At 48.7% G+C, this 70485-nt stretch overlaps 3 protein-coding genes across 3 annotated transcripts; 1 reads left to right on the plus strand and 2 right to left on the minus strand.

Moving 5' to 3' along the window:
- Positions 1–8501: 8501 nt before the first annotated feature.
- Positions 8502–28906, plus strand: LOC311195330 (lymphoid enhancer-binding factor 1-like; the record flags this gene model as incomplete). Its single annotated transcript, XM_084268711.1, has 8 exons — positions 8502–8519; positions 9382–9514; positions 12721–12811; positions 18330–18440; positions 18694–18856; positions 19579–19686; positions 22915–22963; positions 28743–28906. 8 exons carry the CDS (start codon positions 8502–8504, stop codon positions 28904–28906), a joined length of 837 nt encoding a protein of 278 aa, XP_084124837.1.
- Positions 28907–33660: 4754 nt separating this feature from the next.
- SKP1 (S-phase kinase associated protein 1) lies at positions 33661–42987 on the minus strand. The gene is made up of 6 exons (XM_084268744.1): positions 42908–42987; positions 40171–40267; positions 37727–37800; positions 36429–36572; positions 35602–35742; positions 33661–34895 (listed from the first exon to the last, which is right to left on the minus strand). Exons 2-6 carry the CDS (start codon positions 40265–40267, stop codon positions 34860–34862), a joined length of 492 nt encoding a protein of 163 aa, XP_084124870.1. The 5' UTR covers positions 42908–42987; the 3' UTR covers positions 33661–34859.
- Positions 42988–53129: 10142 nt separating this feature from the next.
- On the minus strand, positions 53130–69971 carry PPP2CA (protein phosphatase 2 catalytic subunit alpha). The gene is made up of 7 exons (XM_084268793.1): positions 69715–69971; positions 57335–57544; positions 56664–56837; positions 56034–56123; positions 55349–55510; positions 54500–54618; positions 53130–53877 (listed from the first exon to the last, which is right to left on the minus strand). Exons 1-7 carry the CDS (start codon positions 69814–69816, stop codon positions 53805–53807), a joined length of 930 nt encoding a protein of 309 aa, XP_084124919.1. The 5' UTR covers positions 69817–69971; the 3' UTR covers positions 53130–53804.
- Between the last annotated feature and the right edge of the window lie 514 nt (positions 69972–70485).

Raw genomic sequence — 70485 nt, forward strand, 5'->3', positions numbered from 1 at the left:
CTGCCCATGAGCCGGGCACATGGTGCCTCTGGTCCTTTGGGATGTGGTACCTCAAGACTCCCTCCACCCAAGGCCAAGCTTTGGCTCTGTGTCATGCTTTTATTTTTGCCTTCCTCCCTCGCTCTCCTGGACATTTCCCTGATGAATTCCGGGTATCAGGCCGGCCGCTCATCTTTGAGAAGCCGAGCAAAATAAAGGAGGTCAGATAGTATCAGCATCCGTGGGTCAAGCAAGTGCCTTCTCATTTGAAGCCTCAAGTGTTACCAGTAACTCCAGGGTTTGCAGCTGGTGATTCAAGTTCGCAGAACCACGTTGCATAAAGGGGACAGAGATTGTTTTTCCTCTGCAGCCCCAGAACACAAGACATGCGATAACCAGGGATGGATGTTGCAGAACAGGGGAAAGAGCTGGGTGGGGAGGGAGCAGGGGGGGTAAATGATGCCACCCTGCCATTATATTATCCCAGTATTTGGGAGAAAATAGCTGGAGTTTGGTATCACAGTGCAGCACCAGGGTTATATTGCACTGGCATTTGTTTCCATGAAGCGAAATGTCGCCGTCACCATTTGCAGAACCTGGGGGAGAGCGGGTTGGGAGGGGAATGGTGGTGTTTCTGTCCCCTCCTTGAGTAGCTGCAGCACCATGAAGCTGCTCTGAGCATCGCAACAGCAGCATTTCCTAAGCAGGATGAGTGCTGAGCAGTGGGACTTTCTGCATGGTTGAGGAGGCTTCTGGAGTGAGGTGGCCCCTCTGCTGAAAGCAGCTGTAAACATCAGGCAGCAATGCCAAAATTCCACTGTTTCAGGGGGTTTCTCCCTCTCCTCTTGTACGTGCTGTACTTGGCTCTTCACTCACCCCTGTCACTGTAGGACCAGCCTCTGGGAGGGACTTTTGATCTTTATTTTTCCATGCTTTTCTTTTTTCTTTCTTTCTTTTTCTTCATGAAGAACCGCCTACATCTTTCTCTTAGAAGATAAATACTTGAGAAGTGAAACGGCTCTTCCTGTGCCTGTAAAGGGTGAAGAGCTCAGCTATTTCCCCTGCAGAGTTTTAACTTAAAAATAATAACCCATCAGAGCTTAAAAAAACCCAGAAACCAGCAGCAGCACAGGAGGTCACTGAGAACTTTCAGAAGGTTTTGAAGTTCCTTCCCTCTGTTTGTCCCCAGCGTGTCCGGAGTGTGGGTGCCTCTGGGTGTGCTAGGGCAGGTAGGGTGTTAAAGGCTGGGAAACTTGTCCCCCCCGTACACAGTGAGTGGGTCTTACCCAGGCGGAGTCCCTTCACACCACAGTGATGCACATCCGAGTCGCAGGGGAGAGTCAGCATCACAGGAGTTGAGTTTTGCCACCCAGAAGAGTGCATCCCCCACCAAAAAGCAGGGCTGCTCACGGGCCTTTTTGGGGTTTTCAGAGCAGAGATGGGTTTTGAAGAAGCTGAGCGAAATCAGGAGGGAAAGGGAAGCGGTGAGGGAATAAATGCTCTGTCAACATGTGGAGTTCAGGGATAAAATCCTGAGTGAGGGCACAGAATCAGAGAGTCACAGAATCATAGGGGTTAGAAGGGACCTCCAGAGATCAATGGGTCCAACCCTCTGCCAAAGCAGGGTCCCTAGGGCAGGTCACACAGGTCAGTGTCCAGACGGGGATGAAATATCTGCAGAGAAGGAGACTTCACACATCCCTGGGCAGCCTGTCCCAGGGCTCCCTCACCCTCACCAGGAAGAAGTTCTTCCACAGATTGGTGTGAAACTGCTTGTGCTCCAACTTGAGACCATCGCCCCTTGTCCTGTCCCCACAGACACTGAGAAGAGGCTGCCCATGTCCCCCTGTGTCCCACCCTTCAGCTATTGATAACCATTGATCAGATCCCCTCTCAGTCTTCTTTTCTCAAGGCTGAACAGCAGCATTTGTATAAAAACCTGAGTGAGGGCAGTGTTTTCCTGTATGTGTGATGTGTATCTCACACCGATCATCTCCTTGCTGCAAACCACGTGCAGAATTAATGCAAGAATAGCTGCAAATTATTACTTTCCCCTGCATGCTCAGAAGCACTCCTGTACCAGCCAGGGATGGGGTGCATGGGTCAGCGGTCCTATTGTGCTCCTTGGAGGAACCCTGGGTGGTGCTGAGGGTAAGGGCCAGACCCAGCCCCTGGCACCGCACCTGGGTCTGGGTAGGGGAGATGTTACTGTGGCCTTTCTGGGTTGGAAGGGACCTGCAGGATCACAGAGCTCCAACCCCCCTGCCACAGGCAGGGCCACCAACCTCCAGTCCTGGATCTACACAAGGTTGCCCAGGGTCCCATCCAACCTGTTGTGCCTTTGCTGGAGGGGTACATGGCTGGGCAAGGGCAGCACCCGAGCGTGGGTGGCTTTAACTTTCCCTGTTTCCTTTCTGCTGCGGCAGCGGGCTGGGGCGATGCGACTGCAGCAAAAGTGAGAAAAGAGAAAAAAAAGTGTGCTGAGATGAGAAATGAGTCGGCTGCTGCCTTCACCCCACGGGCTGCCGAGGGCTCTGGCCCCCGGCACTTGCAGTTGGAGCCGAAAACCAGTCTGCGGTGGGTATTTGGGGGTGATCTTTTATCACAGCACCTCCTGGCGCAACAGGGTGAGGGAATGAGGGGTGAGGGTGTCTGCTGACACGGTCTGTCGCCCCAGAGTGAGATTTTATCAGCAGTGCCCTGAAACTCTGCAGAGCTGCGTTTGAGTCACGGGTCCTCCAGCACCCTGAATGACAGTGCTGCCCTGTGAGCCCTCCCAGGAGCAGCTCTAATGCTGCAGGATGCACCCAAGAATGTCTCTAATAATCCATCCCTACTAATTTGGCTAATTGGGATTGATTGTTGGATAGAAAGCGAAAGGCACACGTACACACCCCTCTCTCCCTGCCCCAGTAACGGGGACCTTCAGCAGCGGCAGTGCGTGCTCGGTGCAGCCTGACCTCGTACCTTGCTTTCTGTGGCACGGTGACTAATTTTGCAGTGAAAAGGAATTAATTCCTCATTGAATCAGCAGCAGCAAAACTTTGTAGGTTTTGTTTTTCATAGCTGGTTTTTCATCGATTCATCTCACTCCCTCTGAGAAGTGATGTCAGAGCGAACACATTTGAGGTGATTCAGGGCCAGTCTGCAGTTCGCAGCACACATGCTGCACCCAGGGCTTTCATCCTGTGGACCCTTGAGCTGGGTAGAGGAGCATGGAGAGGTGCTTGGAGCTCACCCCATCCATCTGCCTGCTCTGAGCTAGGACCAGCAGCCGGACACATGGCTCAACCAGCAGCACTGTGCTCTCAGACTGCCCCAAACCCCTTCAGCTGGGGCGGTGGGAGCCAGCAGCATGGCACAACCAGCAGCCTTGAGCTGCCATCCCTTGGCCAGGACCCTTGCTAAGCACCAGCCACCACTGGGCTGGCCCACGGCTGTTTCGTTTCACTATTTTTGGGGCTGGAGATGTGGGAAAATTTGAAAGTGACGTGACTAATCTCGCCTCACCGCGGCTCAGCTCCCCAGCTCGGCTGGAAACCACAGAGCTCTCCCCAGTCGCTGGCTCGTACGCAAGGGTGCTTTGTGCCATTGTGCCATGGGGGATGGATCCTGCAGCCCCTGCATTCTTCCAGCTTCCCCTCACCCAGGAGGCAGCTGCTAGGGCCAGCAGAGCTCCAGGTGGTGAGGGTACCTGGCTCCGGGTATCACAGAGGGGTTATGGGCTTTCCTCCTCCTGCAAACTGTGGGGGCCGGCTCCTGAGCTTGGGACAGGCTGGTCCCTGGTTTGCTTACTTTTTGGTTGACCCCAGAGATTTCAGCTATCTGGGGTGCTGGCACCAGCGGGATGCAATCGGTGAGTGGGAGCTGATGGGCAGGCAGCACCCCATTATTCTTCACAAGGAGCTCAGCACCTCTGGGAGTCATGTCCCCAAAGGTGCTGGGCTCCAGCCACACTGGTGCTGTGCAGTGTCCTAACAGTCTGTCACTGCTCTGGCCCTCAGGGTCCCTGTCTGCATGGGATCCCCCATGTGCAGAGTATCCCATATGTGCACGGTGTCCCTCGTGTGTAGAACATCCCATGTGTGCACAGGATCCCCTGTGTTCTTGGGACCCACAATGCTGGCAGCCTCCCATGAGTGTCAGGTCCCTTATGTGTGTAAAGTCCCCTATGCCTATATATACATAAAAATATATATATAGATACATATAGCCCTCGCCTCTCTGATGCTGACTCCACAGAAGTTGCTCTCAGCTGGAGCCCACATGCCGGAGCTGCATTCCTGCAGCAAAGCCCCAGCTGGCTCATCCACAAAAGCCCAGCCTCTCATTGTGGAGCCACTGTTAAAACATCTTGTAAAAACCCAAATTCAAGTGGTGTAGCAGAAGCAAGGTGCCCAGAGATCCCGTGGGGTTTTCCCTGCTCAGAGCGGGGAGCTGGGTGAAGCTGCGGAGGATCGCAGGGTGATGTTGCAGGGTCAGGATTGGGACTGTGGTTTCTCCTGGGGGCATTTAAAAGGGCACTTTGATAAAGTGACAGCAAATTCTTAAATTCATTCAGTTATTTCGAACATAAGGGAAATGCGTAAGATCAGAGAATCATGGAATGGTCTGTGTTGGAAGGGACCCCAAGGATCACAGAGCTCCAACCCCCTGCCACAGGCAGGGCCAGGGTTGAATACAAGTTTCTCTCCTACAAAACAGCAGAATTTACATGAATTTGCCTTAAAAGCAAACTCTAAAAAGGCAGCTTTTCACTCAGGTTGCTTTTGTGTAAAATCTGGGAGAGACATAACAACTCTTTAAACGGAGTCTTCAGGTGGAGAGGGTGTTCCTTCCTTCTCCAGATCCAGATCACGATCAGCTTCATCAGATTTAATTAATCCAGCCAAACCCCTATCCGTAGGAGCAGCTGCCCAGCCTGGTGCTGGTGGGATGCAATAGCTGCTTTCCATCGTAGCAAGGCATAGTTTTCCTGGGTTACAAAACATTTTCTGCTGCTTTTGTTTGTGTCTTGCTTTTTCCTGAACTGGTCCAAGCAAAGAAAACTCGTTACAATTCTTTTTCCAGCCAGGGGAAATTTTTTTGTTTGATAATTTCACTCAAATTTTGACTCGTGACCTTCTGTGCTGAGATTAGCTTTAAACTTGCAAGAGGAAAAACAATATCTCTGTCAAGCCAGCAAAGTAAAACTCCTCATTCTTAGCATGTCACGACTAACTAGATCAATCTTTAAAGAATCATTCAAAGCTCTTGCTAGCACAAGGTGCTTTCCAGATGATGTTTGATTCCAATCTCTTGCTATTTCCTGATTAAATACTCACATTTTGTTTTAAAAAAACTAACCCTCCTCCATCATTCTGAACACCCAGCGCTGTGCTGGCAGGCTTGGATAACCCCCAGGGCTGCCCATGGCTGGAGCACACTGCTGGGGTGTGTGTGACATGGGTTGGGATGAGATGGGATGGGATGGGATGGGATGGGATGGGATGGGATGGGATGGGATGGGATGGGATGGGATGGGAGCAAAGGCAAAGGATGCTGTCCCTAGTCAGGCACCTTGGGAGCTGAGTAACGCTGCAGCTCCCATCGTGAGGGTGGTCCTCCTGTGAAAGCCCTGCTGGGTTTGGGTGTGCTCAGCGGAAGGAGAGTTTTCTAGCTAGCCTGGAGCTGCTATCGCAATCAGACACCCGTGCGTGAGCGGTGAGGTCTCCTAATTTTGCCTTGCCAACAATTAGTCTGCCTTAATAATTAATGCCACGGCTTCTTCTCTTTGCTCATCCAATTACCTCTAGTTATTAAAGTCACTTCTTGGCTTCAAAGCAGGAGCTTCCTCCCTCACATGAGGAGTCTTTTATTTTATTTTTAATTATTTTCAGGCAGGTTGGTGGGGGCTGATGAATGCCACTGGGGTGATGCACCGCGGCGGTGGGGCCTACGCCAGGGCCAGGACGCACCGGCTGCTGGCATGAGGCCTGTGGGGACCGGAGCGGTCACCACTCGCTGGAGAGATGGGCACAGCTCAGGAGAGCTGCAATCTGGCAAGTTTTAGCAGGGAATAGGTGCCCTCTGGGCTTGCAAAACCCATTCTGCTGCTCCACCCCCTCTGGCGTTGCATCTTTATTTCGGCAGCGAGGTCATTGTCCAACCTGCCCTCAAAGGACTGCGTGGGGAGAGATGAGACACAGCTCTCTGTGGGGGGGGGGGGGGAGATGAGACACAGCTCTCCTCAGAGCCCTTTCATGTCCCCCGTGGGTGCTAAGGGATGGGAAGTGACTTGGGGTGACCTGGGGTTGATGCCGTGACACTGGGTACCCGCTGAGCGGCTTTGGGGGGTAGTCAGCAGCTCTGTCACCGCTGCTCTGAGCTGTATTGACACGTGGCTTTGGGGAGGAGATGCAATAAGATGCATCACCAAACCGCAGTGCATCGTCCCAATGCCCCAACCAGCACCACCTGTGTCCTCCCCAGGGAACCTGCTGAGAGGCCACCAAATGCCCTCCTGTTAAAGCAGAAACCCTTTACCTCAGGTTAGTTTTACGGCGTAAAGGCATTGCCAGCTGCTAAGTTCTGGTCCTGAAAAGCCTCTTCAGGGCTCACAGGCAGCAGCTGATTTCAGAAAATCTTGACCCTGTAAAAAAAGAGGAATTGATACCATTTCTCTGGCATATGGATTTCTATAAACGAGGTACAATTTCACAGCACAGCCCTGTGCCGCAGCCACAGCACATCTGGTGAACACCAGCAGCTGCAGACAAGGCCACGGACGGCAGCTGGTCACAGCTGAGGTGTTTCAGCTGGGGAGACACGCTGAAGGAGTCTTCTCAGTTTCTCCAGATCATAGAATCACAGAACCACAGGGGATGGAAGGGACCTCAAGAGATCATAGGGCACACCCCCCCTGCCAAAGCAGCTCCCTAGCTTATATTGCACAGATAGGCATCCAGACGAGTCTTGAATATCTCCAGAGATCTTTGTGCCACATTTCCTTCTTCCCTTGGTTAGTTCAACGTGGGAGATGGGTTCCTGTAACCAGCTTGAAAATGGAGGAAGCAGGAGGGGTGTGAATGGCCTCTTGCAGAGGTTCTTGCCTTGCCTCCCCTGAGCATCCTTCCCCACCAGCTTTTTATGACTTCAGAGAGTAAGAGAAGAGTTTTGGGGAGAGGCAAGTGCAAATGTAGAAGGGACATGAGGAAAGCCAGCTCTTCTTATTGGTGCAAAATCTTGCGTCCCATCTAAACTGAGTAACTGAGCTGCAACCTGTTGTACTACCAAGATACACCGTGTTCTGCTTTGATGGGGAAGAAGGATAGTCTGTGCCTTCGCTGTAACCGCCTGTGCTCTGTGCTGCTCAGCATTGAGGTATCCTGTGGATCAGCATCAGGAATGCTGAGCTACCTTCCTCATGGTCTGTGTCTTCTGACATTGCTCTGAAAGCTGTTAACAGTGGCCAGGCAGGGATGCTGGCTGGTGGCTGGTGCTGTGTTATGGGAAAGTGTACACGGGAAGGAAAGATCTGCCCCATGTTAAACTGCAAGCATACTTTACTTGAAGTTTTCAAAACAGCTCAGCATCGAGCTCCTTCTGCTCCAGTGTCACATTAAAAGTGTACACGTAGAGCTGTGCATCCCTAATTTAGGCTTTCTGGCTTTTTAAATAAGCTAAACCATAGCTAATCTTAGAAATATCACTGAAAGGCTATTCTTCATCTCATTTCATGGGCAAGAATAGCAGAGGCTCAGAGCTCCAAACATGTGTTTAGCTACACAGGAGCCAGCCCAGCGCTGCTTTCGATGGGAAAACCACAAGCCTGTGGCCCTGCTGCAGGACCAAGGATGCCTGTACCACACCAGTTTGTGTTGGGGAGGGGGCTTACATTGCCAGCATCCCGCTGTACGCAGTAAATCTACACCTGGTAAGCATCAGGAATTAGGGTTTTCATTCGTTCCTAAATGCAAACCTGCATGCCTCTTGGGTTTGATTTGCATGAGCAACCCTTTGTGGGAAAGACAGATGTAAAGCGGCATCTCCATCCGTCTGTTTTCCTTTCTGCTCCATGGGTTTCCTCCTCAGAGCAGCGATGCAAAACACAGGACTAGCCCAGGGCTTTTAAGGCTGCCACACAAGCAGCTCAGAGCAGCAGGGAGACGTCCAGGATGGGTCCTCCAGAACCATCAGCTCCAGCTGCACCACCTCCACCAAAGCTGACCAGCGTTTCGTGCTCACTCTGCCTGAGCAAAATCATTACCAAAGTGAAAGGCACCAGTGAATCAAGTCCAGAGGCAGTAAATGACTTGTCAAAAGTCATGCAGCAGATCATCTGTAGATGTCCTGGTGGGACACAAGAGGCATGGTGAGCAACACCCAACTCCTAACCCCTGGAGAGCTGCCTTACCTGGTCCTTTCTCATTTTCTCCCTCTTTTTGGGGTGCTGTCAGGCCTGTTTCTCTTTTGGGATTTATCTGGGACAAATCCTAGCATTCCACCAGCAAGGTGAAGTCAGTTTGGGTTTAAAGGCAACCATGGGCGAAACCAGGCATGTAGGGAGCAGCATGAGATGCTTGAGGCGAGGAGGCTGGCGGTAGGCAGCAGCCTCTGTGTGTGTGTGTGTGTGTTTTCCTTACCACCATGCAGCCCTTTTGAACAGGTTCCCCTCTTTCTGCTCCAACATGCAGAATTACTCCCCGTTGTGTTCACAGAAAAGCACCTTTCACAAAGATACTGGGCTCTGCCATGTGTAACCAGCAGTAGTTGAAAGAGGAGGGTGATATTTTTATTTCTTTTGTAATTTTTCCTGGGTTTGTGACATTTCCAGCGCTGCTTCAGCTCCCTCCGGTCCTTCTCCCAATGCTGGATCTGGGACCCAGGATGGGGGGATTTCAGCTCAAGGGCTCGCTGGTGACCGTGTCAAGTTCTCAGAGGCATTGCCTCGGTCAGCATGGCTCTCTCTGCTTGAGAGCCCCGGTTAGGAAAGCCCAAACGTGGCTTTCAGGGTGATTGTGCAGGATGTGAAAGTCCAGATTTAGAGCCTTGTGGCAGCACAAGGCAGAAACCAAGAGCGATGTGTTGGGTAACACGCTTGAGGCGTTCATCCTGGAATAAAGGATGCTGGAAATGAATGGGGAAAAGCTCTGAACTTTGAAAGCTTCATGCTGATGTGAGCTGGTTTCCACCTACCCGCGCAGCCGCCTCTGTCAGTGTTTGGCTGATGGATTTTCCTTGCAGGATGCTGTGGTGGTGTTTAGGTGGGCAGGGGCACTTTCTGCCTTGCTTTTGAGAGGCGCTGGGGACTTTTAGTCACTCCCAGCCTCACTTGCAGCAACGGGACTGCAAAAGGCACCGTCCCTCCTGGCTCACAGAGCCCGATGACTTCTGAGCCCTCTCCCTCCTTGTGTCTTGCAGTCCAACAAAGTCCCCGTCGTGCAGCCGTCCCACGGAGTCCACCCGCTCACCCCGCTCATCCCTTATGGCAACGACCATTTCAGCCACGGCTCCCACTCGCCCCACTTGCCCGCTGACATCAACCAGAAACAAGGTAATGGCATGGCTGGGGATCTGTGTGGTGGGAGGGGGACAGTACTGGGAGACCCCTGAGATCAAGGCTGTCACCTTCCTGGTCCCAGATCGATGGGAAAAAGCCAAGAACTTCCATCAACAGGGGCACTGCTTGGCAGCAAGAGTTTGTTTAACTGCTTGGCAGTGCTTTGTGATCCTGGTCAAGAGGAGTTTGATATCAGAAGTGTTGACCCTGCTGCTGGAGGGTGCTCAGCTCTCAGTGCAGGCTGTCCTGAAGCCTGAGACCAGCCCAGAGCCTGCGAGATGATGCGTAAGAGTCAACCAGAAAATGGAAAGTTATCTTTCCTTTGACTCATACCCAAACTGTTGTCAGGTTGTCATTTTGAGAAAATAAATGCTTGAAACAGGAAATATTTTGACTAAATAGGATCGGTGTCTGATAGCTCAACTGGATTGTTCTGTGTGTGCCTTTGTAGCCACACGTTATGTGGTTGTCACACAGTTGGGCTCTTTGGGTTCCTGTGTGAGGCTGGGACACGTCAATTAGCTCATGAAGCTACAGAGGAAAGTACAGTAGGTAGAGGTTAAACCCTGAACTGTAAAATATAGGTACAAGCACAGGAATTCACCTCAGCCCATCATTCCTCATAGGTTACTGGCAAGTGGAGCGTAAAGCCACACTTCTCTCAACCTCAGTGCAGCAGAACCTTTCAGCTGAACAGCAGAAGCTGTTCAGATCCCCCAGGCTTTTGTACAAACCTGGTCTTGATTTCATATGGAGCAAGCAAATCCAGAGTTTTGTGTCCAGGTATATTCAGGAAGGGATTCAGGGTCCATCAGAGCACAGAAATCAGAGCAGAAATAGAGGCACAAACCCAACTGGTGTGATTTGGGCAAAAGCCTCCACCCAAGAGTGGTCCAGAATGTCTCAGAGAGGTCAGCATCATTGCTAGAACGATGGGATATCAAGGATGTTCTTGGATGGAGGCCGGGCTGAGCTATCCCTGGTCTGAACCCAGTGTTCTGGACTCCTCAGGGATGCTGACAGGGAGGATTTAGATCCAGTGTAAGAGATACCCAGGCACACCCTGATTTTCTTCCAGCCAGCTTATTACTTGTCAGCCACCAGAGCATAACCAACAGAAAAATAGGAAGACTTAAAAAAATAAACCTATTAAAGCTCAGCTAATGGGACATTTCTGAATCTCAAGAGGAAGCATGGAGATTTCTAAGTCTCCCAGGAAGGCGACCCAGCACACCACCCTTCACACAGAGAGCAATGCCACCTCCAGAGCCACTCTGAGAGCTGTCCCCAGGGACTCTGTTAGCCTGGAGAGCCTTAAGCAGTGCAGGAGCAGCTCACCCCAGGGATGAGCTGGTTATATCCCTCTATGGAGGCTGTGATCAGTGCTGGGGTGGTCCCTGAGCGTTCATCTCTAATTATGGGAGGCTGTCCCCTGGCTGCATGCCCACCCACCCCCTCAGTGCAGGCACTTTCCAGTCTCCCCTTTCCCATTTAGCCTGTACATTTACATCAAAGGCAGGGGGAGTCTGTCCATCCCAGAGCACCTCCAGGTCCTATTTATGGGGTGGATCAGACCACTATCCTCAGCTGGGACCTGCCTTTGTGATGCAGCTGTGATCAGCTTCTCACCCACCCCCCATCCCATCCCTGCTGGGGGGAGGTTTTCTTTCCCCATTCCCTCTGGATATGTTCCACCTCTATTTTCCAGGCTGAAATATCTCCCATTATCACCTAGTGTAAGCGCTGGAGAGTCACCATCATCCTCATTCTCACAGCATCCCTTTAAAGTGTTTCACAGTAGCCCAAGGACACACAGACAAGGAAATACAAGCAGGATCTTCTGAGTCAGTGGCTGGTGCTCTGACCACTGGGCCAGCAAGAATAACTCATGCTCTGGCTTACGCAACTGGTATTGTTGGAGGTCCAAAGCTCAGGAAATCCTGGCAGCTGCCTAACAGGGATGCTGGTTTCATTTGACCTTCAAAGGGGGCTGCTGCCTCCCACGTGAGCACAGCTGTAGGTCAACCTCGTAGGAAGTTACACATTCCTTTCACTTCAGATAGATGCTCACTTTAGCAGAGTCCTAGTGACATGCTTGGAATCTGTTGATGTCATTCCCAATTAATAATTCATCATTAATAGACCTAGGAGGATAATCCAGACTTCTGAGCTTGCAAACTGCAATTTATTTATTGCCCAGGAGTTTTTGTCTGAGGCTCGTGAGCAGTCAGCATTGCATGGTGCTGGAGCAGAGCTCAGACCCAGCTCCCCTCTGGTTTTCCCATCCAGGGGTCAGCTGGAGGCAGCACCTCAGTTTTCTTGAGTCCCACCCACAGCCCTCAGCTCTATGGGCTGTTTCCAAGTCCTGATAGAAACGGATAGGTGCTGTGGCTGTCTCCTCTGGCCATGCCACCGTGCCAGCAGCTTTGAAGATCACACAGGGATTCCCCGTGCAAAGGGTGAATTCCCAGCTGGCACCATACCCACCTCTGCAGTTCCTTGGCACCCAGAGCCTGTAAAATGGTTGCTTTGAAGGGGGACTGGAGTTGTTTAAAATGGAGATGGAAGTGATGCCTGCTGGAGCATCCCCCCTGGCTGCTCATGGGGGGTCCTGGGGGTGACTTGACTGGAAGGGGGTGTAGGAAGGTCTTTGCCTGTTAGTGGGATGGGGGAGGGCAGGGGGATGTCTGGAGTCTGTCAGATCCTTACCAAGGCTGGTTGCTGCTTGGCCTCAGGGTGGCACAGAGCAAGAGTGATGCTTGCAAAGAAGCAAGCTGCCTTCCCCACCCAGTCACACAGAATCACAGAATCACCAGGTTGGAAAAGACCTTTAAGCTCATCGAGTCCAACCGTTCCTGTCCTGTGCTAAACCAGATCCCTGAGCACCTCATCTACCCATCTGCTAAACACATCCAGGGTGGGTGATTCAACCCCCTCCCTGGGCATCCTGTTCCAGGCCCTGACGGCTCAAACGAGTGCTTGTGACTCTGCAGCCACCACATCCCCACAGAGAGAACCCCAGCAATGAAAAGGGCCATTTTGATACCGAGCCACGTGCAGGCAGCTATTTCACAGATACTACCTGCTACCCACAAGTGCCCACAGATGGAGCAGTCCTGGGAGGGGGGGGTTGGGAGCAATGTGGGTCAACCAGGGAGTGTGGGGCTGTGTCCAACTTATCTCCTTCTTCTTTCTCCCAGGAGTGCACCGTCCTTCCCAGACCTCAGACATTCCTGGTTTCTACCCCCTCCCTCCCGGTGGAGTCGGACAGATCACGCCGTCGATGGGATGGTGAGTGTGGAGGGCTCGTCCCTGTGCAGCCCCCAGTCCACCAGCCGCTCTGTACTGGGGATGGTTCATTGAACACACCACATGCAGCTCTTCTCCATAACCATCATGGTGCTTTCACCCCGTCTTCATCCCTTCTGCACGCTGTGTGACGGGGAGGAGGTGTTAGTCCTGTTTTAGAGACAGGCAGCAGATCTGCAGAGAGTTTGAAGGCTGGGGCATCCCTGGAGCAGGGTTACAGCCTCTCAGTTCACAACCATCTTGTGCCTTCCAACTAGCTACCCATGTGTAGGAAACCCAGGGAGCACATCGTACCCACCTCTCCTAATCACAAGAACAGCCTCTCTTTTCCAGGAGGAGGTCACTTTCTCCTTCACTGGGGTTTTCAGCACAAACAGTGCTTTCCCTCACCAAATCACTGTGAGGTGTCATCTAATGGGGTGCTCCAACCACCAGGCCATGGCGCTTCTCAGGGTCTGGTGCAGTATGAAAATGTATCACAGTAAAGACCTGTGCCCATGAACCACCCCGGTACCCACAGCCTGGCTGTGGCACAGCCCCCTGCCTGGGGAGGGACAGGGTAGGAGGGGCTGTGAGCTGGAAAATCTCCCCTGGATGAGCCAGCCCCAAGGAGCATCCCACAGAGTAAAGCCCGTTGGGAAATCTGCCCTGGGACATGAGTTAAAAATACATTGCTGTGTGCTCTGTGGTCACTGCCACAGATCCCTTTTGTCACCAGATCCCTGCCACTGATCCCTTTTGTCACGGGGATCGCAGGCACACCGAGGGAGCAGGTCTGGCCAGCAGTGCCGTGTGGGCACCATCCCTCCTCAGATTCATTTTTAATCCTGGTGGGTGATGCAGGGACCTTGCAGAGGCTCATGGGGAGGCTGGTGGTGGCCACAGGCAGCAGGGTGGGGTAGCCACGACAGAGGGACAGTGCAGGGAGGGCAGTTATGGGGGCAGATGGCCAGAGCCTCCCTGGTGCTGGGTGATAAAGCTCCAGCAAAGCCCAGCCCAGGTACAGGAGCTTATGGCAAACCAGGAGGGGTGAAGCACATTAAAACACAAAGTAAATCGTTAGCTTTTCGTTTTGTTGGTGAATTTCAAGTTCCAGATACGTAACCACATGGAAAGAGAGGCTGAGGCCTTTGATACAGAGTTTGGCTTCACAGGGATTACTTTTTGCCTTCTGTGCTAAATCTGCTACTCTTGGGTGATGATTTAACTCCTCATATGGTGTGATTCATCCTCAGGAAAAACAAGTACTGGGGTGACTGTGCTAGGTAACATGAAAGGAGGAGTTGGGGGTGAGGAATTGCCAAATGCAAGGTCCGCTCTTGGGGTGGGATGCTGGAAAGGCATCTGGTTTGCACAAAGGCTTGGTAGCTCGGTTTGTGGCAGAGGGAGTTTGAGGTTGCTGAGAGCTGCTCCAGCATCTGTGGGGTTTGGCATCCTCAAGCAACCTCGTCAGGCACGTTCATTAGTGACTAATGGAGGAGATATGGTAAAGCAATTAATGGCCTGACGGGGCGGAGAGCAGCACCTTGAAGCACGTGTGTCTGTATGGAGCCTTTGCTCATCCTTTCACCGGCCCAAAATTCAGGGAGAGAGCCCAAATCCCACTCCCGGCGTGGACAGGGGCAGAAGTCCTGAAGCCTGGCATGTTTTGGGCAGTGTTGAACCCCCCCATGCAGGAGGCAGTGGGTGGCAGGGGCCATGTGCCGGGGACGCTCACACCGGTGCTGCCAAACCGGGGTGGTCACACACCCGGGAAGCAGCTTTTCCTCTGTGAGCTGGCAGGCAGGAGCTGGGCAGAAACGGGCTTTGTTCTCACCCAGCGCTTCAGGAGGAGGAGCTGCCATCCCTCCCTAATTAGCTGGGAGAGTCCAGTTGAGTGAGTTTTGCTCGCAGGAGCCTGGCAGCAAACATCAGCCAGGAGCCTGCGAACTGTGTCACCCACCCGCTCCCCAGGCGAGTGGCAGCGGTGCCACAGCAGCCCCTCCACAGCCATCCCACCCCCCCTTTTCTTCCAAGAGCCGCCCTCCCATCCCCGAGCGAGGCTGTAACCACACATTCCCAACCATCAGGGATTAATTCGGTAGCCACATTAATTTGCACATCAGAATCCCTTTGGCTGGTGCCCTGAGTGTCCAGCTCCTTCTCCATCCCTGTGTCTCGCCCTCCGTGGTAACACGTGTCCCTTCTGGATCAGCTCCGAGTGTTTGCTCGGCCCTGGGGCTGCCGCCTTTGACTTCAAAGGTTGTTTCGGTTTCCCGGTACGCGGTAGCAATTGGCTGTTGGCTGGTGTGTTTATACCCACCGACATCTAAGGGGTGGGAGAGGGCTTCTGCCTGGCAGGGTGTAAACAGAGCCCCGCCGCCCCGGCTGCTTTTCCTGCAGACAGATCCTGCAGATCTCGGTCAAGCCAAGACACAGCAGCTCCTGGAGCGGCACAGACAGAACCCTCCTTCCTCCCCAGCACAGCTCGAGGGCCTGACTGCTGCAGTGCTGTCGTTATTCCTCTCCAGGGCAGGAACTGGCTCTAGCCCCTGAGAAATCCCTGGCATCCTGAAGCTGCATCACAATTAACCATCGTGGCCTTTTAATGATTATTTTTATTGCTTATTAGAGCCCAAAAATAGCCAGTGCTGGTCTTAGGCACAGCTCTGTGCAGAGGAGTGTGGGCATGTGCACCCCCTCGTGCCCTCCTCCTCAGGCATCTGGGGTTCCATGCGTGGTTTTAAGCTGGGAGCATCTTTTGGCAGGTTTGCAGAAGAAGCCAAGGTATTTCAGAGCAATCTCCATATGAAAACGGGGTGGGAGAGGTAGGGGGAGTTTCCCTTGCTGGGAACAAGGAACTTCCTGCATAGTTATTTTACTATCTCAAAAGTAATTTCCAGCTCCAGGTCTGGTACATGCCCAGTCCCCTGAATGAAACAATTCTCAAAAGAAACTTAGGACCAAGTTTTTGGCTTGGTTAAAAATCTCAGGTGCCCTTAAAAGGAAATGCTGGAGAAATCTGAGCTCTTCTGAAGCACATACAGGGAGGGAGAGTAGGTGTTTTATCTCCAGGTACTGGGACATTCCCATGCTTGGGCACTGCTCGTGACTGTGTGGCATCATGTGTACTGCACAGATAGAGACTCTGACCAGGCTCTTACTTTTTTGGAAAAATTGTGCTCTTTTCAACACCTTCTTCTATGCAATAGTGAATTCTCCTCAGTTTTCAGCACACCTCCATAGTTTGCATTTCAGCAGGACAAACTCAAAGCTGCAGTGTTACTCAGCTACAGGGACGGAGGGGGGGGTCAGAGCTGGATCAAACCTTTGCAGGGATGCCAAGCTTCTCCCAAAATAAAGCCCAAGTCCTGTGCTGCCCCTGGAACCCAGGGGACACCCTGAGCATCCCACCAGGCAGAGCTCCCGGGGCATCAGTGCTCTGATTTCCCTTAGCAAAGGGGATCTGTAGGAAACACCCACGTAGCTGTGGATACTTTATAGACTCTTTCTTCCCGATCCCAGGCAGAGCCAGTCTGTCTATCCGCTCCCGTCATGTGGATTTAGACAGCCGTATTCGTCAGCGCTCACTGCTGGGGCTTCTTTCTCCAGGTGAGTATGAGCTGTGTGAGACAGGGCAGCAGCTCAGCTGGTCTCGCAGCTTGCAGTTTGTGCTGTAGGAGCTTGCAGCAGACTGTGGCCACCCAGGGACGGCCACACACCTTCCCTGGGGCAGCCATGGGAAGAGAAAGTGCTTTTAGGCAGTGCCTGGTCCAAAGAACAGTCAGGGGACTGTGAGCATCCCAGGAGGATGCAAAAGGGTTGGGTTTTAATCAGCAGAAGTCAAACCCAAGCCAGAAACCCTTCAGCTCAGGGAAGTGAAAGAGCTGTTGGTCAGGATTTTACTCCTTGTCACTAACCCTAATCCTGACTGTTTCCCTGCCATCACCAGCGCTGAGTTTTGCTCTGTGGAGTGATCCATTTTATTTGGTCTCAGCCTTAAAAGCGGGACAGGCAGCGATGTGCTGTCCTCCCCTCAGCACAGGTCAGACCCTGCAATGGAAGCACAGCTCCTTCTCCCCCCAGTCCCATCCTCATTGAGCAGCACTGGGCTGGTGCAACCAGGGGCCAGACCCTGTGCATGGGCAAGGGTCTGCAGGAGCTGGCCACATCACTGCTCTGCATCCCCCTACGAGGACCTGGCCCTGCCACAAGACCCACCTTAAACACTGAAGGGCTTGAGCCATGTACCACAGCCCCAGACCGTACTGCAAGTTTATCATCACCCAGGAGCAAATTTTGCCCTCTGTAAATATACACAGACCCCACTGATGTCCCAGTGAGCAAAGTACATCCCCCATAGATAGAAACCACAGACCCCAGCCCCTCTGGGAGTGCCAGTGGGCAAAGCCCCCATGGCTCCAGCCAGGAGGGATACCTGTGCACACCTGTGGGCTCACGCATCAGCTTTTGCTTCCGCTTTATGTTGTCCCAAAGAGCTGTTAGTGCAGGATTCCTACAGGAAAACCAGGCAGACCCTTGCCCCTGCAATCCCCTACCCATGGGGAAACACTCCCATCCAGGCAAGCCCCTAGCCCCGCAGCAGAGGCCAGGGAGCACTGCCAGCCCTCCTTGCTCTCAGCAGCATCGCTTTCCCAGGAAGGTGAGAGAGGAGCTAAGGAGTCCCTGTGGAGGCCCAGCAGCTGCCCCCAGCCCAGCGCAGGAGCTCCTACTCACTGGATTTTGGGGTGGATTTTGCAGCGCTGCTGCTGCACAGAAAGTACACCTGGTCAGATAAGGATCAGGCTGTGCCAGTGGATTAAATTAAACAGCTTTTCTTTTCGTGCCAGCATATCTAATGAACAGTTCATCTCCCATGGGCAATTCTGCCATCCCAAGCTGCAGCCCTAAAGTGGCAAGCTTGGCAAAGCTGACTGCTCTGGCTTTACCCTCTAAAACTCTGGAGAGAGCTAATGAAGTTCGAAAGCTAGCGAGACCTCTCGTGATCCCAGCCCTGTGTTGGCGGAGAGCGTTGCTTGGGCACGGTGCACCTCCTAGAGCTGCAGTTCGGTTCATGTTCAGGCTTCAGGCTATTTCTGTTGAGAGAAAGGTGCAGGGGGGTGTCCTAAAACGTCTCCCACCCAAACCCCGGGCTGAGTTTGTTGTTCCTCTCTGCAGCACTAATAAGATATTGCAGCAACAGCGATGGGAGCAGCTGACACCACTGGGTGATGAGCCCTTGATGTCACTCAGGCTGGCTCCTGGGACCTTTCCACCCATGGCTCAGCCAGCCGTGCCCACTGCCAGCATGGTGGGGGCAACCCAGGGGTGGTGGGCGCTGCCTGCCTCACGCCAGCCTGGCAGCACCCACAGGTTTGCTTTCCATGTCCTGTGCTTACCGTCTGCTTCTGCCTCGTCAGAGTGCCATCTCGTGGGACGCACCGCTCTGGCCGCCCCAGCATCCCTCAGCAGCATCCCCGGCACCGCGCTCCCAGCGTGGCTCACCCACTCTCTGTTGCAGGTTCACCCACCCGCTGATGCTGGGCTCTGGCATGCACACCACTGGCATCCCACACCCTGCCATCGTGCCCCACTCCGGCAAGCAAGAGATGGAGCACTATGACCGAAACATGTAAGTTGGATGTGCCAGCGGGTCTGGATGGTGCCAGCACCTTAACATCCATTTAATTTATCCCTGTTAATGCTTGCACAAGGGGGAGGATGGATGAACGCCAAGCTCTGCCTGCAACAGGCAGCGGTGCACATCTGAGGTGCAGAACTCTAAACCCCACAAACCCATTTGTGACGTTGGGTGGGTTTGGTGTCGGGTCTTCTGCTGAGCTGGAGGGTGGGGTGATGCTGACAGCTCTTCTTTTGGTCCCAAGGAAACCTCAACCAGAACCAAAGAGAGAGAAGGAAGCCAAGAAGCCCACTATCAAGAAGCCCCTGAACGCTTTCATGTTGTATATGAAAGAAATGCGGGCGAAAGTCATTGCTGAATGCACCCTGAAGGAGAGTGCCGCTATCAACCAGATCTTGGGGAGAAGGGTAAGAGGCTCAGCACCACTGTCTCAACACTGCACCCCTGTCCCTTGCAGCAACCCTTAAGCACATCACAAGCATCTGCTTTGAAACCCGGGTGCTCTTCACAGAATCACAGAATCACCAGGTTGGAAAAGACCTTTAAGATCACCAAGTCCAACTGTCCCTGTCCTGTGCTAAACCAGATCCCTGAGCATCTCATCTACCCGTCTGTTAAACACACCCAGGGAAGGTGACTCAGCCCCCTCCCTGGGCAGCCTGTGCCACAGCCCCACAACTCTTTCAGGGGAGAACTTTTCCCTAACACCTGATCTGACCCTGCCCTGGCGCAGCTTGAGGCCATTTCCCCTTGTCCCATCTCCTGTCCCCTGGCTGAAGAGACCATCACCCACCTCTCTACAACCTCCTGTCAGGTCAGTGGAGGTGGGGAGGTCTCTGCTCAGCCTTCTCTTCTCCAGTCTGAACACCCCCAGCTCCCTCAGCTGCTCCTCATAGGATTTGCCCTCCAGCCCCTTCCCCAACCTGGCTGCCCTTATCTGCACTCGCTCCAGGACCTCAATGTCCTTCTTATGGTGAGGGGCCCAGAACTGGACACAGCACTCGAGTCTCACCAATGCCAAGTCTTAAAGACACAGAATCAGATGTATCCCAGAGCAGGGTGGCCACAGTGGGGATGGGAAGAGAGGGGACGGTGGGGCCGTGTCTCACCTCCATCCTTGTCCTTGCAGTGGCACGCGCTGTCCCGGGAGGAGCAGGCCAAGTACTACGAACTGGCTCGCAAGGAACGGCAGCTCCACATGCAGCTCTACCCCGGCTGGTCTGCCAGAGACAACTACGTGAGTGGCTGCGCGGCTCCGGTCCCCTGGCACGGCCAGGAATTACTAGGGAGGGGCAAGTTGAGAGCTGGGGTTTGCCAGGCATCCCGCCTGTCCCTGGTTCCTGATGGCACAATACCTATGGAAATTCAAGTTTCAAGAATATTTTGAGTGTTCTTTGGGCTGCTCCTCGTTGCATATGTGTAGAGCAAATCTTGCAGCTCACACGTACCGTTTGTTTGCTTCTCATCTGAGTGGATATGAGTAGATAGGAAGGGGAGGTTTTTAAGTGATGGGAATGATCTTTGGAAGTATAATTCCATGGAAACCCACCACTCTGAGCATCTCGAGCAGCTGCTGAGATACCTGCTGGGCCGGAGCAGAGTGTGGGGTAGAGGGCTAGGAGCAGAAATGGGGTGGGATGGCCGGGGTGGCTCAGCGGGCACCCACAGCCAGCTCAGCTCCCTTTACTTAGTGACAGCACCTTGTTTCTCTTGAACAAGTTGTTCCTCAGCTTGAAGTCACAGGGCTGGGCACGTGGGGCTAAGCCCAGGGACACACTGTGGGTCTGGGGGGATTTGGCAAATTGTGGGCTGCCGGCTCTGTTGTGTGGGTTTGAAAGGCAGCACAGGGTGTCTGCCCGAGCCACATTCACAGGAGCACAGGAATAACGGGAATTAATAGTTGAAAAGGCAAACCAGGGGATGTGTACCCTGCTGTGGATGAGTTGTAGCATGTTTGGGATGTTAGAGGGAGCTGGTTTGACTCTGTATCTAAAATAGTGGCTGGTTTTGGAGGGGTCTGGGGTGGACCGGCCGCACTGGCATGGCCAGGGTCCCTGGGGTCCCCTGCTTTCTGGGGAGAAGCAGTGACAGCTCCTGGGCTGGCTGGAGGGACACAGCTGCTTTGTGACTCGTGGTAGGACCAATGCTTGGGAAGCCTCTGAGCTACTCTAGGGAATACTTCAAGGTTACTCCTAAAAAATAATAATAATAAATTCATCTCCTCTTAGGTCTCTTAATCCCTCAGTGGCACCATGTTAAATGAGGTTCCACAGGATACACTCCGGGTCTTTTCTAGTGGCTTTCTTGACTGTTTGGATCTTACATGCCCAACAAGCTCGTTAGAGACCTGAGACAGAGCACACCTAACTCTTCAGATGCCTGTCCATCTCTTCTAGGGCTCTGCCCTCTGATCCAAGGCTCCATCATTTCCCTCATAGCCACTTGTTTTTTCCTGGGACCTGCACAGCATCCAGACCACTCTGACCCAAGCCCTCCTTCCAGAAAGCCCAAACTCCACTGAGGGTGATAAAACCCCCTTCAACAGGCCACCAAAAATCCCAAAAGCAAAAAAAAAAAAAAAACCCAGAGGAAAGAGATGATATGGAGAAAGGAGAGGTTATGGGATGTCCCCAGCCTGTTTTCCTGCAGCAGCACAGACATCCCTGCCTCCTTGCAAGCACAGACCAGGAGCTCAGCATCCACATGCAGCTTTGCAGGATGAGTGCAGGATGCTGATGCCCTCCGGAGCTGCCCTTAAGGAAACCAGGGCAGCACCAAAGATGCTCTAAGGTTTCTCTAAGAGCAGCTCCGGAGGGCAGCAGTGAGGCACCAAAAGCATCCATCCTCCATGGAAATCTGTCCTGCAGCATCCTTCACCTTGGCAAAGAGCCGGTTCCTTGCTCCAGAACACCTTTTCCCTCCATGGTTAACAGGCTGTGAAGGTGCCTGTTGGCTCTCCCAGCACTGGAAAACAGCTGCTTAGAGTATCATGGTTGTAAAAGGTGCTTTTCTCTCCGGAGCTTGAGCAGGGAGGAGGAGGAATGTAGGTCACTCTTACCACGTGATGCGGAAATCGGGCAGGAAGTACAGTTGCTCCCACACTGAAGAAAAAGCTTACCGCAGCTCAGAGCCTTCCACCTTCACTCAAACCACAAGAAGTCATATAAAAAGTCACGGGTTAAAGGCAGCCCCATGAGCTGCCTGCTCCATGCAGGCCAGATTTCCTCCTGCGCTGCCGTGCCCTCATTAATAAGCTCATTAGGAGATCAGGGGTGGTGTTGTGTATTGTGGCATTTAGTGAGGGAAGAAAACAGGAGGCTGAGAGATGGGTGCAGAGCTGCAGAAGCACCAAAATAAAGGAGTATTATCTACAAATAAACTTCTGGGCCTTTCCTAAAACTTTCTTTTTTGAATATCAGGAGGAGTATCAGTGATATTCCAGAAATTGCTCCATAACATGTTCCCAGGAGGAATATCAGGGATACACGTTATGAAGCAATTTCTTTCCAGGTATAAAGCACCACATTAAAGCTCGTACTGGAGCTAGGGAAGGTGCTAGGGTGGGCCATGTGCTTCTTAGAGAGGTAACGAGGGAGGAGGAGTAAGAGTACATGGGGAGGATCAGCTGTTGATCAGACTCCCTCTGCTGCTTGCAGAAAGCCTTCTTCAATGCTATTAATCTCATTGAAGCTATTTAATTACATTATCAATTAATGAATTCAAGTGATAGTGGGTGGGATTCCCAGGTAAGACACATGAGGGTGGGCTGAGGAGGATGGGCAGGAGATGGCAGTGGTGCAGGCACAGGTACAGGTGCTGGCTTCATTACAGCTGGTTTGCACCCACCAGTGTTCTCTCTTGTGACTTCTTACACAGACTGATGTGCGATTTGGGGGGTCAGCTGGGTTTGCAGTGTGGTCCTGGGCTCAGAAAACAGAGTGGGGAGCAGCATGTTGGGGAGAAAGTGCAGCAGGTGCAGGGAGTGGTAGCAGGAACTTGGTCGCTGCCCGTGCTGAGTTCCCTTAGCTGTTCCCATGTACACACAGAGTTTGTGCAGGGCAGTCTGGGGGAGCCAGAATGCCTGTGGTGTTGGGTCTGGGAGTACTGGGGGTTGTTCCTGAGCAAGGTATGTCACAGTGTAAGTGCTGTGCCATGCAAAGGGCAGCTGCCTGCACACCTACAAATATGAATGTAGGTGGTTGCTGTGAGAGTTCCTCTGGGTTCTGCTCAGGAACATGGGCCTGGGCAGCAGGGGGGAGGAAAGGGATGTCCACGAAGATAAACCTGAGTGGGTCCCATGCCATGATGCCCAGTTTCCCTCTCCCCACAATGGTGGCTGTTACAGCTGAGGACCCAGCCACTCGCTTGGGCAGCAGCACCTTTCCCCATCAGCCTGACCCAGCCCCAAAAGCCCTGTGCAGCACCCTGGGAGTGCAGACTAACAGCCTTTCCTTTGGTTTCCTAGGGGAAAAAGAAGAGACGAACACGGGAAAAGCAGCAAGATTCCAACTCAGGTAAATGCAGCGACGCTGCTGGGTGCACCGTGGTGGCTGTCACTTGGGTTTTACTCAGGCTGGATAATCCAAAGGCAAAGCTGTTGTCATGTTTTACTGTGTTTCCCTTTATTTCCTGAGCTTAATGAAAGGAATATGTCTTTTTGTTCTTTTTTTTTTTCTTTAAGACACAGTAAATTACTATTTCTGTGTCTTTTCCATAGGCACACTTGGATTAGACCATGGGTGGTTGGTGAAAACTGAGATTACTAGGTTTTGGCGATCACATCACTTCAGACAAACCATCACTAAGCTTAATCTATTCAAAACATCCAGGGGGAGCATCCCCATCAGCCAGACAGGTACCATTAAGTAAACTCTGCTCAGATGCCTCAATATTGCATCTGGGTCTAAATGCAGCAGATGGAAGATCACCCACAGGACTACCCCAAAGTGGGTTTTCATTTCCAAGTCACCAAGAGTCCAAGGCATAATACAGCCCAGTACTGGTTGCCTCCCTTTACCCCACCGTTTATTCAAAAAGGCCCTTTTGGCAGATGTCAGCTGGTCACACACATCCCCACCATCCCAGGCTGTTCCTGTGCTGGTTTCTGAGGCGTTACTGCCATGTCAGGAATATCTATTCCAGTAAATACCCATTATAAACCATGAGGGGCTGCCCTTGCCCACCATGGCATCATGTACACATGAAGTTAGACAGCCTGTTTATCCCATTACATCCATTCTGTGGTTTCCCTATAGACTTACAAAGAGCTTTTCCTGCTCCTCAGCCCACTGGTTCATTACTGCTCGTTGCTCATGCTTGTGGGTGAAGTTAGGTCAGCCAGATGATGGGCTGTTGGCTTTCTCAGCGAACACTAGTTCTCTCTCCTTCCAGAAATGCTCCCTGGGGTGCTGTATGGCATGTGTGTGTGTATATATATATATCTCCATATATAGCCTTGTCTGTGTGATACAAACGATAATTTCACGTTAGGGATGGAAAGCCAACCACTGGTTGGACACAACAGGAGATGCTGGTGGTGGCTGAATGAAGGATCGTGAATCCAGCAGAGAAATGTGCTCTTCAAATCCCATTCACAGATAAACCAGATAAGCCTGAAAGCAAACAGGCTTTCATTAAATGAGTCCAGCAAATATGCAGTAAAATTGCAGCATTTTAGGAAAAGCCATGGAGAACAGCTTTTTCAGGAGAACTGGAAGGGGAATGGCCAGGGGCAGAGTAGAATAACCTGGGCCTGGGTCTCCTTGGTGCTACCTCTGCTTTCAGCCTGCTTCTGCAACGTTTCCTCCTCTTCTTTTCCGTGCGCAGCCCGAGCTCACTGGCAGCTCCGTTTAGCCGGTGCTGGAAAGGCAGGGAGCAGGTAAGGATGCTGGCACAGAGGGCAGGCAGCACCTTTGGGGTTTGGCAGCTTTTCCAAACTTTAAGAGACTCAAAGAGCCATGAATTTCCCCATAACTGCCCCTATTTCCCCAAACCTCCTCAAGCTGCCAGCCCTGATCACTGATACTTGTGTAACCATTGCTTTTTTCCAGGAGGGTTGGTGCTGGTGCTGGTCTGTTGCAGGAGAACAAAGATATTTGTAAAAAAAAAAAGGGATTATAGCCTGTTAGTCGTGTGTTAAGTGGCTAAAATGATGTTGCCTCTTTTCTTCCTCCTGCTCCTCCTCCTCTTTGTGCCTCTGCCTTGCCCATTCTGCACCACGCATGCTTCTGCGTTCAGATCCTGCCTCTCCTAAGAAATGCAGAGCTCGCTTTGGCCTCAACCAACAAACGGACTGGTGCGGCCCGTGCAGGTGTGTATCAGCATCTCCTCGCTGCTGGGGTGTTCCTGGGCGAGCGGGGTCAGCTCTCTGTGTGCTCCTGCATCCATCCCGGCGCCGGCGGGGATGGGCTTCTTCTTGGGGCACCCTCAGGAGTTGTTGGCTGAGCTGCAAGGGTCAGGCTGCACCCCAGTTTCTTACCCCCCCCACCCAGGGCAGCGTTGGGGTAGTGCTGTGTGTGTTTTCCTCAGCTGATGGGTGTTAAAAGCTTATTGCCAGGGTGGAGACTCCCTGTGACCCCGATGTGGGGCTTTCTTCCCCCATTAAAAGATTTCCCACTCCATAAATAGCACCCTGGGGCCAGAGGTGAGCAGTTAATGGATTTATTCCTCCTGGCTATGCTGGGGATAACCATGCATTTCAAAATCTGGCTCTCCCTGAGCCTGGAGTCTTTGCAGTGCCCACTGTGGGGTGGGACAGCCTCAAGCAGCAGCATCCACAAGCGCCCTGTGCCTTGGGCTTCCAGGGAATGGCATGGCCAGGCCACAGGAAAGCTCAGAGCATGACCCACGCATTCTCACACCGGGGTCTGCAAATGCAGCCAGGCAGGAAAAGCTCCTGGGATGCTTCTGGACCCAGCACCAGAGCCTCTCCAAGGTTTTCATAGTGCTTTTTTACACCAGCAAAGCTGGAAGAGGAGCACTGCTTCATGTGCTCACCGCAGCTGAGCGTGACTAGAACCACTGAGCCTGCCCACATCTGCACCCCACAGCGCGGTGTCCCAGTGCAGCGCTGGCCTTGCTGGCACCCCAAGCTGCAGTCCCCAAGGTGAGCTTCCCTCCCTGCACCTCAGGGTGCTGTGAAGCAGCAAAGCTCCCTGCTTACCAGGTGAAGGTCGTCTGGCACTGTTCTGTAACCGGTTCAGATGTCTTGTTCATACTGTACCTGGAGTGAGGGACTATTGTGAGCCTGTCAGTCCCACAGCAGCGCTGAGTCAGCACCCCATACCACAGCGCAGGGCACGACTCCGGGTCTTCAGGCAGTCCCTCCAGCTTCCCTCTGCTCTTTGCTCAGCTTCTCCTCTGCTTGGCCATTAACATGGGCTGCTGCAGCGCTCAGACACCTTCGCATGCTCCTGTTCAGCCTTTGCCTCCCAGTCCCGGGTCAGTCGCAGATACTCTGCAACTCCCAGTACTAACGTGCTGCTGCCAGCTCAAGGGCTCCAGTTCTGTGTGCTCCGGTTCTGTGGGCTCCAGTCACCTGCAGACACCTTCCACCAGAGGATTTCCACTCCATGGGAGAGGTTAACTGGTTATAACTGGGTGGTCCAGCTCTAGAGCTTTCACCCTCCTCCCACTCACCCCCTGCCTGCAATTCAGGGTGCTGTAATTCCTTAGGGAGGGGGATAAATCCCTTTAGCTATGTAACGTCCACGTCAGCCACAGCCCACTGACCAGGTTGTAATCAACAACCTGTAGTATCAGATCTGCTTCCCCCTCCCTGTTACTTTAAATCAAACCAGTGAATTGATGCACAGATTTGTATCCTCTCAATGGGTCATGGAACCTCCAGCTACTCCTGCAATGTCTCTGGGAAATAGGGCTTCTCCTCAGGCTTCTCTGCTACAGGAAATCTGCTTTGTCCTTGTGAGGCCACATCTGGAGTCCTGTGTCCAGGTCTGGGGCCCCCAATACAAGAAAGATATAGAACTGTTGGAGAGTATTAAGAGGCCATGAAGATGATCAGAGGGCTGGAGCAGCACCCCTACGGAGAGAGGCTGAGGGAGCTGGGCTTGTTCAGCCTGGAGAAGAGAAGGCTGTGGGGGGACCTCATTGCAGCCTTCCTGTCCCTGAAGGGAGCAGAGAAACAGGAGGGGAATCAGCTTGTTAAAAGGGTAGATAATGGCAAGACAAGGGGGATGGGGTGAAGCTGAAGGAGGGAAGGGTTAGATGAGATATTAGGGGGAAGTGCTTTACAGAGAGAGTGGTGAGGGGCTGGAACAGGCTGCCCAGAGAGGGGGTGGGTGCCCCGTCCCTGAGGGTGTTCAAGGCCAGGTTGGATGGGGCCCTGGGCAACCTTGTGTAGCTCCAGGCCTGGAGGTTGGTGTCCCTGCCTGTGGCAGGGGTTGGAGCTCTGTGATCCTTGGGGGGTCCCTTCCAACCCAGCCCAGTCTGTGATTCTATGATTGTATCAAATCCCACCCTGTGTAAAATAACCTCTGAGTTAAATGTTTAGCTCAGCAGGGCTGTCGTGTTCCATATCGCATTAATTGGGTCACTGCGGCTAACGATGACACTGACAACAGTAATAACACTTCTCATGTTCCTACCCAGTGCAAAGTCATGTTTAATACTGGACTAGTTAATACGTATTCTAACACTGTCTCATTTCTCATTAGTGAGATCAAAGAAAGGTGTGTGCCCGCATTAGCGAGTTCTTCATTTGATCTGTTTTCCTCCAATGAGAGGCAGGGACCCTGGTGGGGGGGAAGATGTTAGTTGTAGCTGTAAAGTCATTACTACCACCTCCAGCAGAGGAGTTGTTCCCTAGCTGCTATTCAGGTGGCATCTGGAGAGCTCTTTTGTTTTAAAACTACACTGAGATGCTTGAGGACCTGTAGCAGGTGACATGAGGGGTCTGTTGAGGTGAGAGAAGGAAAAGATGCTCAACACAGAGAAGGTAAAGACAGGGTGGGATGGTGTGAGGGACTGGCTCTGGCTAGCCAGAGTGGATTGAGTATTCAGACATTGGAGATGACAACTGGGACTCAACTAAATATTCCTGGGCTTGATACTGCACAGCGGAATTGCCAAGGGATGTAGAGGAGCTGTGCCCAAATCCTCTTAGAGCAGAGATGATGTATGGTTTGTGTGTTGGAGGTCCCCCAGCTTGCAACATAGGAACATGTGGGGAAACTGAGGATCTTCTCCAGTGGATGGAGGGAGGCTGGTCCCTCCTGCTGGCTTTGGGACCTGCTTGAGAGAGCTGGGCTGGCTCAGCCTGGAGAAAAGAAAGCTGCTGGAGGGAGCTCTGAGCCCCTGCCCGTCCCTCCAGGGGCTCCAGGAGAGCTGGAGAGGGGCTGGTGCCCAGGGCAGGGAGGGCCAGGCCTAAGAGAATGGCCTTCAGCTGCAGAAGGGCAGCTGGAGAGGGGCTGGGAGGCAGAAATCCTTCCCTGCGAGGCTGGTGCAACCCTGGCACAGGCTGCCCAGAGGAGCTGGGGCTGCCCTGGGATCCCTGTCAGGGCTCAAGGCCAGTTTGGATGGGGCTTGGGACACCCTGGGCTGGTGGGGGTGTCTCTGCCCATGGCAAGGGGGCTCTACGGGGGGCTGAGGGTCTTGCCCCTCACCCCTGCAGCAGGCGGGCGAGGGTGTCGCGCCGGGGACGGGCCCGTGTCGCGGTGCGGTGAGAGAATCCGTCCCGCTCAGCCCAGGAGCGGAGAACGCGGCGGGGCTGGAGAGAAATGACCCCGCTCGGCTTCCGTCGCCGCGTGGTCCGTGGCGGCGGGTGGGTTGTAATGTGATTTGTATTCCTGGTGCGTGGGGGAACCCCGAGCCCCCCAGGCCTGCCGCCCCCCCGGTCTGCCCCGCCCCCCCCCGACCGCCCGTCCCGCCCCGTCTCTCCCCGGGCCGCCGCTACGGCGCCGCCTGGCGGGGCCGCTCAGCGCAGCAGCGAGGCCGCAGCCACCGGGGGCGGCTCCCGGCTCCTGGCCCCGCAGCCGAGGGGCGGCCCCGGCCGGGCACAGGGCAGCGCCCGGCGGCGGCGGGGAGCGCCCGGCTGGCTGCGTGGCCCCGGCTGGCGCCGAGCGCCGGTGTTTTCAGGCCCGGTGTGTGACCGTGACCTCACCCTTTATTCACAGATAACTCTCTCCACTGTTCTTAGGAGGAAAAAGAAGTGCATTCGGTACTTACAAGGAGAAGGACGCTGTGCCAGCCCAGTTTCTTCCGATGGAAGTGCTATAGACTCCCCTCCCTCCCCTCTGGACGCACTCCAATGCATCTCCTCTGCTTTTCCTTCAGACAAGCTCGCAGCCCCCGCTGACTCCGCACACAGAGAACAGCCCGACCCCTTCCCCGTCTCCACTCACCTCCCAACCGCCACCTGCACCTCCAGACCCGGCACCAGGTGCTCTCCTGCGCCCACAGAGTCCCCTGCGTACAGCGCGGCCTCCACGGGGACATAGTCCCACCCCGCGCCCGGCCGCCTTGGCGAGACACCGGGCGCTTCGCTCACCACTGACAAGGACCAGAGGCCCGTCCAAACCCCCCACCTCACTGTAAAGCACGCAGAGTTAGGTGACAGGATGACTTAAGGATGCTGGAAAACTCTTTTGGCTGTGGTTGGAGGGTTCTTTTTTTTTTGGGGGGGGGGGGGGGGGGGCATTTAAGGTAGAAGATATATTTCAAAAAAGAAAAAAAAAGGGTAAAAAAATAAGTATTTGCCAAAATTTAAAGTGCTGATGAGTAAACAAGCCTTTTGTCCCTGCCCTGTGCTGCTTTATTTTTGTTTGTTTGGGGGTTTTTTGTTTATTTTTTTTACTGCATTATCTTCAAGCCCAGCAGAAAGCAGAGCCAGACTCCCCAGCTTGCTGCAGTAGATGCTGTCCACCTCACACTGGCTTCCACCCCTGCCCTCCCAGCTGCTTTAAAGCATAGGCACTCACTCAGATCCCTTGTAGCCGTTATACCAGAGCTGGAAAAGCCAGAATAGCATTTTTTTTAAAAGCCCTTATGCCTGAAAAGCAAACCAGTGATGACAGTGTTCCAATATGAGCAGGTAATGAGAGAAATTAACTATCTGAAGAAAGGAGGTGAATTGTTTAAACTTCCTGCTTGAGAACAGGCAGATATTGTTTACAGGTGACAAGTATCCGCACAGAGACATCCCTCTCCATGAGCAGACAGCACAGCAGAGGAAAGGGCCTGCTAAGCAAAAGGACAGTGGCAGGAGCTCAGACCCACCACGAGAAGGTCTGGTGGCCGATGGCTCGGTGCAGGGTCTCTCCTCACCATCAGGAGTTGTCCAGTTCCAGCCAGAAACCTCACCAGATCAGCTGGGCAAAGCCTCCAAAAAAACTCGACCCAACTCTGTGCCTGCACAGCAGCAGGTGGGTGTGCAGGGAGTCCACAGCCCCAGGAGGCTCACCCAGGGCTGGGGACTGCGATGGCCCAAGGCCAGGGACCCCCCAAGGCCACCTTCTGCTGAGCCTCAGGCCTCTCTTCTGAGAGGCTCAAGCCCTGCCACCACGCTCAGCTCTCCCCTTCCCCAGGGCACACTACCCCAACTCTTCGCTTCAGGCAATCTCCATCCATCCCCCCTTTCCCCCCATGATTCAGTTCCCACCTTTTTCCAACCTTCCTCCTGCTTCTTCTAGAAGACCCTCCCTCCACCCACACAGCACTGCCCAGCGTTAGGGTGTATTCCCTCCAGCTTGAAGCCATTCACCAGTTTCTGGTACCTTATTTATATTTTGAGCATGATAAGAAGTAAAAGAATACTGTGGACAGATCCTGGTGTTCCTAAACTGATGTAAACCACAAATTGGTCCAAGTTCTTGATTTACTCAAGGTTTACAGACTTCTCACAGACAGCACAATCTAGTCCAGTGCAGTTTTTCTCCTGCTTCACACGTAATGTGTTCTATGCTGAAAAGAAATACCACACAGAGGGTGAGGGGAGGTCTGGGGGGGGGGTTCTACTTTACCAAATAGGTTCTAGAGTACTGAATACAAAAATCCTGTAGTAATGTTATTGTAGAACTGGAGGAAATTTAAGATAACCTTTATAATGTACAAAATATTTTTGTATTTTTTTCTTAATGCAAAAACACAAAACCCTAATTTTTTTACATTGGGCTAAAAATAACTTTTTTAACAAGTTTATGCCTCAAAGATTGAAAATTTCTTTAAAAATTATTAGCCTCTAGAGCAGCTTTGGGTTTACTCCCTATATTTAGGTATTTTTGCTTCTAGTAGCATAGTTGGGGGTTTTTTATTCCAGTTTTAGTTTAGAAGTTGTAAGCCTATTGCTTTATTCCTCCCCTGTGTAAATGTAACTTCAGAAGCACTGAAAGCTACATGCACGAGCCTTGAAGAGTCATTTTTTAAGTTGAAAAGAATCCTTTTAACTCTTAGAGAAGTAGCATTACAGGAACAGACTGCCAACCACACACTTAGCCATGTACTTACTGCACTCAGAGGGTTAATTACATAGCACTAGATCAAGCTGCAGTCTGCTCATCATTTAATTATTTTAGCAAGTTTCCCCACCAGCAGAAACTGAAGGGTTTTGCTGAACAGAGGCACTCAGCTGACTCTTCCCAGATCTGACAGTCACTTCATTAAGAAAAAGAGAAAAACACAGAAAAATGGCTTAAAAAGAAAATTAAGAGCTGTGTCTCAGCTCAGCACTTGTCACAAGACCCTTTGATGCCCAGTGCTGTGAAGTAAAGGCCAGAGATGAGGTCAGTGGCCAGTGTAACACTGGGGGTAAAGCTGGCCTAAGGCCCCAGCAGGGTTCTGTGTGTAGGTGAAACCCAACTAGCAGCAGAGCAAAGGCAGGTGTAAGAGAAAATGCAGATGTGTCTAACACCAGAGGAAGCTTTGGGAAAGCCCTGACCAGTGGTAAGCCACAGATCCTGACCAAGGCCCAAGCAGTGCTAGCCTGCCCAGACCAGCTGCCACTCAGTTCAGCATTCACCCACAATTTCAGGGCTACTCTGACCCCACACAGTGCTGTGGATACCCACCTTGGTGCAGGGTGCAGGCCTGTCTGCATTACAGCCCCCCCCCATCATTATCCCCTCCCATTCCTGAAAAATCTCCCCAGGAAAAGCTACCACCCCCTCTCAGGAGCTCTTCCTCCACCCACCTTTGGGCCAGGCTCTGCTCTAGACACAGGGCTTTACAGCCAGACCTTACCCCGCACTCCCACCTACTGCACTATCAGCCCAGAACACCCATTTGGTACCCCACAACAGCTTCAGTTTATACTGGTATCACAGAGAAATTTAATGTTTTATTATTTCCAAAAAAAAACCACCCAAAAGACCTTCAGGCTGCCCATTACCAAGACAAAACAGTGAGCCCATCCAGCTTGTTACACGCTTCACAGCTGATAAGAGACACCAAAACAAAGTTACTGCCCTCAATACCAAAAAAGAAGTGGCTTAGAAACACTGCAGGAAGTGTTACTCCTTTGTGTTAATAGAAGGAAAACATTGCCCTTGGGCTTTTATTGCAACAAGAATGATTTTTGAGTTTTTACAGCAATTTCAACTCTTCCCAAAATACAGGTTTGAATTCCTGAAAACAGCTTGAATGTAGAAGTCCTGAAGTACCACTTCATGAAACCAAGTACAACCACTCTATGTATGTAGCAGGGATAAATGTTTTGCAGCTGTACTCTCCATTTGTCCAATGACCATCCTTCATTTGTTGTAATTTTTTTTTTACTTCATTGAGTTTGTATTTTTTGGCTTTTGTGTTCAAAGTATGTTTATAGCTTTATAAATAAAGTAATTGCCAGACTGGCTATTCAAAACAGGCCACTGGATGTTGTCATCCTATTAAACCATCAAATAATTATTTCTTAGAACTCAAAAGGATTCCTGCTTCCCCCCCACACCTTCTGCACTTGGACATATGAATAGTTTTCACAATAATTTCCAGTAGACTTCAATAGGAAACTAAGACTACGAAGAAATACTTTCTACAGTCCCTGCAAATATCTTGCTCTCCCTGCCCCTACCACCACACTTAATCCCCTCAGCCAAGAGCAGTTATCCCTGCTCAGGCCACGAGTTAAAAAATAAAGGTTACATCAAACAGCAAGATCAAGTTTAGCAGGGGGAAACTGGAGAGGCTCTTCCCCTTTCTAGGATTTCCAAGTACACAGCTAAGGTGTAAAGCTACAGGGGAATTTCAGTTCAAAAAGGTGTAAGGAAACCTAATTACCAGGACTCTGAAGAATACTGCAAACTGTCAAAGCTGTGTAATGCTTCGAGCACCCAGATAAGCCCTTCCTTCTGCAGGCAGCTACGTGACAGCTCCACACTTGAATCAGCACTGACAGCCAACCACACGACCCTGGGGCCTGAGCCCAAGCTCTGCCCCTACCCAGTTTCAGGGAGGCTGTGCTAGAAATAAGTCTTACCACGGGGTCACAGGTGGGTGGCAAACAAAGTAGGAACCAGGCAATGAGGAAGACAAGTGATGCCTTTGTCTCTTCCTCATCCCAAAGCACAGTGAGGCATCATGCAAGGCAGCAGCTGCTAACACACACAGACCCTAGTCTGGTGACAAGCACCTACAGGAATTTAAAGGCTTCTCCCACTGCACACCACTACTGCATAGTGACACAGCACCCCAGGGAGGAAACAGAGTGTTCCAGAACATGCAGCTTCACACACAGGGATTTATGTCATGTAAGACTTCAGGGTAAGATGAGCAGTCAACAACAAGCACAGCCACTGCAGATTTTGTCTGGTAGCACTTTCAAACTGGGGGTCTCATCCACCATACAGCACCCTAAAAAGGCTTATCCTGTCCTGGTGTAGCACTGGAGTGTTGTATGCCCCTGACAATACAGTACCCGTAATATGCCCATAGGATATGCACCCAGGCAAGGCCAGCAACCTGCTGAGTAAGCAGAAGTGAGGAGCAGCTGTGTCCAAAGCATGGGTCTGAAAGGTTCCTCAGAGCAAGTTAGTTACATCCCTGATTATCTAAAGGGGGTAAACCATCCAAAAAACACACCCATCTGGATCACTCACTATTTAACTCCCAACTTAACTTGAGAAGTTGCCAACTGTGCCTGACATCAGTCACTTAAAATCATTACATCTGTGTTCCTTCAGTTAACCACTCCCTTGGTGCTGCTATTTGCACACTGAGGAAGCAACTGTCTAGTTCCAAATAACTAGAACCATTTGCAAACAAAAGTTTAAAAGCCCTTTATTAATTCAGAAGTGAAACACTGATATTTAAAGTGAGATAAGTATGTTTATTAAGGTTCATTCTACTCTAAGGTTTATACAGAGAATGGAATGCAATACAAGCTAAGAGCACACCTCAAAGATCTACCACACAACCATCCCATACTCCCTATAAGGGAACTGTAAAAAAAAATTAAAATCAGAAAACCAGTTACTGTTTAACTAGTTGCAAGTGGCTTTGTCCAAAGTTAAGCTTGAGATTGCATTAGCTTTTTCTTTGTGCAATAATTAGGTCTCTACAAGCTGAAGTATCACACAGAGGCAAAAGGTTTCCCATGGACATATGAAACCATGTTTTAAAGAGCTACATCACAAGGGTTGTTTAAAACTGCCTACAGAACAGCCACTAATGGCATGCACAGGTCAATAATATTAACTTTGGTAATGTCAGTCATTTTTGGTCAAACCTGGATTCCACTTTTAACAGTAATATATAAAAACACACCCAGCCTGTGCATAAAGCAACACACTTCATCTGCTACCAGCTAGAGGCAGGTCTTCAAGACATGGTTGAAGTACTCAAACTTAACTGTCAGGAGCTTGGGTAGTTCTAGATCACATCTTTCACTAGCCTACAAAGCAAGACTAATGGGACAAGGAAATGGTCAATTATTTTTCCTTTTTTAATGCAGGACAAGAACCATCTTGAAAGTTATAAAGCTTTAAGTAACACTAATTTTCCCCACAAAGAAATCCAGCGGGGTTTATTTTCTGTAGTTCCCCAAGAAACGTTCTAGTTTCTTTCTGAAGCTACTGATACCCTGTAAATACGAGCGTTTAGTTCTTGAGGAAGAAGTTGCAGGTGGTTTATTTACAATGGAGTCAATCTTTAGCATTGTAACTGGACTTGAGCAGTTTAAAAGTGTAATGAAAATGACAACCTTAAGTGCTACTTTCCATACAGAATCCACTTAGTTGAGTTTTATTCGTTGCAGAGTAAAGAGACATCCAATTATACTAGTAAAAACTCAAAAGATTTAAATCTGTACTCAAAAAACCACTACACATGCAAAGGGAACAATATCCTGCTAACACAACTTCATTTGCTGCTGCATTTGTTTAATATTAACAATTATGAACAGAGCAGTGCAACTAGTATTTGGAACAATCCTTACAGTGTTCGAGTGTCAGGCACAATACTTCACTTCTCTTCACACCACTGGTTCTCTTTACGTACCTAGAGGAACATTTGAACTATTAATACATTGCAGTGAACTTTTAGAAGTTAACTGTAAATTCCCAGAAGCATTCAGCATTACTTAGTGCAGGAAGGGATAAACTTGGAAGTGTATACTTATTTTTCATTGCAGTGTTTGTAATTAGAAACTTCAGAACTGACCTGTTTGTAAATATAAACCAAGAAGTTTATTTTTCATGCCTAGATTTGATCAAAATTCAACTTTTCCCCCCCCAAGCAAAGCAAATGGACTAAATTGTTTCATGACATAGTGCTGAAGACACACCTATGCATACAATTCACTGCCACTGTGTTTTAACAGGGCATCTTGGTCTGATCTCTCAGCTCTGCCCTTTGCCTTTGTTGGTTTGTTGTTCAAATTAAGCCCAATGAGTTCATTACTTAAAGATGACAATCCAAACATCTTACCATTCTAACCACATACAAAGCATCTTTAGCATTCATACTACAGCTCCAAACCAGCAAACTAAGGCTGGTGCAAGCAATCCTACTGAACTAGCAAATCAGTAGGTTTTGACCTTTTCAGCACTGGAGGCACTGAAAGGTCCAATAACACCAACCCAGTCTGGAGGAGCTGATGCATTAGTTTACATCAGCAAACTCACTGCCTCACACGTTAAATCATGAAGCATCACACTAACACAGCTCAAAAACAGCTAAAAGGTAATTAAAGCCCATCAAGTACCTGTGCTTCTTCCTCCTCAGTGAAGTCATTCTTAATATTGAATGTCTTGCGAATTTCTTCTGGAGTTTTCCCCTTGATCATGTTTGCAACTGTCTTGCATGTGACATCAAGCAACCCTTTGATGTCCAAGTAATTTGCAGCCTGTAGGGAGTTTCCAAATTTAAAACTTCCATATCAATACTCTGCAGATGGCTTCAGTGTAAGCATACCAAAGCTATGCTTACACTGAAAGTGTAGAATACTGTCACTGCAAACAGGTCATCTCCACTCTGAGAAGCTTCTAGCTTGCACCTTGAAGTAATAATGCCTAAAACATGCTTGCCAAACAGACAGGGAAGTCATTTGTACCACAAGATACAAGCCCCTGCTCCTCTTTTTATAAGGGGCTTTCAGAAGCCTGCAGACATTTGAGATCTTCAGTGTTGAAGCACTTAGCTGTTGGCTAGCTAACACAAGCAATCTTGTTTCTCAGTACCACTTGAGGTTGAATTTTTGAAGTCAAAGCTAGATTTTAATTTGTATTAAAATTATCTAGAATTCCAATTCTAGTAATAAACCCTCAAGAGCCACAATAATAGAGGCAGCTGTAGGGCCCCATATTCAGCAAAGCCTACTGATTGATAAATGAGGAAGTAAAGGTTAACATCTAGAATTAGGTTAACAAGCATTCTAACACCAAGTTTCAGCCAGCAGTTGCCAGAACTGCTTGTCCTCTCCTCACATCCCCCCCCAAAGTAGTAGTTACTCATGCAGCATAAAATGTTTACCAATGAAGTACACTAAGAGAGCACATTTCCAGTGTCCTGACACTTCCAGTACATACTTACCAGGATAAGTTCAAAAAGTGTTCCTTGGTCTACTTTCAGAAACTCTTGATCCCACACAGGGATGTCATCTGTTCTTTTTTCTTTGTTCTCATCATCCTCAGGAGGAGGTGGATCATCCTTGTGATGGGTGCACCACTGAATCACCTAATTATGGTGTTGATATTAAAGCTTTATCCAAGTGGCTCTCCCATTAAGACCCAACTATAACAACTTCATTTTAGAACCTTTTTCTCTAAATTAACATTAGAACCCTGCATGAAAATGCTCTATTACCCAGTATCTTCATCTTAGAAGAACTGATCCCCAATCCAGAAGTTAAGAGTCTTCACAAACCCCATGTGAGACAGTAGCTAGTTAATTACTTACAATCCTAAACCAACTACTGGTGTTATGAAGTTATTAAACCCTGTGCTAACACACTTAAGACCATACAAAGGAAACCTAAATCTCACTTTGTGGCATTTAATCTGTTTGCAGGACAGTTCTCATTGAGAAGAGTACTACAGAGGGGAGGAGTGTAGTAGTGGTAACAGCTACAGGCAGGGCAGGTTCTCTGCAGTACAAAGTTCACATGTTCCCAAGCTGGTGTTTTCAGTTTGCTTTCTTAATTAACATCCCCAATCTCACAATTTGGACAATTAAAAGAAGGGGTGATCCACTGCAAGCAAAACCCTGTGCTATTCTGCCAACCCAAGAGACTTCACAAGTTAAGTTATTTATGTGCAAATTCAGTAGGAAATAACCCCTAATCATGTTATTTACCCAAAAACAGTCCAGTGCTTATTTTGGCACAGGACTTCAGAGCAAAAAGCACCTGAGAAGACAGCAACATACTTTTTCACCTCTCACTTGAGCCAACAATAACCATAACCTATCACTGAATTTAATGCCACCAAGTGCAGTGTCTCAAGCATTCTGACTGCCACAGACATGGCTACTGCCTGCTACTCTCACCACTGCCAGGCCTTTAATCCTTTCTCCTGGCATTCGGCTCTCAAACAGCCAGCTCAGTTCACAGAATCCAATTAAAATCAGTGCTTTAATACCATGAAATACCAGCATGCACAGATGTCCACCACTTCAACACCTCAGGAAGCCTATCAGGCCTCCAACTGCTGTTCTAGGTCACCCCTGTAGGTCTTCATTACCCACCTCACCCCCTTTCTCAGATAGCCTATTGGTTAAGCTTGTAGCTAGTACATGAGAAGTATTTTTAATACAAGACTTCCTAACCCTCAACTCAGTACAATTTCACATGTCATTACTGCCATACACCACCACCACTTTCAGCACCTTACCTTCTTTAAGATAGCTGCATTAACATTTGGAAGAGGGACTGGGTCATCATCACCTTCATCATCCATCCCCAAATCTAAAAATGGAAAGATGACTAAGCAACTGGCAGGTAAAACCATTTCCTCTTGTCCGAATGGGGCTGCTTCACCAATGCTCTGCTGGTTTAACAGCACTGAGGCTGAATGGAATGGTAGCAGAGGATCTCCAGCTGGTGAAGTCAGGAGCGTTTAGAACGTTTCAGTGATGCTTTGAGGAACCACAGCTACATTATACATACTGGGTTATCCCAGGTTTAAGTAGTAATAAGGCCACCTCCTCAAATGAGATCATCAACAAACCAGCAGTCTCTTGCTGGAGCAGAGCTGGCTGGTGCAGTGTTCAGGGAATAGGATACACTGAAGAATCAGACAATATTTACACATTTTTACCACTTTCAGCAGTTCAACCCACAAGCTGAACCAAAGAGTTCCAACTGAGATCTGTATCAGCTTATTTAAGAATGCAGATCTACTGTGGTTAAGCAGACAGTGTTTTGTCCTCTAAATACTGCGGTCATAGAGATGCCAGTTATCTGGCCTCTGAAGCACTCGTACTGGTTCTTACTGGCTGAAGCAGTTTGCCTGCTAAGATAGCAGCACAAGTCCTTCAATCAAAAAACATTTATAAAGCACACTTCTGAAAGTATTTAAAAGCTTGTCAGCATGCTTGACAGATCACAATAGCTTGTCACTATGTCCCCTTGACACAAAGAATCAAAGTAAAAATTGAGAGAAAAACCCTAATTAAAAGAATACTGCATTAGCCATCTCTGATTAGAGAATGTGCATTTTGTTACATAAATGCTAACAGTTGGAAGGCACCCTAGCTGCCAAACATTACCATCTTGTAATTAGTTATGTAATTAACTGCACAGACATACCAATTCTACATCACCAGAGAGCTTCATTTTTAAGAACAGATGTCTGTCACACCATCATCACTGATCAGAGTTGTGCACAATTAAAATAGCATGTACCTCTGTTTAGGCAGGTCAACTACTGCTCTTATTAGTGGGATATTAATTAGTACTACCTTTTATTTGGAATAGCTAGCTTCAGAGGTTCAAAAACAAAGATACTGACATTAAAGGCTCCTGCACATGTCACCAGTTGATGGAAGCTTTAAATGCCCACTTTGAACATGGAGACAGATGATACTGCAAGAAGGGACCAGTCCAAAATTGTTGGTACAGGGAAATACTGTTTGAATTATGTCAAGTTTAGTCAGTTCCTCTCAACTTGTCCCCACCACATCCAAAGCAGCAATTTCACCTGTTACCAGAAAAATCTGTATCTCACTGGTGGTCTCACACTGCTCAAAACAACCCCACCCTTCAGCTCCTCCCTGACAGACACTGTTTATTAACCAGTGCTTGACCAGCTGCACTCTAAGTGCCTTTTGTCCTTAATAGGGGACTGGAGCTCACCCAGATTAGTAAACAGCTAGCTTACAACACTTACCACATGTAACTTCCCTTTCATCAACACCTGAATGTCACTGAACACCAGTAACAACCCCGCTTCTGCTTGAGAAAACTGAGAAGAATTGTGCTCCCTAATGTATTCCAACTGATTGTGATGCTTCCTGCTCCTGTTGCTGCTCATGTTCAGCAGCATCTTATTAACAGAATGAAAGCATTCAATGCTTGGAGCATTTCCACCTTATTTTTATTGTTCTAATGTATAAGGTGTCACAACCAGACCAATGTTTATAGCCAAGAACATGTTAACTACATCTACAGAAAGGGTGTGGGGGTTCCAAGTTTATTAATGAATACACACAAAAATTGGAAAAAACCCACCCATAAACAACAAGGATTTGCATTAGAGGGATTAGACAGAGTTTGCTCTGTGTCTTGGCCATCTGGCAGATTTCCCCTCCCCCACCATGAGTTCTTTTGTTTCAAATTTATGTCAGCAGATCAGAACTAAATATTTATCCCAAAGAATTTAAGTGCATCCATAAACTCACAGTATAGGTTTCTATAGATAGTCCTTTCTTCGTTGCACAGGTTTATGATCTCCCACCCTGTTTAAGATACCTACATCACAAGACTGCTTTGTGTAGTCAAATAAACTTAGCTTGAAGTGTTATTAGCCTTCTGTTTACTCAGCTCTTCCAAAACTAAAGTAGGCTGTAGGGTGCTTAGATTTTACCAGCCTCCCTGTAAGTGCAAGAGAGCTGAACTTGAAGCTTTTGTGAGAGCACATCCACCCACAACAGTTGTAACTACAAAAGGAATTGTTCCAGCTGTTCTGACACAAGACAACAAGCTGCTCCATAGGCCTGGGCATTGTTTTCAGCACAGTCCTGGGCTCCTTCAGTCACAAGTCCTGTTCAAGAAGCTGCCAGGAGCACACTGCTATCCCTGCACACCCCAGTGATCCCCAAGGGTCCCCACTCTTACCTTCCAGCATAGTCTTTATAGTTACAGACTGCTTTGCAATTTCAACATCGACTTCAAAGATTTCTCCATCTGAGCTCTGCAGTTTAATTGAAGGCATCTACAAGAGAAGGACAGTTATTGCCACACAATATCCAGCAGATGTTATGAGTTTGGCTGACTCAAAGCTGTACATTACCTTTACTATTTATATCACCCCTTACCAACAGCAGGGAGCCCAGTGCCACTTAAAGCACACTCAGATTATTCACTGCTCAAATCAACAGGCCTAAATTCATTGATCCTGCTTAAGAAACAAGGAGAGAAGCTTAACACCAATTTCATTTTTTTTCCTTAATTTGAAAGCATAAAATACACAAAGTTTTAGTCAACAGGGCACTTCTTTTAGTAACTTTTCAACAATGCTTCCAAAACACTACTTGTCTTCAAATCCAAACAACTGCTGCTCCCTCTGACTATTCAAATGAGGTCAGATCTGAAAAGCAGTTTTCTGATGATAGCCTCTGGAACAGAACCCCAACACTGAGGTTGGAAGGGACCCCTTTAGAGTCTAATTCAGCCTCCCTTGCTCCAGTCAGACCAAGTTACACTGGATCAAAGGTTTTTCCTCCTTCAGGAAAGCGTTTGGCTTTCTGAAGAGGCTCAGAAGCCCTGTACTGCTAGGAGAAAGGCTTTCAGCACTCAATACTACTCTTGAGGTAGGCAGTTAGATGGCTAATTTGTTAGCATTAGGAAAGACTCAGATGACTGTGCATTTTAACAAAGTTACTCAAACAAACTGTAATAAGGCAGTTATTAAACAGAACCAGCAGACTTCAAAGGTGTCACTAGCAGAAAAATAAACTTCAGAAGAACGTCCCTTTCCTGGATTTGAGCTGTTAAATATCTGAAGTAACACACTTGATAGAGCAGCTAGTAGGTTACAACTTACCCCTGAAACCACACATCAAGCCTGTCTGGGTATCGCTGCACTTGAAGGGCATGATAAACACAACTGCCTGGCCGGGTAAGTTTCATAGATCCCTTCGCAACAAACTAGCAGAATGTGTTACAGTAAATTACCACTCAAAATATTTGTTAACAGCAGACCATTACAGGTCTCTTCCCCCTGCCCCCTCAAGTCACCCCTTAAAGATCTTTAAAGTATGCATCTCTAAATACAGCCTGCAAAACAAAGGATTTCACATTAATTTAAACAAATTTCCCAAAGTTGTCCTCCCATGCAACCTAAAAGCCATGCACACCAATTCCTCACAGCAGTACTTGAACTAGCTAAGCTGAATTAGCTGGATCACTTTCAGCAAACTCCCATTACTCCTTTTTGAATACCTCCCATAGCTCATCAGTGCCTGACAGCACTGCAACAAACCCAGTCCCGTGGAGGCCAGCCAAAAGGCATTATTAAGCAGCTCACACCAGCCTGAAATCCTCATTGTTTTAATTTCCATTTGGCAGAGCAAGTAGCTAGTTAATGTTTACACAGGCCTGTAAACCTATATGACAGCACCACTTCTAATTAAGATGGGTGTTCTGGAGGGTCACAGTCAGGATTGTTCCAGACATACATATAAATATATGCACACATTCACAAAAATAAAATTCAGCTCTGAACATGGCTTTGTGGTGGTAGCTTGAACAGTTCTCTGGGGAAAAAAGCAATCTAAGCATAGACTTCAGATTTACTGCATCTGTTCTTGCAGTGCTTGTCTGAGAACACTCAAGAACAAACCCAGCTTCAGATGCCAGCCTTCCTGTGCTTGTGTCTAAGATTACATAATGCTGCACTACAGAGCCAGCAAGACGGGGATGCTGCTTTAACAAGCACAGCCCCTGCAAAGATACTGGTATTGAAACCCCTGCATCACCCAAACCCACTTTTAGCAAGACCTTTAGGTTGCTGTTAAAGAGTCTGAACCAGGTAGAATGAAGTTAAACCTCCTGGCTCATCACTGATAACTGGTCAGGATTTCATTATTTTTATACCAGTCTCCTGGAAGAAATAAAAAATAAAAGTCACCTTTAGCAAACTGCAATACAGCTCTGGAAACAGGTCTTGTAGAGCCACACAACCAGGTGACTAAGCAGACCGTCCCTAAAGGCTCTATAAAACAGGTTGGGAGCTTGCCGAAAGACAAAACCTGAATTGCAACAGCAATTTAAATGTGGAAGCCTGAGACGCAGAGCTCAGACATCTAAAACTGCGCTACCAGCTAACTCCGTGCCTTCCAAAGCCTCCCCGGACGGATGCCCGCCCCTTCCCCCCCAGCAACTCCGTGCCCCCAGGTGTAGCGCCACAGCTCTTTACCCAAGCCGCACCAGAGCCGCTCTGCCGCTCCAGAGCTCCTCTCGCTACCAACAGGCAACCGGGGCGGGGGGGGGGGGGGGGGGGGCCGGAGCGGCGCCGCAGCCGCCCGGGGGAGGGAGAGGCTCCGCAGGTGCTGCGCGGCCTGGCCGGGGGGAAGCGCCCCAGCTTTATTTACCAGACGCCGCACACAGCGCCGCCCCCCCCAAGGAGCCCCACGGGCGCTTAGAGCCTCGTATCGCCCAGGCAAGGCCCAGACCTCGGTCCGCCCCCTCAGCGGCCCTCCCGGCCCCACCACGGGGGAGCTCCACCGCCCCCTGCTCGCGCCAGATGAGGTCGGGCCCAAATCCCCCACCAAGGGCGCCCCCCGGCCCAGCTCCCGCTGCCACCCCGCTCCACCAGCGCCGGGTGGCTCCCCCCGGCGCTCGCAGGCCTCACCGTGAGGCAGGGGCCGGTTCCGCGACGACTGGACCTGGCAGCAGCAGCGGCAGCTCCTCGGGCCCAACTGCGGCGGCAGCTTTATATGGCGGGAGGGGAGCGGGGGGAGGGCGCAGGACCTGCCTCTCGCTGCCTCGCAACCACCGGGCTGCCTGCAGCGAACGCCTGAACGAAACGCCGCGCCCTGGCTCCCAAACCGCGCAGAGCGGGGCTGGCGGTGAAAAAAACGGGCCCGTGCCACCCATCTTGGGGTGGGGAGAGGGAAAGCGGAGCCGAACTGAGGCGGCGGCACGAAGCGGCGGCTGTCGGGTCTTTCAGGCAACGACTCGGCCACACCGGGAGCCGAACAACAGGCGGGGGCGCCTCGCGCGGGCCAACGGCTGCGGCGGCCTCTAACCCGCGGGCCTGAGCAGCCTCCGCGGGCGGGGAGAGGCGGAGGGGGCGGGGGGCGCCCCGGGCTGGCGCCCCGGAAGGAGAGCGCGGCGCCCGTGCAGGAACCACCTGCGATGGCGAAGGGTGGCGGGGCGGCCCGCGGCATCTGGAGGCCACCCCGGTGCTCTCCTCCTCGGCGGCAACCAAGAGTAACGCGGGCCGGGCACGGAGCACCCGCGCTGGCGGGTTTCACGGGGAGAAGCGCCGGGCCGGGGGCGCCGGAGCCCCGCGAAGGCAGCCTGAGGCGGTAGCGCCTCTGGAACGCGCCTTCAGCTCCGGCAGCAGAAAGGGTTTTACCTATGAGAGCTACACTGAAACACGGGCTGGCTGCAGCCGGTTCCAGAGCAGGTCTCCCACCTCGGGTGGCAGCGCAGCTGAGGACAGCTCAGCCCTACGAGGAAAGGCTGAGTGAGCTGGGGCTGTTCGGCCTTGAGAAGAGAGACTGAGAGGGGATCTGATCAATGGTTCTCAATAGCTGAAGGGTGGGACACAGGGGGACATGGGGCAGCCTCTTCTCAGTGTCTGTGGGGACAGGACAAGGCGCGATGGCCTCAAGTTGGAGCACAGGGAGTTCCACACCAATCTGGGGAAGAACTTCTTCCCGGTGAGGGTGAGGGAGCCCTGGGACAGGCTGCCCAGGGGGTGTGGAGTCTCCTTCTCTGGAGAGATTCCAGCCCCATTTGGACACCAACCTGTGACCTGTCCTAGGGAGCTGCTTTGGCAGGGGGGTTGGACCCGATGAGCTCTGGATGTCCCTTCCAACCCCAACAATTCTAAAAGAAAATAACAACTCACCACACTGGAACAGGTTTAGGCCTGGCTGACAGTCACTGAGCATCTACCCCAATCCCATCAGGGATTTCCAGCAGTATCAGCTCTACCCGTGGCCAGAGCCCATGAAAACATCTCCAGGCACCAACTGCACAAGGGGCCACTGAAATGAAGCCGAAGCAGTACCACCCCTCACCTCAGTAGCGTACCCCTGCACACATGACACCTCCTGAGGGTCATGAGTATGTGCTAGAAAGCGACAGGCATTAGGTTTTCTGAAAAAAAATAAGAGATCTGAAGCTTTTTGCTCACTGAGGAAGGCAGGCAGGGGTATGAGTCCACCAAGGTAACCAGGAGGTCGCTGTGACACACAGGACTTGCATCTCGCTACACTGCTGAGCTTGGGTTTGCATCAGCAGTCCATGGCAAAGCAGCTTTTAAGTAGTTAAAATACTTACACAGTAACAACCCATTATTATGACAATTTATGACTTCAAATCTTAATTTAAAATGTTTCCAGAGCTTGAGTATGTTTTCACAGCACAGACACAGCCAGGCTACCTGTAAGCAGACTGGTACCTGCAAATGTGGAAGTCACAACTTTCCCTTTCCATCAGGTCCTAGAGGGTCCCATGCTGTGACCACACACCGAACCACTGACAGCCATAGCCACTAAAAAAAAGTTTTGGGCATAAATAGTCCCGAGAGACAGAAATCCTCCCTTCAGAAAGTCACTCTGCTCATTTCAGAGTGCACAGCCCAGGCAGCAGCGTAGCCACGGAAGTAGGAAGTCTCTTTCCTTGGCTTCAGCAGGGAGATGTAACCAGGGAGACAGCAAACATTGCAATATGGAGTACAGAACAAAGAGCAGGTTCCTTTATGCTCAGCATACACTGACAGTGTTCCTCACCGGGTAGGGCTGACTCTCTGGAGAGATGAAAGGCTCAAAACAGATCCTGGGCCAGGAAGAACCTCGTAGCGCTCAGGGGACAGGTTATTCTACATCAGGTCACCACACTGAAGAGGTTTCTATGTGCATTCCAAAGAGCTGTTGGAGAGGATTTGCCTGACTTAGGGATCTTGTTTCCTGGGCTTTAGGATGCTGAGCAGTGTGGTCATTACAGCACACCTGAAGATTATTCTGAGCAACCTGATGGAACTTTAAAGACGGATCTAGATTCAGAGTGTGGTCCAAAGGAAGGTCCCTTCCAGCCTGACCTACTGTGCCTTCCAGTGACTGGTGCTCTGTGGGGACTCTGTAACAGCTGAGCGAGCAGCCCAAGGTGTTGGGTGATGCTTATAGAGCAGCCTTCGAGGCTAAAAGAGCTTGATCCTCCAATTAGTAACCAGATAAGCTGTTTGTTCATCATTACCACCTAGTTACCTTCTTTTTGGCATCCCCTATCACACACATAGGTGTGTGACTACTTGAGTGTACAGTCATCATTCACCACCTCCCTCCTCAATCACCCCTGGGCCAAGAACCACATTGGTGGCACTGAAAACATAAAAAAGCCTTTATTTTCCTTTTTTAAAATGATTGTTCATATTAAAACTTCTTCATTTAGAGGCTCAGCCGGTGACAGAAGGTGATCTGTAGAAAAACCTCTGCAAATCCCAAATCCCCTTTGCCGATGCTGCCAAAGGCCACGGTTTGTGATGTGGCTTATGATCCAGAAGCACGAGCTCAGGCAGCAGATCAGGCTCTGCAGAGGGGGGTGGCTTGCTCGCTGCACGAGACAAATCTAATACAATCTGGGAACATGCAGAAAGCCGAGTTCCACGCTTAATTATGATCCACGTATGAGTTTAACTCAAAGTGATGCTGCCAAGGAGCTTTAGACTTGCCACAGCTCTCTCCAGCTTTCTGGAGGAGAAAATAACTCATTCTGTGGTGGACTTTGAATTTAGTTGTGGCATTAGAAGCCCGAGAAAGTTAAAACAACAAAACCACCCCCCTCACAGGAGAAGTGGCAGACGGCTGTCACAGATAGTCTGTAGTCACACGACACGGCCACCTCCCACTGTGCCCTACATATCTCACAATCATCCTCCCCAGCCTGTCCAGATGCTTTCTGTTATCTGTGGTGAAAAAGCAGCTGCTGTGGGGTTGATAGCCAGAGCCCTGTGAGGGAGGGAGTGGGTATTAATGCCACAAAGACCCATCCTTCACTAAAGCTGCAAGGAAAAGAAGGGGATTTATTTCAAAACACGGGTGTCCCCGTTTCGATTGCTGAGCACACAGGTAATAATCACGATGCAAATAACCCTAAACCTCAGCATAGCCACAGATAAATTACAATTAAGGACCATTTATCACCCAGACCCCAGAGGATGAAGGGGGAAGCCAAACGCTAAAGCAAATACCTGAAGAGACTGGAGCAGCCAAGATCAGCACAAGCTTGATTTAACACTTATCAGATCCAGAAGAGCTCTGACCTACATACTTGCAGCATCCCTGGGGCTGCGGGCGCAGCCAGCTGAGCAGCGAGGCAGCCGCAGGGGGAAGGGGATATCAATGCACTGAGCATGAGGGACACGGCACTGCATCAGTCCTCAGCCTTGGGTTCTCCTCCTGGCTGTTTCTCCCAGGGAAAAATTGCTGCCCCCATCCCCCTCCTCCAAACATGCCCCACTTTCAGGGAGAAACTGAGCTGGGTCTTTTTTTCTGGTGATTTAGAGACTGTGGAGATAATACTGATTATTTCTCAATGAGCATGAGTGGGATCATCAAAGCCTAATGAGAACCAGAGATCGCTTTGCTCCTTCAACAAGTTCAGACACTCAGAATAACAGGACCATTTAGATTGAAAAAGTCCAACTGTGAATTACCCAGAACTCAGTCTGGATTCCCTGAACTGCAGCAGGGATGAGGGCTGGCAAGCGCTGGGCCTGAGGGGCCCGAGAGTGCAGCTGCTTTAGCAGAGAGCCAGGTATGATCTGCTGGGGGGTGCTGAGTAAGAACCACATGGGAAAGGATGAGACTTGCTGCAAAAGTCCCTTTTCTCAGGGACACACAGGATGGGGAATGTTTCTTGAACAGCTACATCAACAAGGCGGGGGAAATGGACCTGGCTGGATCAATGTGAAACCAGAAAACATCAGCATTATTCACGTAGGTGGTGGAAAGGTGTTGCTGAGCTCACGGGCCTCTGCTGCTGCTGCTGCTGCTGCTTCGAGCCACCTGCAGCAGAAGGAAAATCCCTGTTCTCAGAACAGCTCTGGAAAAAGCAAATTGTTGCTAATTATTGCATTTCCACTTCATGGAGGCCAAAGTTCCAGGGGCATCCCTGAGAAGGTGTCACTTGGTGTCAGTTGTGCCCCAGCAGCACAAGAGGGAGGGAGGCAGAGCCCACCGGTGGGTTGGGAATCTGATTAACACTGACAGACGGACAAAACTCACCCACAGTATCCTGTCCAGGCCACACCAACTGGGTTTTCTTCCCTTTACCAGCTCGTTTCTCCTGTAACACATTCCCCCTCCTGCCTCTGGGACTCAGGAGAGTTTAGAAGACTAAAGATGGGGGGGGGGAGAGGGGGCCGCGCTCGCCCGGAGGGAGACGGAGAGACAGAGCGGGGTGAGGGTCCCGTGTGTCCCTCCCAAGTTACAACGCCCCGCATTGTGCGTGGGTGAGGAGCTTTGCCGACAGGACAGCAGCTCCTCGTGTGCCTGTCGCGACACGGGACATAACCACGCGGTGGCGCCGGGGCTCACCCGGATCAGGGATGGGGGGATGGGTACGCAGGGCTGGGCTGTCCCGGGAGCTGACCAGGAGGAGCAGGCTGGCTTTGGGAACTCCTCGGAGCAGCACTGGGTGTCCCTGTTCACCGAGGGAGCGAGCTAGACTGTCTTCCCAGGGGTGATGGCACCCACCGGTCCTCAGGCTTGGAACCGGGCAAAGTCCAAGAAGCAGATTGTTCTGGGCTGGTCCTGATGCCAGGGATTAGGGGCGGTTTCTTTAAGGTTTCAAAGTCCATGGGAATAAGTGGAGCGTGTTTGGGAAAAGGGGCTGATCCAAAGCGGGTTTTAAAGGAGATTGCAGGGGGCAAGGGGCAGCACGGTGCCGTTTTGGGGCGGCTGGGCTATAAAGGTGGAAAAACTCCCAGGCTGACACAAGGCAGAGCCTGGCACCAGCCTTTGAGAGGGGGAAGAGAGGAGAGCAGACTCGGAGGGAGCCGCAGCACCCCCTCTCCTGGGCAGGGGTCCCCACTTCAGCCCCATGGGGCTACATTCCTCTTCCCCAAGGATATCTGTGGTGGTGGAGAGGGAGCAAAGCTTCCTGCAAGGGGGGTCAGCAGTGGAACAAACAGCGTGGGCAGCTCCAAGACAAGGATCCTCCAGGGCCTCCCCTTTTTCCAGAAATAGGGAGGCAGAAGATGATCAGCAATCACTGACAGCTCTGGCATGGACTGCTGCCATAGAGAAGGGGGGGACACAAGAAGTTTTATGGTTAGGTAGGGGGGTGGTGGGTGGGTTTTTTTCCATCTCCTGAAAAATTAAGGCATTAGGAGCCAGGCTGAAGCCTTTCAGCCCAATTGATGGTGCAATTACCAGTTTAAAGAGTGCACTCCCGACAGTTCAGCACTTGTTTTTTTAAATGCAAAGTTTAAATGGTCTTGAAGACAGTTCATATATTTAATAACAACCAGGAAACCTCCCCCCCCCCCCCCCCCCCCCCCCCCAGCCCCTACAAAAATCACCATTGTGTTTGGGGGAAATCTGATGACGAAGATTTCTACAGAACTTGACAAGATCACCAAACAGCAAAGGTTTTGACTTACACAGCTCCGTGCAATGATACAAGTATCTGCGGAAGGGACAGTCTCTTCATTAGAAGCTGCTGCCTGTGTGCTTCTACCCGGGATACTCACCCTGGGTCACGCTGCTTCTCTTCCATCACCAGTCCCAGGCTGGCACAGGCTGGCACGATGCAGCCGACAGCAAAGCTGACCCGCTGCTGATTTCATGTTCTCAGACCATCTCCCCCTTGATTCCTGTCACATCACAAACCACAGCGAAACCTCGACAGCTCCACAGCAGCTCGATGAACGAGTGAACAGGGTAACCCCTGATCCCGAGTCTCACGTTCCCTAACCGAGGGATTGCTCTTTTAAGCACAGGAGGGTGGCCTGGAAGGGCTCTTGCTGTCTCCCTGCACGCCCTGAAGCCCCCCAAGCCTGGATATTGTGCATTTAACCTCTTCCAGCACTGCAGTGCCCTCCTATTCTAACAGTATCACATCCAACCTGGTTTTCTACATTTCCCATATGTTGGCCAGCCACATACACATAATATTTAAGTACCAATAGCAATTAATGCTTTATAACTAGCAGCAATCAATTTAATCTTCACCCAAAAGCAGTTCTGTTCACCAGAATGTTAAGTAACAAGGAGATCAGGAGCTGTAGCTCAACACATCTTAAAGAATAAAGCTTTTAAGCCACAGCACAGGTTTTGAAAGGCTAAACCATGCAGCACTGCTTAATTTAAAACCAAAAGTGTTGCTTCAGCCTTTTTTTCCCTGTGTATATGCCAAAGAACCCCGGTCCCTTGCTTAAGAGAGCAGCTTGCCTTTATTCTCATCCAAAAGGAGCGCAGCCAAATGAATTAGAGCACCAAAATAACCTTTTAAAAACCCACTGCGGGCTGACTCACGAACTGCTTACTCTGCAGGGCTTTTTTGGTGCATTCAGGGGTACTGAAAGCTTTCTACAACCCAGTGTAATTTTTACTTAACACTTTCCCGTTTCCAACCTTCTCCCAGAACTTGCAGGGAACTAACACTCTGTGTGGTGATCGCTGCAGCACAAAGGCACCTTACGTGTTCCACCAGACTTCAAAACCCATTGCTTTGCTCCAAAGCCTAAAGCTCATCTAAACCACTCTTAGAGCTGCAAAGCCCATGGGACACTAAAAACCCACTTTCCGTGCGTAACACTTTGTTTTAACCTATATAACTCGCCCTAAAACACATCCTGGGTGTCCATGAGCGCACAGCAGACAGACCAAAGGAGCAGTAATTAAAGAGGGACAGAGGAGCGCGTGGCTGGTATGCCAGAGGTGAAAGTAGAGTCACACCTTTAATGAACTGAATTTGGAGCAGTTGAATTTGAAATTCAAGGATTGGGATTTGCTCACACTGGCCTTGTCTCACCTCTCCAGTGTAAGGAATGAAGGGGGGAAAGACCAGAGGAATGCTGTTTATTGAACTGTAGAAAAAGGCTCAAATTAAAGCTGGTGCTTGTACAAGTTCTGCTTTCCTCTCATACATGGGGAAATCCTTTGCCTTTAAGATTCAGGCTGAATTTCAGAATTGCCAGACTTGGCCTCAAGCTCTTTACACATAAATTCCTTTACAAAAGCGACTTTCAGTGTTTATTACTGTAAAGAAGCCAAGCCATGCCCTCAGGGGGAACTCTGAAGCATTGATTAGAGGGTACTAGTAACTCTCAGTACCTTTTCTCTACTAACACTTCCAGATGGACTTTGATACTAACCAGCCCGAAACACCAGCAGATGAAATGTCAGCGCTTCCATCAGCATTCTGTACGCTCCCCCCCTTCTTCCCAAGGTAGAATTTATTCTGTTGTCATCCAGACACATGGGCAAGAACACGGTAACTAGCTCCATCTGTCTTCACTTGCCTGTGCGTCAAGTATCCTTCCAAGGGATCTAGAGCCTGCACATAGACGTCAGCAGCTGGAAACAATCCCCCCCCCCCCGAGTCATGGGAGGAAATACCCACCTCTGTGCGCAGCAGCACTCACCAGCACCATGGGAGCAGGGGATGCTGCGGCAGCCGGTCCCTTCCCCGGGCTCTGTAAAGGATCAGGGGAGGAATTGGTGGTCAGAAGGAAGAGAGCACAGGACAGGCAAAGGGAAGGCAGGGAAGAGGATGTGGAAGGAACAAAACCTGGCAAGTCTCTACACTCAGTTTCATTTTTCCTGTCAAAACCAAAGTCACAGAACATTGCCCCAGGTAGGAGTAGAATTGCACCTCAATCTTTGTTTCAGAAAGCTCAGGACAGGCCTCTGCAAATAAGGGGTGTTCACTTCCACCTGATACACAGTTCAGGTAAGGGGGCAAAGGACAGGCCATCACCAAGAGTGCCAAGTAAAACCCCCACCTGTCCAACAAGAGGACTCTGCTGCCTCTACCCAGCTGCTGAGACAGACAAAAGGAAGATGTTCTTAGAGTGGTTGGTAGGAATATATCAGATTTCATTCAAGACAGCCTCTGCCAACTCAAACCCTGGGCTAGCCTTCCACTACCCCCTGGCCTTAACTACCCTTTCACCACCCTGCTCAAACAGGTGCTCCTGACCTGCCCCAGGCAGGCATTCCAAACACCATCTCACAGAATTTGCCCAGCTCTGTAGCAAAGAAGAAAATATCAATGCCAAAACAAACACAAACTCTAATAATGCTCCTTTCTCTGCAGCAGTTGGATATCATCACAGTCTAAATCAAACAAAGTTTTGCTCAGGTGAACTTTAATCCCTCAGCTATCAATATATCAATAACTATTTCTCCAATGAAGTTTTCCTCCTCCTCTTCAATCCCACAAAAATGCTCTTAGCTGGTCAGTGCTGCAGCTGGCCAACCTCTAGCAGAGACACTGTTTTTTCAGGTCACAATGCAGGATTCTCAAAGAGCTCCTCAAACAGCCACCCAACCTAGGGGGAAGTGCAAGAACCAGAGCCACCTGCAACATTCGCACTTGACTACTTGCAGCATTCATATACAGACAGAGCCCAACTGCACTGACTGCTCCCCCCAAGCAGGGGATGAGTCACGCCAAGCAAAGCACCACAGGAAATGGGGCAAAGTCATCACTGGTGAAGGAATAGCGTCAATTAAGGCACCAAGTTCTATCTACAGAAACATTTACAGAGAATGGCAAGCAAAAGGAATTGAGAGTGAAATACTCTCTACAGCAAAGGAGGGTTTTTTTAATAGTGATCAAAGCAAAAGTTCCTGAGATACTAAAAAAAGACGCTTTGGATGCACTTATTTTTAGTGCACGCTTCTTCCCACAAGAGATCAAACTGCAGCAGAGCGAATGCGCTCCAGAAGCCATTTGGAACCCAAGCTACAGGATGAGGCTGAATTTTGGCTGAAGAAAAGGAAGCACCCACTCAAGCCCTTCAGAAAAGGGATGAAGTAATGCTGGGTGAAACACATCTTCTTCACAGGTTAAGAGAATTAAGCGGTCCTCCAAGCAGAAAAGCAAGGGCACCCCAAAATGTGTGTCTGGGACCAGCCCTCCAGCTAGGTGGGACATTTGCAAAGTTACTGTTTTTTTCCTTAGGGTAAATAATAATAAATTAAAATGAATATCAAACCTCTATGCTGCTGCAGAGTCTACATTATGCCCAAGGACTTTCAAGTCTCTTCAACAATACGAGTATTACAAGACCTCTATCAGCCAGGTAAGCCTCTTTAAGATGTGCCCAGTGAAGTTCCAAGCACAAGCCTAAAGGAGGCATAAAATTTAAATCAGGTTTAAACAAAGTAATCAGGATTCAAATTATGAAATAAATTAGGAGAACGGAAAGATTCTAACAAAAGGCAACACAAACCACATAGCACTGTTTTTAAGAATGGGAGCTTGGGCCATACACATAGCACTAAGTTTCATATTATTTCCTTTAATACATTGAAAACTGGTTTTATTCTTAGTCTTTCAGAAAATGACTTTAAGCATTAGCACCTACATAGTCAGTAAGTCAGATTTACACTTTTAGATGTGATCCTATATTCTTCCACTTCTGAGTATTTCAGTAGAGCCCACGAGAGAAAGTGCAACACGTCAGCACTGAGTGAGCTGTTGTCACAGTGACCCACCAGGCACCTCCCCGGGTCAGAATTCCAAAGGTCAGAGTTTTCCAGCACATTCCAACCACCTCTGTTGTACTTACTGGAGGTGGAAATGTCTATGGAAGTTTATAAAACCCATCCAGCTCCACATCAGTTTATTATACCACAGTTGACCTGAGATGCAATTAGGATTTGACATTTTTCCATACTTAGTTCACAAGTTTATTATGAAAAACACTGCAGCTCTGTTCTGCAGTAACATTGCTTTACAGAAAAAAACAGTTCTGTTCAAAGTAATTCACTATCCTTGAACAATTACAAGGGACAATATGGTAGAGCAAAGAGTGGAAAAGGGAACTGAGTGCAGACAAAAAAAAAAATCAATACAATTAAATTAAACAGTATTCCCTGAAAATAAAACAAACAGTTTCAGAACAAATATGAGGCCTTGGTACTTACTTTAAAAATGTTCTTTAAGCTTCAATGATTGTTTGCTGCTACCCTTATCTACAGTCATGCTGAATAAAGCTATAGCTAAATGGAAAGTTAATGTATTCACGAGGTGTTAATGTCTACATCTTATTATTTGCAGTCTCTCAGAGAAAGCAAAAGTAACTACAAATAGCGCTATGCCAGAAACTGGTTTCTTGACCAACAATGTTGCTTCAGCATGCAATGAACTGGGTCATTCTAAAGTGGTCACAGTTGTTGACGACAAGAGGCTTTTGTATTTGAATATGGCACGTCTTTTGGTCCATGTGAAAACAAGTTTGAATGTTAAATATTTTCTGACACTTTGGAGTTACTGTTGCTCTTCCCATTTTCTTTAGGTCAACATGGTTCATGGCAATACTGTACAGGTCTAAAATCTCTTTACAGGAAGTAGTCTGGGGTACGACGAGTAACATGCGGTTCACCTCTACGTGGTGCTGGATCAAACTGCAAACTGAAAAGCAGAAATAATACTGAATAAACACTCTGTTTACATCCAAGGAATGTTTTACATGTCAAATACAGTAGCAGCAGTCTTAAAATTGTATTGTCAAGGGGTTTTTTTCAACCAATAAAGTCTTTTAGAACAAGCGTTCAACTTCCTCCACACCTTCTATTGGAATGTGTCTATAATCCCCATGTCTTAAACTTCTCTCACAATTAGTACTAAGGACTGGAGAGAAATTAACCTTAGCTTAAAACTCAGATTGGTTAAACATTAGTGTGCATTTAGAAAGTTAATGCCTCAATAATTGTCAAAGGGGGCAGTCTGCACTACCCTTCTGCCTTGTTTACTAGGAAGGCTGATGCTGAGGTTAGAACCTTGTTAAAAAGCTGCCACCCTAATGTCTGAACAATCCAAAGATTCCCAACGTCTCTTGCCCTACACTGACAGGAGGGCACTACCTCAGACATGACAGAGTATCCCTGCTCTCAAATGCCATACACTTCACCTCTCAAAGGCATACAGGGAAAAGCCACACACAATCCTTTAACAGTATAATTAAGTGGTATCTTGCTACAGCAACCACCCTAAAATCCCAGGCAATGTCAATCTCATTTTTAAACATACTTACAAGGAGTATTTTAGAGTATCATCAAGTTCCATAATTGCAGCCTGGTTGCCACAACGGTAACAATAGTTTGGAGCACTGAAAATTGTTACTACATTCCGATCATGGCACCAATTGTACCCCTGGAGAGGAAAATAAAGTCATTACAACAGGTAAGTTTGTTTGTTTGTTGCACCATATAGAACCATCTCACTCCTAAATGAATTTTTAATGTGCCTGAGGCATTTGTAATGTATTTCAAGATTAAGGCTGTATCTCTTTTCTTGAATGAAAAAGGGTAAAAAGGAATTTCAGCTTTCATATCTTGCTTCTTACTAATAAACATGAGCTAAAAATATGTTTAAAAAATCAGCAAGAATTCCCCACTGCATTAGCGGTTACAGAATTAAAACACCAATTCTGAAGTACACAATCTATTCCAAATCTTCAGCTGTGAGCACCAAAACCAGAATCCAGACACACATTTAAACCTCCTAACTGACAGGATAACTGAGACTAAAAGCAAAAACATACATTCAAGGTTAAAAGGAAAAATGCATCTTTTTTTCAAGGTGCACATTTGCGTGGGTTTTCTTATCAAGGGACTCAGCATTTATGTTAAAGAATCTTTTTACCTACACAGAAATGTGATACCACACTCACTACTACAGTCTGGTTTGGGGCATAACGGTCAATTTTCAGAAAGGCAGCAAATATAAAGGCTAATGCCCTGTCAAATTGAGAAACTCCCTTCCCAGCACACAAACACTGCTGGAATAGAGTTTCTGGAGACTCTCAGCTGGATCACAAGTGACATACAGAGGACAGCATTAATGGAAGGACTATGCCATCCAAAGTCTGTGTTCTTCTTACCTCCATTACCAACTGATGAGCTCTGGAAACCAACGTAAGGCCATTAGCATGGTTAAAGGTTTCTGAAATATCCTGTCCAAATGTATAACCTGCACCTCGAGGAGAAATTCCCCAGCCACCACGATCATCTGGATCTGACCATAGCAAGTCACACATTGGACCCTGTGAAGAGATGTAGAATGTGTTTCAGAAACCAAATGCAAACCAAGAACAACAAACCACCAAGAAAAAAAAAACAAAACCCTCAAACAACCCAAAATAAAACAACCCAAGAGATAAACAAGTGAAAAAATCCCATCCCAAAACCCTGTACACACTGTACCCCTGTGCAACTTCCTGCAGCATTTAAGACTTAAATAAAAATACATTAAAGTAAGATGCCTATCAACTACAACAGCTGGAGCAGTGAACACCTGAAGTTCTTCATTCAGGTAATATTTTCATGCACATTGTTCTCACCTCTGAGATCATTTAGTGATACCTGTTCAGACTCCAGGCACACTAAAATGTTTCTTTCTCCAGGCAAGAACATGCCCTTTACTTTTCCTTTGAAACACAAAAACAGGCAGACAGGCACTTTCATATTGCTAAATTGTTTTGAATTCCATTTTCAGCCTGTGAACTCAAATACCCAGCCTGTGCTGACTCACGAATCCCACACGTTTAGCAAATGATTTCTCAGTACCTCATGAGGAACTTCCTGCAAGCGATCAAGTGCTCTGATGTGATCCAGTGTATCTATCGATGGGGAGAGGCCACCATGTAGACAGAAAATCTGAAAGAGTTAAATATAGGAATATATAATTAATTTTCATTAACTGTATCAGTGCAATTATAATTTTTTTAGTATAAATTATTAGAAGTAATATAAATTATTGGGGGTGTTCAGCCTGGAGAAGAGGAGGCTGAGGGAAGACCTTATCACTGCCTACAATGACCTGAAGGGAGGTTGTAGAGAGGTGGGCAATGGTCTCTTCATCCAGGTGACAGGTGATGGAACAAGGGGAAATGGCCTCTAGCTGGGCCAGGGCAGGGTCAGAGCAGACGTGAGGACAACGTTTTTTACTGAAATAGTTGTCAGGGCCTGAAACAGACTGCCCAGAGAAGGAGCTGAGTCACCTTCCCTGGATGTGCTTAAAAAAAGGGTAGATGAGGTACTAAGGGATACGGTTTAGCATAGGATGAGAAAGGTTGGACTTGATGATATTAAAGATCTTTTCCAACCCTGTGATTCTGTAAAGAAAATCTGGAAGACATTCCTTCCCAGCTGAGAGCATACAGCATTAGCAGCTCCCTTTACAACTAGTAACCTTACCTGGCCATCCACCAAGGCAGTTAGAGGCAGGTAATCGAAAAGGTCTGTAAAGTATTTCCAAACATTTGCATTTCCGTACTTTCTTAAACATTCATCATAGAACCCATATACTTGTGTTATTTGCCTGCTTTCATGGTTCCCTCGAAGAATTGTGATACGTTCACGGTAACGGACCTAAACAGCACAGAACAGAGGCACTGAAAAATGTACATCTTCCAAAAATCCCCAGAACTGACACCCTTCACCCACCCCGTCACAGGTCAATAATGCAATAAACCCAAGCTCTTTTTAAGATGAAGATTCAATTATAACCTTTGAGAGAAATGATTAATTAATCCAAATCTACAGCTGCCAAATGCTTGAGATTAACAATAAATTTCATTCCTTGTTACTAGAGCACTTCACTATAGTTGTGCATTAAGTTGATCTCTCCAAGGAAATTTTTAAAGACTGCTACTCAAGCAAGTAAAAAACAAATACAGTGGTTATTTAAAAAAATTTCATGCTTGGACCTGAACTTCCAATATTTTTTTTCAGAAGTATCTCAGAAAACAAAACTTAAGTCAACATTTCCATTTTTGTGGCTGTAATACTATAACAGACATTAAGTGTAGCCAGCACAGCACTTACATAATTTTACAGAGGATTGTACAACTGAGAAGAAAAATTACCTTAAGAGCTACAAGCAATGTGACTGTTTCCACTGAGTAATAACCTCTGTCAACATAGTCCCCCATAAACAAATAGTTTGTGTCTGGTGATTTGCCTCCAATTCTGAAAAGTTCCATGAGGTCGTGAAATTGCCCGTGGACATCTCCACAGACTGTGACCGGACATCGCACCTCTTGTACATTAGATTCTTTTGTCAGGATTTCTTTAGCCTATAAAACAAAACAAACAAAAAAACACACAAATTGTGAATTTGATTACAGTCATTTCATTCAAAGCATGCTCTACTAACCTGCTCTTTTTATGAACTCTTGCCCCATCCTTGTCCAAAGTGCTTAAGTTCACTTAAGTTTACTTAATTTTCTTTATGCAACCCTGTGCTAGTACTAGAAATTCGGTGTTTTCTTCCCCTCACTGAGGAAGGTATTTCAGAATTAATTTCCAGCGTAAGAAACTTCAGGCTTTCTACCAAAACATTTCCATTAAGCATAAAATAACCATCGCTGATGGAACTGAAGAAGTTTTGAAGTATTTGGGAAAATTACATCTAAAAACCATTCCAAGGTCTTCTCTCCAATCCTCCAAAAGCCTGAACTTGGACATGGCCAAAACCAAGACTCTCCCATGGCAGGGCAATCACAGCCATAACAAGAGCTCCCAGTGAGTCCTACACTTCCAACATCTCTACATACAGCTCTGAACCAGAGGCAGTCTCCTCTACGAAGCAGAAGCAAGAATGTCGCTACCACGGATACCATCCAGTGGTACCAGCAATCGCAGCACAGGTGGATTACCCACAGAAGCTTTTCCAAGTAGTTTTGTGTTTAAGCAGAAATTTAAAGTTGTGTCTTTATAAACTGAAGCACAGAAACATCTTTGTCATCAGCATTTCTTCCACAAAACTGCACACACGGAAGTTGCAAAGGCCATTCATACAAAGCACAAGGTAAAAATACAGCATGAGGAAGGTAACTTTGAAATAACAGAACTGCTTCATCCTATCATCATACTCCCAGTTCTTTTTTTGTTCTTAGAACAGTCACCAAACACATGCCATGATAATTTCCTAAACCAAGAGCATATTAGAAATATAAATAGCAACAAGTTTACCAGTTGCCATCTACAAAGACTTGAATGCCTTTCCACTGCCAATGTTCCTATTCAGAAAGGATCCCTGCTTTAGCTCATTACCAGGATGACAGGGGAACATATAAAAACCTCTATTTACCCACAGTGTCTACAATACTTAGAGAAGCAGTTCAAATGCCACCTATGCACAGTCCACACTGAACCCAAAATATTCCAAAGCAAACACCAAGCAGTGTAAGAGAAAGACTGAAGAGCAACACCACTTCATTTTAGGGTCACTCCTTTCACAAACCTAACCTCACAATTAGAAAGCATACTCATCTTTGTGAGGTTTCTGCTAAGCAAAGAAATATTTGAAACACTAGAAAAAAATGCATCACAATCTGAATATCATTGTATTTTGAAAGGTGGGGAAAGAAACATTTGAAATGAAAATCTAAACAGCCTATTAAATACTGGGTATTGACAAGCTACTAAGAAACCACAGAATACACTGAGCTGGAAGGGACCCATAAGGATCAAACATACTGCTGTGTCCAAGTTTCCACCCTATTTATGAAGCGATGAGCTAGAAAGCAACTGACCTCCCTGCCCCAAAAGCAGTCTCACTGTCCTGTACGTTGCCCAGGCTAACCACCACAGTCACCACTTCAAACAAGAGAAGTGCCAGCAAGGCAATGCTTAACGATGGAGATTCAGCATTTCATTCAGCACTGGAAAGAAATGCAGTCCTGGTTAAGTAGCCTGCCTAACACTGAGCTTCAGGTATAACAATACAAGCAACACAGTTAGATCACTCTGAAGACATATTTACATCAAAAGTCAATCTCATATGACAGTTTCCACTCGTGCCGTGCCTAGTACTAAAGATAGGTCATTGTTGGCTTGTGGTAGATGCTAAAAGTGTAGATTTATTTTAAGATATCTTGACTCAAGTTCATTTTAATGCAGTGACACTCACCGGATGTTTTGAAGGTGTTTTAACAGCATTGGCTGCCTTAATTCTCCTTTTGACAGAGAACGCTGCGGATATTTACAGTGTTCAATATAAAAGAGCAACTCTTCATTTTAAAACGTTTTCTACTGAGTTATTTTCTTAACACCCTGGAAGCATTACACAAAGACCGCAGCATTCATTTTTCATCAAAGATGTGCAACGATTATGCTGACTGAGATTAAGACGACGCAGTTCTCAGCAACAGAGGCGGTGCTGCCTCAGTTTCTGCAACGTTAAATCACTCAGATATGCATGTGACCAAACACGTAGGTAAGTCAGACAGCTACTCTGATGGGAAAAGACTGTTCCAGGTCAACTTGCAAACAGCAATCTCTACTGAAAGTCTGCAATGAAGTGATGCTGCTGCAGGGATGTCAGCACTTCCACGTTTTGAACAGGTTTCATTAAATCCTGCCTCACAAACTGCTTAGTCCATTTACAGTCTTATGTCCCATAGCATTAACAGCAGCATAAACTGCAGTGCTTAAGCAGTATACACACCTCTACTAAAGAGCTTCAACAGAGCTGAAGCGGAAAAATACAACACCCTGAAAACACGTGGTCCATCAACCATGCCCCAAATTTCCACATTAATTCCTACAAAAGGGTAAAGCAGAAATTTTTTTAATATACAGTAACATAACAAAACCAAGGTGGTAAGACAACAGCACAGTTTCACAATTCCAAGTTTCACAAAGATAAGCTAACACTAATATTAATGAACAATCTGTGCCCCATCTTTGTACCAGACCACACACCACCCTGGCTCCACTCCCTCTTTACCGACCCCTTCCCTGCGATGACACTACTTGGTCTGCCAACTCCCTCCCTGTCCATCCCCATCAAACCACCTAAGGAGGGGGAACGTGGACAAGCGAAACAGACCCGACTCCTCATACTTCAAACAGCCGGTATCCTGCTGCCAAGGATTTCAGTGCAACACCTTTGCAGTGTTTTGACACAAACGTTTTGAAACATCCAGGTTTCATCCCCTATTGCTGGGATAAACAATTATGCAATTGTGAAACAGAATTTTCTTGAGCACTTAGCAGTGTTCTTCTTTCTTAGCCTTTTCTCAGTTCTTAATACTTCTTGGTATTAATACTTCTTATTATTAAGCCAGCCCTGTGCCTTCATTTGTATTGTACAATGTAAAGAAAAAAATTTTCAAAGATGAAGCTAAGTTCCTTGCTTAAGTTAGCAAAAACTTCACATCAAGAGCACACCTACAAGAGCCTGCCTTCAAATCAGCTTTATTATTTTTCAGCACTATACACTCAGTTTTCAAAACCAAGAGCAAATGGATACAGATTGACCGAAAACCTGATTTCAAACTGATGAATGCTAATTTTACAGGCAAGCCCCAATGAAGTCTAGTAAAAAAAGCAACACCCAAACAAAACCTCCCATGTAGCTATGAGACACAGCTATGTAAGAAGAACCAAGTAAAATGCTGTCATGAACTACAACTGCTGAGGTGGAAAGTCACGTATTTTAACTACAGTAATCTCAAAGTTCAAGCAATAAGCACATATTGAATACACTTCAGCTTAGTCATAGGGACTGGAATTCACTCCAACTTGATATCTGAAACACTGGCTTCCTCAGCCATTTCGGTGCAAAGAAGCAACCTGCACAATCCCAAAACCACCAAAACCAATATTCACTTAGGCAAGAAAACAACAAATTTTCACTTTGTTATAAAGTGGTACTGCATAAAATACAACCTTGTATTTAAGAATTAACGCATTCCTGGACTGCTGCCTATTTTCTCAATGGCCAGCTGAACAGTAAAGCACTGTTTTGTTGCCTTTGTTTACAAAGCACATCATTTATGCAAAACATTGTTCTTAAAATACAAAGATCACCTTCATTGCTTTAAGACAACGCAAGATCAGAGGCTGAACTCTGCATTTTATAATGAATGGCCAGGGATAAGAATTTAAAGAACCTGACTGACCAATTAAGCTACTACCATATGATTTTAAGAACTTCTGTTTTAATTAATGTGATGCCAGGGATATGTGTATGCAGAGTTCTCTCCTGTTTCCGTCTGCCTGTACTTTTATTCTAGTGCCACTGAGTGAGGCTCAGCCAAGTACCATAAAGGCTGCGATCCATCCACTCTCTCAACTCTACACTGCAGACAAGTCAGTTTCCCTCACAAGCTGAGTGTAATCCTCAACCTCGCTCCACAGAACTCATTTCAAGTGGTCCCTTTCTGAAAAATCCTCTGAACTCATTCTGTACCCAAATTCCTTTGTGTTTCCAGCACATAGCAGTTATTTCTCAATTAATCCTACCCCTCCTTAGATCCATATGTTCTAGCAGGAGCTCTGACAACTCACACCAGAGGTGCATCTGTGCAGGCAAGAGAAGACAATAGACATTACTGTGGCTTTGTAGAATTGTGGAACAATGCTTGCAACTGCTGCACAGCAGCAAAGCAGTGCTATGATGCACTTATCAAAAAGATTATCACTATCTCAGTAAAGGGAATATAACCATTCTTTTTAACATAGACAACAGAGTTCCAAAGTCATGGTTGCAGATGGTAGTGTATCATTCTTGGCAGACCAGAATTCACACCTTCAACCCACCATGCTGTCTAGTAAAGTCTGTCTTGAGAAGCATCCACTGCAACCAAGAAAAAGAGAGAGGGGAAAAAAAGGTAGTTGTAGATAGTGTGAAGCTATTTTGACAAGATCGAAGACTTCAACCACACCCATAATTTCCTGTCATCAAGATACACAGGATGTGACTAAAGGTACAATGATCAGCTAATTGGAATAAATACTGGTTTTAGCTGGCCAAACATCATGGCCTGGAAGAGATTCCAGTTCCAAGCAAAGTCACCCATTACAGTCAGCAAGTCTTCTGTGGAGTGAATGCATTTGTTTCCTTCAATTTAAGGGTTCCTCCTACCCCTTTATGTACAGAGGAAAGAACGTGTTCAGACAAAAGGTGGGCTCACCATTTTTGAGGAAAATGGTATTTTCATTCATTGTTTGGTATTTTAAACAGAACTGGAGAAATGAGGCCTCCAACATCACCTTTCTGCAAGGGAGGTACGACAGCAGTCACACTACATACAACACAGGCAACTGATTCATGCTTAATATATAAGCAGATATAACATTAAAATACAGAGCTCCCCATTGAAATTTAACTATTTAGTATTCTGAAGTTCCGTAAAAACAGGATTTCCGTACACACAGAAAAGTCACAGCAGAAAAATACTCTTTTCCCAGGACTGAAACACAAGATCAAAGCTCTGCTTCCTCTTTGATTTTCGACTACCACCTATACCTCTGCTCCTAACCTCTTTCACTGCCAGCACTGCTGAAGGTTTAGAACCCAGCAAAGGAAAACACAGCGTGCGTGGTCAGGGTCACAGTGACTGAGGACACCTGTGCCACAATGTGGTCATTATGCATCTGTAGCCCTTCATTTTCTTGGGATAGGGCAAACAGAACTAGAAAATGAACTGAGAATTTTATTTCAATTCAGAGTGCACAAAATGAAAGTAGTATCTTATGTATCAATGACTGTTCTGTCAGTGAACAAGAACAGGCAATTAACTAACCAAAAAACCCATAAAATCCAGTCAGCTCTGTTACTCCTCAATGCACAGCAAGGGACCCTTCCTCCCAACTCAGCAACAACTGCTCCCCGACTCTTTTAGCAGTTCCTGTTTGTAGGAAGGGAGTTGAGTGAAACAGAAGTTAGCCACCCAAATCCCAATGCCAGTATTGCATCCAAGACTGACTGAGATCCCACCTTCCTGACTGAGACCCCACCTTCCTGTTCCTCCTGCACACTTTCGTCCTTCCCCCAGGAGCTCTACAAGACAGCATGCAGGCAGTAAGCTTTGGCAAAAACCCACTACTCCCTTCTACTGCAAAGCAATGACTGACACAGCTCGCAGCCTTGACAGTCCCCTCAACTTCAATTTGGAAAAATCATTAAATCTTACATACTCAGCGGAACTGAGGAGTGTTCTTTTCCCTCAGAGGCAGATTTGGGAGAAGGAAAGGGGAACTGCTATTTAAATGTCAGCAGCTGACAAGGCCAGAGAAGAAACCAGGGTAAGGGTTTCCTCTGAAAGAACTCAAGTGTCGCTATTTCGCTTCATACAAAAGATCTTAGCATCTCTGAATTAAAAGAAAAACAAAGCCTAGAAAAATCTTTAAAACCAAAATACATAGGAGGCCAAATGGCTCAGGAAATCAAGGCGCCTTCCTCTCTACATGGAGGGCCCAAGAAATACAGAAACAGAAATGTATGAAGCTGACCACTTACTCAGAGATGGTCTTCAGTCCTATCTGTAGAAACAAGCTGACTTAGTTCTGTATGATTCAAGTTGTTAAAAAAAATAAATAGGCTACACCTATTGCCAAACAACCTGTGCCTGACAGATGAGGCTGGACTTGCAGTTAAACTCAAAAGGCTTTCAAATCTTGCCCGAAGAACTCTAACCATGGTTAGGCACAGTGATGGTGATTGACTGGTATCAGGCAGGATACTGATCGATAGGCACTGCGCCTAACTCAAGAAAAGTACTTTAAAGCCCAGTGGCAAGCACATAATGCCTGTATGGGAAGGGATTTTTGATATAACTAGCAAAAAAAAATTGGAGACCTGACTACTGAGCAGTTGAGCTCCAACTAGAAATTTCTTTAGCTAGAATTAAAACTTAACATACTGCCTAAAGAAAAGGAACAGAGGGCAACAACTGTGTTACTCAATATAGGCATCCTGCTTAAGGGTCCCTAAGCAAGGGTGGAAATTCAATCACTGCTCCTTTGACTCCCCTTCACGCAGCCTTTCGAATAAGGGCTCCTCACCTCATGCCAGACACAGCCAGCCAGGTCAGGCTGTTACCCCGTGTACAGTAACCCAGGCGGCTAACAGAAGCTGGCTGAGGGGCACTCAGAGCAGCACTGAGACACGGCACACTTTCAGGTCTGAAGAGCCTGTGGCCTCACTGCAGGTATTTTGGAAAAGGGTATCAACCTACAGCCTCATCCATGTCCTGAGCCTTCAGTTGGTACAGCTCATGCAGATACTTGCTCTGGTGTTGGAGACCTTATTTCTGTTACCTTAAGCTATGCTCAAAATAACTTCTAAAACACCACAGAAATATCCTTCACTCCCATTTGATCACAACTAATGTTGCCATTAAAAACAAATCCAACAAAACCCCCTACAAGAGCACAACTCGATTTTACAGAACTCCTAGAATTGAAAAAACAAACCAAAACACAACCCACCAAACATGCTACAAGACCAGGCACACACAAGACTAAATTCTCATACACACATTCAAGTGTTGTAAGTATAATCAGGACTAGGTGAGAAGACTGGCAAGGTTGACACTTCAAATGCCTTTTGTGTAAAGAGACAGTTTCCATTTCACATTACCAACCATTACAGAAAAAATCCCAAAACCTCACAGAACACTGGGAGTGAAAGGATTTTTTTTGTGGAAATATTCAGGAACAATCTGAAGCACAGCTATTAAAATGTCACAAAAAGCTTTTCACAATAGACCTGTAACTCTTCAGAGAGAGAAGGTATAACTATGTGCACCCATCAATGCCTTGATCACTGTGTATGTTCAACTAGGCAACAGCAAAGGAGCCCTAAATCATCTTCTGGTTCCCTACAGCCCCGTATCAATTAAAGAACTGTTCCCTACACCAGCACTATGGCATGGGTCTCAGTGAGCACAGGAGGCAAGAAGGAACTGAAATGCTGTGCCTTCCAGACCCAAGTTCTTCTTCTGCCAGGGGAAGGTGTAGAGTGAGACACACAGAACTTGTCTGCTACAAAGCACCCCACACAGAAACTCTCACTAGCTGGCAGTTTTGTTGCAGCAGGTTTTTCAGTTGATTTACAGCAAGTTCAGGCAGGAACATTCAATTTTTGCACTCATCCTAGTTTGAAGAATAGTTGTATGTCGTGGTTACATGCAAAGATATGGGAATGCAAAAGCTAGCTGATGGAAAAGTCCTTGCAAATATGGCTGGGGACAGTTTAAAACATTTACTTCTGGACAAAAATAATCAAGATGAGAAAGTAAGTCCCCAACAGCAGAAGGGAGCACGTGCCTTTCTCTGAAAAAAAGCAGCAGGGCAGATGTCTCAGGGCAGCAACAGCCTAAAACACAGGAGTCACAGACATGCCACCCCTACACATTAGAGGAACTGAACTTTTATTGCAGGGTTGGGGGGGGGGGTTTGACCAAAAAGAAAGCTTCATCAGTAACATACCACCCTCCCAGAATGAAAGCATTTAATTAAGCTGAACCAGTTCCAACAGCTCACACAGCTGCAGTGGGTACATGGATGTTTGGTTAGTTCTCATCTGCAATCAGTTTCTGGAAGTCTAACTTGGAGGATCTGGCATTAAACAAAGGTGGAAGTTCTGCTACAAAAAAAAATTGGAAAGATACACCATTGACAAGGTACATACCAGAGAACAGTATGGCCCAGAAACATATTTACACTATGAAAATTAGCACTGGTGACAAAGCAAAAAGCGAATGTAACCAAGATCATTGTTACAGATCAAAAGCTGCAGGAGACAGAGCTCAAATCACGGTTTCCTGAACACTTTTATCAGCCTTTCCTTTAAATTTTTTTTGATAGTAGCACTGTCAATTCACACGTATTTTAACAGTAATTCAGCTACAGAGGAAGAGACCCCTCATCATTCTACACAGCACGTACAAATTGTCTTCTTTCCTAAAACCTGGATGCCATGTCACTTAATGCCAGACTAGTATTTCCAGGGGACACTCCAACACCTCTACCTGCACTACGTAACTGCTGAAATAACCAGTGGAGGCTCTATCCACAAATTCAACTCATTCCTTTGGGTGTTTTTAGACTGTCACCACACTTCCCTGAACCATGTGCCCCCACATCCTGTGACAAAACCCACTTACACACCACAGAGGTACAGCAAGACCATTCCCCTCTACCCTTACAAAGGATGGAAAAGAACAGCACTCCAGAACAGCATCCTTTCATTCAAAACGGCCAGTGGGAAAACCCTCACCTGGCAATAAAGGACTTCCTCTCTCCTCTGTTCAGGGACACCAGCAATTCATTGTTAAAAGGACAGACACTGCTGATGCCAAACAGTGACTTTACACTGTACATTTTGACAGGTTCTTCAGAACTTGTAAAAGCCTTACACACAGCATGCACAATTGGTCACGCAGTGACACCACATAAACAGCACAGATTAAACCTGGAACAACTTCACTGCCACTCAGAGGTTCATATTCAAATGATTTGTGAAAGTGTTATATATTATTCACAATTACAAATTATTCCTAGACTTAGAGGGTATCTCTGGCCAGCTACCACCACCACCAGCCCCCTCAGGGAACCGGGCACAACGTAAGATGCACTAAGAAAGTAACTAGGATGTATGAATGGCCACACTTAAGTATCATGTCTGCAAATAGCTTTATGTTCCTTAGGTATCAATACTGAACTACAAGAGAACCCTTAGGCTTATTCTTATTAGACAGGCACCCGCCTGCACACATGAAGTGCCAGCAGATCAAGAATTACCAGTCAGGAAGCTCATCCAAATCATGTTATGGGGGAAAAGCCCTCGCAAAGATTTTGTTTACTAGCCACAATTCTACGTGGTGAATAATGACAGTTGATACCTCGCAGGGTCTTTATCTGTCCTTTGGAACAGCAGCTGTATTTGACACAGTCCTTAATACGCTAAGCTATTCATGGAAAAATAGAACCTCTGGGTGTGATTACCTCCACAAGACAATCAAAATACGGTGCACAACACAGCAAAGTTTCTGAGGGTCAGTGCTGGAAGCATGAAAACATGTTCAAGTGAATGCTGTCCCTCGGCAGGAGGGCACAGAACTCATCCACCAACCCTGTTCTTACCAACACGCCTTCCCACTTGAGGGGGAAAAGACCACTTGATGGAAAGCTCAGGCTTCAAGGACCTACTTCCAACTCCTTGCATCAGCAACCATGGAGAAGCTTAGCTACTTGTAGCAGGAAGTCCCAGTAAATCCACCTGTAGTTATCAGCACCAACTCATCTTTCCTTAACATAAACAGCCCTGTGCCTGTACTCTGCAAAGTGCTGACCACACACCAGCCAGAGATAGGGAATTTCGGCCCAGGCAGGACATATCACGCTACCCAGAGAAACACCACCTTTGGTCTAGTGCTGGTTCACATCCACCCAACCTGAGGCAAAGAGCCTACTGATAAATGGTATTTTTCAAGTAGGCTTCTCTCACTCGTCCTTGGGGTCTCTCATCTCAAAGCACAGCAATCAGACACACAACTTTCTGTAACCTTTCCTTGTATCCACCATTATTTTGATGACAAAAATATCTGGGGAACAAAGTATTTTTGAGGAAAAAATTAAAATCACTTTCATAACAGGGATGAATGGGATCTCCTGCAAGGAATTTCTAGTGACATGCCTATTCCTCACCCGTCTAAAAAAAAAAAACCCAGGAAATCAAAAGCTTTTTCTGTATTACTCCTGCAAGGTACCAGAAAACTGTGCAAAATACACACACCCTCACTGTATTCAGGAGCCTGTACTAGCATCAGTTTGTAAATGATGGCAAGGGCAATACTCTCTCAAGCAAGCAATACAAGGAAGAAGCTGGACTGCTGTCATTAAAGACACAGGTGAAAAATAGCCAGGCAGTGACTTTGCAAGTGGCAATTTAAAATACAGGAACTATATCAAATGGTTAACAGTTTCAAGTTGCTAGAATACTAGACAACTAAAATTTGGACTCAAGCAAGAACCTGCCTAGCCAAAAAACACCGCGAGTTCTTTAATAAGTTCACAGATGATCCACTGGAAACAATTTGCTTCCAAAACAACATGCTGTAGCATTTGAAGGCATGAAGCCAAATTTAAAATATTCTAATTACTTCTGATGGCAGGTACACAGGCTTCTCTAGAATCCGGCACTTCAATCATTTCCCTTATGCCTTCATCTCTAGCTCCCAAACAGTCCACAAATACAGCTCCTTCAGTCCAAAAATGTAGGAATATGTAAAACCTTCAGTAACTGGAAAAAAAACCCACCCCACTCAGCTATTAAGTTACATCCAGAATTAGAATCCCATTGGCAAATGCAGCTGTATGCTACTAGAACTATTTTTTCCTCCTTTAATTTCCAAAAGGCAATCTATCCCGGGCTGATTTTAACTGAACTATAAACGCCTCAATCAACACAGTGCTGTAACATCCAAGTCGCAACATCTTCAACCCATCACCAGAAAAATAAATGGCTATGTGGGCTCTTAACTGCCTATTCTATGAATTCAATGAAAACCTGAACCTTATGTAGAGAAACTGACGTCCCAAAGCTCACCCGCTCCCTGATTAGTTATAAATGCGCCTGCGTTTTATTCATATCACGAGAAAATAAAATCAAAGCCAGGACACGGAAGCAGCAGCAGCTCTCATACCCTGTGTAATTGTTAGTCGATTACCCCAAGCTTTTATTTTCATAGTAACAACTGAGGGGTTTGGGGCCGCTTCAACGTTTTCACTCTATCGCCAGGTTACGGCGCTGGTTTTACGCGCGACCCCCGACACACGACGGCCGGTCAGACCGGCAACCACGGGGACGGCAACCCCCCCCCCCACCCCCCGCCCCTTCCCTCTGCCGAGGCCGGACGGGGGCGGCCCCGCCGAGCGCGGCCCGAGGAACGGAAGAGGGCACCGAGGAAAAGCCGCGGCCGGTGTAGCGCCGCCCGCCCGAACCTCCCACCTCCGTCTCCCGCCCCGGGATGGCGGCCGCGCTCGGGGGTCTCTCCCGAGAATCCCGGCAGCGGCGCCATTTTAGGAGGCGATGAAAAGGCGGGAGGCGGAGCCCGGCTCCCAGCGCAGCGAGAGGGGGCGCGGATCCGCCCGCGGAGGGGCCGTGGTTCGCCCGGCTCCTCGGCCCGTTAGCCCCGCTGGTGAGCCGAGAGCCAGCCAACCCCGCGGAGCCGCCCGAGAGACCCCGATCCGCCGACCTCCTCGCCCCGACGCCTCTTCCCGCGTCCCGCCCGCAGACCCCCCGCCTACCCAACGAAGAGACGCCGCCTCCGCCCGGCAGCTCCTTTACCCGGCTCCCCAGCCGCTCACCTTCCCAATGAAAGGCCTCCCCGACCCCGCGGGCTTCCCTCACCGTGCGCCACCTTCCCTCAGCGACCCGGCCCCCGCCCGCAGCCCCTCACACGCCAGCGGGGAGCGGCCCCACCACCGCCTGCTCGCCGGCCCTCACCTTCTCGCAGAGGCTCTTCACCTGCCCCTCAGAGAGCTGCTTGCACTCGTTGAGCTGCTCCACCCACTGGTCGAGCTCCTTGGTGAAGACCTTCTCCTCCATCCCGCTCTCCCCCTCCTCGCCGGCTGCTGCCGCACCACCCCGGAGGCCTCCGCGATCCGCGCTCCCAACAGCGGCAGTAGCCGCGAAGCGGCAGAACAGGCGGCGGGTGTGAAAGCGGCCCGGAGCGCTGCGAGTCGGACAGCCGGCGCGGCGCTTCCCGGTGCTGCAGCTCTGCCGCCCGCTGCCTCGCACCAGACCGTGTAATGGCCGCCGCTCCTGACGTCACCGCCTCAGCTTCCACTACGGGAAGGGGGTGGGAGACGCCACGGGAAGCAACGGCGCATGCGTAGTCCCTGGGTGGGACCGCGCGTGCGCACTAGCTCGGGACGGGGAGGACCAGCCCGACCGGCAGGACGACGGCGGTGGCGGCCGCGGGATGGAGCGGGGGCGGGTCTGCGCCTGCGCGGCTCCGGGCGGCACAAAGTGGCGGGGGCAGGCGAGGAGCCGCTGGGAAGGGTTGTTCCCGCCTGGGTGGTGAGGCTGGGCGGCCTCGGTCACTTCAGTGTTCAGCTGGGCATTTGGTCTGTAAGGCCGGCGCCGCGGGCTGGTGCTCGCCTCAGTGAGGCTCTGCCCTGAGGCAGGCAGCAAAGGGCGCTGCTGTGGCCAGCCCGGACAGGCGGCCTGGCCGCGGTGTACGGGAGCCGGCTGGCCGGGACACCCGGCCCGCCG

Source organism: Gallinula chloropus, assembly GCF_964237585.1.
Source record: "Gallinula chloropus genome assembly, chromosome: 10".
NCBI classification, from domain to species: Eukaryota; Metazoa; Chordata; class Aves; order Gruiformes; family Rallidae; genus Gallinula; species Gallinula chloropus.

What these genes read in the sequence shown, in the direction of transcription:
- SKP1 (XM_084268744.1), bottom strand. Translation starts at nt 40,267, where the DNA reads ATGCCTTCAATTAAACTGCAGAGCTCAGATGGAGAAATCTTTGAAGTC. An exon ending in TATAAAGACTATGCTGGAAG is followed by an intron (nt 37,801 to 40,170) that starts GTAAGAGTGGGG and finishes TTCCATTTTTAG; the next exon opens with ATTTGGGGATGGATGATGAA. An exon ending in CACTTTTTGAACTTATCCTG is followed by an intron (nt 35,743 to 36,428) that starts GTAAGTATGTAC and finishes AACTCCCTACAG; the next exon opens with GCTGCAAATTACTTGGACAT.
- PPP2CA (XM_084268793.1), bottom strand. Translation starts at nt 69,816, where the DNA reads ATGGAGGAGAAGGTCTTCACCAAGGAGCTCGACCAGTGGGTGGAGCAG. An exon ending in CATTGCTTGTAGCTCTTAAG is followed by an intron (nt 56,838 to 57,334) that starts GTAATTTTTCTT and finishes TGTGCTGTTTAG; the next exon opens with GTCCGTTACCGTGAACGTAT. An exon ending in TGCAGGAAGTTCCTCATGAG is followed by an intron (nt 55,511 to 56,033) that starts GTACTGAGAAAT and finishes ATCTCTTCACAG; the next exon opens with GGTCCAATGTGTGACTTGCT.